The sequence below is a fragment of the Bos javanicus genome, chromosome 11 (genome assembly GCF_032452875.1).
Source record: "Bos javanicus breed banteng chromosome 11, ARS-OSU_banteng_1.0, whole genome shotgun sequence".
NCBI lineage: Eukaryota > Metazoa > Chordata > Mammalia > Artiodactyla > Bovidae > Bos > Bos javanicus.
In genome coordinates this window covers 2,080,810-2,136,809 of record NC_083878.1, presented here as the reverse complement: position 1 = coordinate 2,136,809, position 56,000 = coordinate 2,080,810, and the positions used below count along the sequence as shown (strand labels likewise).

The following is a 56,000-nucleotide window of genomic DNA, read 5'->3' as shown; positions in this document are numbered from 1 at the left end:
GACAGAGGAGCCATCAATGGAGTTGCAAAGAGTCAGACATGACTGAGCGTGTGAGCACGATATAAGCATGAAAAATGGTATTTGAATGAGTATGCTCTGACCTAACAAAGAGGAAAGAAAAGAGAAAACAGGTCATTATGGATGGATAACAACTAGGGATCAATAGAGATGAGAAGAATAACTATGGGCAAGCAGATGAAAAATAAAATCGGGCTTTTTGGGGTTCTTTTTTTTTTTTTTTTGGAAGTAAAATTGATTTATTCATGGTAGACAAAACAGGGCTTTGAAACAGTTGTTGGTCTGACATCTTGGGCAGAAGCTATCCCTTATCTGAAGTCATTGATTTATTCCAAAGGTCTTCAGTCAGCTGGTCTGGAGACCAGCTGCTTTAGAGCATCTTGGAAAATCCTCAGTCTGAAGTCCTCTGCTGGAATAGGCTTCCAGTTGTGTCAATTCTGAGACTCTTCTTTAATTGTGAAATATGTATGGAAGAATTGACATCCTGGAGTTTCACTGCTGCATTAGTTAACAGTATCTGATAAGGTTCCATACAGTAATGCTCAAGAGCAGTTTTTCTCTGATGTCTTACAAAAAAACCTCATGGTTGAGGATCACAAAGAGTCTATTTAGGAAGAAGCTGTGGGAAGCTGTCCTTAACCTATTGATGACAGGACCGGTATATATGAATCCCCTGTAATATTTTGCCATGTCTGCATGCAGCAGGGTAGCTTAGTACTGGATGTGGAATTTCCAAATAACTGTTTATTTCTTAGACAACTGATGTATTCCCAAGGGAGTGAGCTATATGGCCATAAGGTGCTTGTGAGAGTACCCTTGGCCAGGCAGCAAAGGAGTTCTGAGATTTCTGGTAATGTTAATAATGTCACTGATTTCTGTAAAGTGTGTGCCTTGACCACTTGATATAAAAAAATGGGATGTCCTAGGTTGGAAACACAAAACCAAGCAGTTTTTACGAGGGACTAAAGCTTTTCATGGCAATTAGATGCTTCAGTCCAACATTAAAACAGACATATTAAAAAGTAAAACACTTGTGGGACCTACCCAGGAGAAGACTGGCAGAGGGGACTTCACCCAGATGCCAGTTTCTCAAGGGTATAAATACCTATTAGTCATGATAGATACATTCACATGATGGATTGAAGGCTTTCCCACTCGGAGAAGGCTGAGGAGGTGGTAAAAAAACTGCTCCATGAAATGAGTCCGAGATTTGGTCTTCCCAGGTCATTACAAAGGGACAATGGGACATCACTTACTTCTAAGGTCACCCAGTTCAGTTCAGTAGCTAGTCATGTCCGACTCTTCGTGACCCCATGAATCGCAGCACGCCAGGCCTCCCTGTCCATCACCAACTCCCGGAGTTCACTCAAACTCATGTCCATCAAGTCGGTGATGCTATCCAGCCATCTCATCCTCTGTTGTCCCCTTCTCCTCCTGCCCCCAATCCCTCCCAGCATCAGAGTTTTTTCCAATGAGTCAACTCTTTGCATGAGGTGGCCAAAGTATTGGAGTTTCAGCTTTAGCATCATTCCTTCCAATGAACACCCAGGACTGATCTCCTTTAGGATGGACTGGTTGGACCTCCTTGCAGTCCAAGGGACTCTCAAGAGTCTTCTCCAACACCACAGTTCAAAAGCATCAATTCTTCGGCGCTCAGCTTTCTTCACAGCCCAACTCTTACATCCATACATGAACACTGGAAAAACCAGAGCCTTGATTAGACGGACCTTTGTTGGCAAAGTAATGTCTCTGCTTTTTAATATGCTATCTAGGTTGGTCATAACTTTCCTTCCAAGGAGTAAGTGTCTTTTAATTTCATGGCTGCAGTCACCATCTGCAGTGATTTTGGAGCCCCAAAAATAAAGTCTGACACTGTTTCCCCATCTATTTCCCATGAAGTGATGGGACCGGATGCCATGATCTTAGTTTTCTGAATGTTGACCTTTAAGCCAACTTTTTCACTCTCCTCTTTCACTTTCATCAAGAGGCTCTTTAGTTCCTCTTCACTTTGTGCCATAAGGGTGGTATCATCTGCATATCTGAGGTTATTGATATTTCTCCCTGCAATCTTGATTCCAGCTTGTGCTTCTTCCAGCCCAGGTTTCTCATGATGTACTCTGCATAGAAGTTAAATAAGCAGGGTGACGATATACAGCCTTGACATACTCCTTTTCCTATTTGGAACCAGTCTGCTGTTCCATGTCCAGTTCTAACTGTTGCTTCCTGACTTGCATATAGGTTTCTCAAGAAGCAGGTCAGGTGGTCTGGTATTCCCATCTCTTTCAGAATTTTCCACAGTTTATTGTGATCCACACAGTCAAAGGCTTTGGCATAGTCAATAAAGCAGAAATAGATGTTTTTCCGGAACTCTCTTTTTCCATGATCCAGTGGATGTTGGCAATTTGATCTCTGGTTCCTCTGCCTTTTCTAAAACCAGCTTAAACATCTGGAAGTTCACGTTTCACGTATTGCTGAAGCCTGGCTTGGAGAATTTTGAGCATTACTTCACTAGCGTGTGAGATGAGTGCAATTGTGCGGTAGTTTGAGCATTCTTTGGCATTGCCTTTCTCTGGGATTGGAATGAAAACTGACCTTTTCCAGTCCTGTGGCCACTGCTGAGTTTTCCAAATTTGCTGGCATATTGAGTGCAGCACTTTCACAGCATCATCTTTCAGTATTTGAAATAGCTCAACTGGAATTCCATCACCTCCACTAGCTTTGCTCGTAGTGATGCTTTCTAAGGCCCACTTGACTTCACATTCCAGGATGTCTGGCTCTAGGTGAGTGATCACACCATCATGATTATCTTGGTTGTGAAGATCTTTTTGTACAGTTCTTCTTATCTCCATTATGCCTGGAGGCCTCAGTCTTCAGGAAAAGTAGAAAGAGTCAACCAATTCTTAAAATCAGCAATAAAAAAGATAACCCAGGAGACCTCCCTGAGATGGAAGGAGGCTTTACCAATAGCTCTCCTCTGTACCCATATTGCCCCTAAGGAACAGGTTGGTCTTAGTCCTTATGAGATGCTAAATGGCAGACCTTTTGTTTATGTTAATGACCTCTTCCTAGATCAGAGGCTCAGACACTCCGGTCTTATGCCATGGCCATTGGGCAATTCCAAAAGGATATATGCTTGTAGGATGTCAACCAGGACCCAAAAGATTCTAAAGAGCCACCACTATATGCTCCAGGGACTCAAGTCCTAATTAAAGTCTGGAAAGATGGGTCCCCAAAGGCCCAACTCCAGCCCTCATGGAAGGGCCTCTACCCTGTAATACTTTCTACCCCCACAGCAGTCAAGGTACCAGGACATGCTCCTGGATTCACTACTCATGAGTCAAGCCATGGAAGAAAACTGAAGAGGACACTCAATACACCTGTGAGCCTCTGGGAGCTCTCAGATACCTATTCAGGACTACAAATGAGTGCCATCCCCAAAATCAAGTTTCTGGGGATAGGATTTTTCAGGATAGCTCTAAAGACCCAACATAGCTTGGCAGGGGTTGTACCCCAAAATAGACAGGAGATGGCAGGTGTTGTACCCCCAAATAGACAGGAGACGCCTGAACAAGGAGGGACTTGATCCATCTTGAATGAGATGTGTTGTTTCTGGGTAAATACCTCCAGCTAAGTTAAATTAAGTCTCACAATCTCAAGAAAAACATGCAGCTCTACAGGATCTCAAAGAACAAGCTGGAGAGTCCTTAGGGTGGCTACAGTCTCTCTTTGGGGGATCCTTCTCCTGGCGATGGGGAATTTCACATTGGAGGTGGCCAAGAGGAGCAACCCCACATCCAAGGAGTGGTGGCTGCTCGGGTGCAGGAGGGCCGAGAGGAGCTACTCCACGTTCAAGGTCAGGAGGGGCGGCCGTGAGGAGATAGCCCTCGTCCAAGGTAAGCAGCAGTGGCTGCGCTTTGCTGAAGCAGCTGTGAAGAGATACCCTACGTCCAAGGCGAGAGACACCCCAGTAAGATGGTAGGTGTTGCGAGAGGGCATCAGAAGGCAGACATACCGAAACCATAGTCACAGAAAACTAGCCAATCTGATCACATGGACCACAGCCTTGTCTAACTCAGTGAAACTAAGCCATGCTGTGTGGGGCCACCCAGGATGGGCGGGTCATGGTGGAGAGGTCTGACAGAATGTGGTCCACTGGAGAAGGGAATGGCAAACCACTTCAGTATTCTTGCCTTGAGAACCCCATGAACAGTATGAAAAGGCAAAATGATAGGATACTGAAAGAGGAACTCCCCAGGTCAGTAGGTGCCCAATATGCTCCCGGAGATCAGTGGAGAAATAACTCCAGTAAGAATGAAGGGATGGAGCCAAAGCAAAAACAATACCCAGCTGTGGATGTGACTGGTGATAGAAGCAAGGTCTGATGCTGTAAAGAGCAATATTGCATTGGAACCTGGAATGTCAGGTTCATGAATCAAGGCAAATTGGAAGTGTTCAAAAAGGAGATGGCAAGAATGAATGTCGACATTCTAGGAATCAGCGAACTAAAATGGACTGGAATGGGTGAATTTAACTCAGATGATCATTATATTTATCTACCACTGTGGGCAGGAATCCCTTAGAAGAAATGGAGTAGCCATCAGAGTCAACAAAAGAGTCCGAAACGCAGTACTTGGATGCAGTCTCAAAAATGACAGAATGATCTCTGTTCGTTTCCAAGGCAAACCATTCAATATCACAGTAATCTAAGTCTATGCCCTGACCAATAATGCTGAAGAAGCTGAAGTTTAAATGGCTCTATGAAGACCTACAAGACCTTCTAGAGCTAACACCCAAAAAAGATGTGCTTTTCGTCATAGGGGACTAGAATGCAAAAGCAGGGAGTCAGAAATACCTGGAGTAAAAGGCAAATTTGGCCTTGGAGTACAGAATGAAGCAGGGCAAAGGCTAATAGAGTTTTGCCAAGAGAATGCACTGGTCAGCAAACACCCTCTTCCAACAACACAAGAGAAGACTCGACTCTACACATGGACATTACCAGATGGTCAATACAGAAATCAGATTGATTACATTCTTTGCAGCCGAAGATGGAGAAGCTCTATACAGTCAGCAAAAACAAGACCAGGAGCTGAACTCCTTATTGCCAAATTCAGACTTAAATTGAAGAAAGTAGGGAAAACCACTAGACCATTCAGTTATGACCTAAATCAAATCCCTTATACAGCAGAAGTGAGAAATAGATTTAAGGGACTAGATCTGATAGACAGAGTGCCTGATGAACTATGGACGGAGGTTCATGACACTGTACAGGAGACAGGGATCAAGACCATCCCCATGGAAAAGAAATGCAAAAAAGCAAAATGGCTGTCTGGGGAGGCCTTACAAATGGCTGTGAAAGGAAGAGAAGCAAAAAGCAAAGGAGAAAAGGAAAGATATAAGCATCTGAATGCAGAGTTCCAAAGAATAGCAAGGAGAGATAATAAAGCCTTCCTCAGCGATCAATGTAAAGAAATAGAGGAAAACAACAGAATGGGAAAGACTAGAGATCTCTTCAAGAAAATTATAGATACCAAGGGAACATTTCATGCAAAGATGGGCTCGATAAAGGACAGAAATGGTATGGACCTAACAGAAGCAGAAGATATTAAGGAGAGGTGGCAAGAATACACAGGAGAACTGTACAAAAAAGAGCTTCACGACCCAGATAATCATGATGGTGTGATCACTCACCTAGAGCCAGACATCCTGGAATGTGAAGTCAAGTGGGCCTTAGAAAGCATTACTTCAAACAAAGCTAGTGAAGGTGATGGAATTTCAGTTGAGCTATTTCAAATCTTGAAAGATGATGCCATGAAAGTGGTGTACTCAGTATGCCAGGAAATTTGGAAAACTCAGCAGTGGCCACAGGACTGGAAAAGGTCAGTTTTCATTCCAATCTCAAAGAAAGGCAATGCCAAAGAATGCTCAAACTACTGCACAATTATACTCAACTCACACGCTAGTAAAGTAATGCTCAAAATTCTCCAAGCCAGGCTTCAGCAATACGTGAAACGTGAACTTCCAGATGTTTAAGCTGGTTTTAGAAAAGGCAGAGGAACCAGAGATCAAATTGCCAACATCCGCTGGATCATGGAAAAAGAAAGAGAGTTCCGGAAAAACATCTATTTCTGCTTTATTGACTATGCCAAAGCCTTTGACTGTGTGGATCACAATAAACTGTGGAAAATTCTGAAAGAGATGGGAATACCAGACCACCTGACCTGCCTCTTGAGAAATCTGTATGCAGGTCAGGAAGCAACAGTTAGAACTGGACATGGAACAACAAACTGGTTCCAAATAGGAAAAGGAGTACGTCAAGGCTGTATATCGTCACCCTGCTTATTTAACTTATATGCAAAGTACATCATGAGAAACCCTGGGCTGGAAGAAGCACAAGCTGGAATTAAGATTGCAGGGAGAAATATCAATAATCTCAGATATGCAGATGATACCACCCTTATGGCAGAAAGTGAAGAGGAACTAAAAAGCCTCTTGATGAAAGTGAAAGAGGAAAGTGAAAAAGTTGGCTTAAAGGTCAACATTCAGAAAACTAAGATCATGGCATCCGGTCCCATCACTTCATGGGAAATAGATGGGGAAACAGTGGAAACAGTGTCAGACTTTATTTTTTGGGGCTCCAAAATCACTGCAGATGGTGACTGCAGCCATGAAATTAAAAGACGCTTACTCCTTGGAAGGAAAGTTATGACCAACCTAGATAGCACATTAAAAAGCAGAGACATTACTTTGCCAACAAAGGTCCGTCTAATCAAAGCTAAGGTTTTTCCAGTGGTCATGTATGGATGTGAGAGTTGTGCTGTGAAGAAAGCTGAGCACTGAAGAATTGATGCTTTTGAACTGTGGTGTTGGAAAAGACTCTTGAGAGTCCCTTGGACTGCAAGGAGGTCCAACCAGTCCATCCTAAAGGAGATCAGTCCTGGCTGTTCACTGGAAGGATTAATGCTAAAGCTGAGACTCCAGTACTTTGGCCACCTCATGCGAAGAGTTGACTCATTGGAAAAGACTCTGATGCTGGGCGGGATTGGGGGCAGGAGGAGAAGGGGACGACAGAGGATGAGATGGCTGGATGGCATCACCGACTCGATGAACATGAGTTTGAGTGAACTCCGGGAGTTGGTGATGGACAGGGAGGCCTGGCGTGCTGCGATTCATGGGGTCGCGAAGAGTCAGACACGACTGAGTGACTGAACTGAACTGAATGCCCCTACTATTCCCTGTTATCACCATACTGATGCAGCTTATGATTGCTCCATGTATTATCAACTGTCTAACCTGTTTTTTCTCTGCCCAGGTCAACAAGCTACAACATGCAGTACCAGTTCAACAAGAATATATAAAACAGTTGACCATGGAAAATGTTAGTCACCTTTAGATGAACACCGCTATAAGGACTCTTAGGCTTGAGATTAGCAAGAGGTGGAGGCCCAAAGGCCCTCTCTGTCCCAGTTCAGCAGGAAGTAGCCAGAGAGACCTCAACAACCCTACTCCCAAAGAATTGGTCCTCCCCTCTGTTAAGCGGGGAATGTTAGGTAGGTAAAATAGGAAAAAGGAGTCCAAAATAGCAGTGGCTAGAAGACAAAGAGGAAAAAGCCCACGAAAGTAGAACAAGGAAGGTCCAAGGAGGGGAGTGAGGACTTCAGGTGAAGCAAAGAGCCCTCCAGGCTAGCCCAATTTACATAGGGCAGGCTCAAGGGAAGGAGAAAAACATAAAAAAAGAGGAGCCAAAATTGAGCCGTACTTCTTTTGGGTTGGCCTGCCCTCATGCCTTGAGGATGTATTTTCCTTTGCTTGCCAAATAAAACTGAGCTGTAACCAAAAAAAAAAAAAAAAAGTAAAACTCATTCTAATTTCATGAAAGGTAGAAGCTGGATAAAATCCATCTGAAAGTGTTCAGGGATTTTTGAGGCCTTGGTTGCTGGCCATGTTCCACCTTTAGTTCTTCAAAGATTATATTTACAGGTGACACATGACCTAAAAATAACTTGCTAAAAGTTTGTTTTTTAAAGTTTATTTATCAACGTTAATTTAAGATAGTAACCAATTTGTCTTTATCATGATGTATAGTTTTATGGGGGAAAAATTTTTTTAGCTTGCATCCATCTGAAATCGTCTGGTGCCTCCAAGTGGCCATCTTGGGAGCACCAGTAATGACCTGAGTGAAAGTTGCCTGCATGCTCAGTAATGTTTGACTCTTTCTCCGTTCCATGGAGTGTAGCCCACCAGGCTCCTCTGTCCATGAAATTCTCCAGGCAAGAATACTGGATGTGTTGGGTTTCCATTTCCTCTTCCAGGGCATCTTCCCGATCCAGGGATCGAACCCGCATCTCCTGTGTCCCTGCATTGGCAGGTGGATTCTTTCCCATTGTGCCTTCTGGGAAGCCCATGAGTGAAGGTTACATTTTTTAAAAACATTCTTCTTTTTTAGAATCAGAGGATAAATGCTGATATTTCATAATGGTCTCTCTGAATTCCTCCAGAGATTTACCCTTTGAGGGTTCAGTTAGGAATCTCACCTAAGTTAAGGCAGTTTGTTTGGCATCATGATCTGCTAGAGCACTTCCTTTGACTTCCATATTATCTTTTTCACATGAACCGAGGCCCTTCTAAGAGCTACTTCTCTAGGCGACAGGAGTGACTCAAGTTCTTTAGCTTGTAGTTCATTTTAAAATTATTTATTTATTTGGCTGTGCTGGGTCTTAGTTGTGGCATGTGGGATCCCTCGCCCGGGTCAAACCCATGTCTCCTGCACTGGCAGGCATTCTTTACCACTGAGGCACCAGGGAAGCCCACATGATGGGTGGATGAATTCGCTCAGTCGTGTCCAACTCTTTGCAACCTCATGGACTGTAGCTTACTAGGCTCCTCCGTCCGTGGGATTTTCCAGGCAAGAATACCAGAGTGGGTTGCCATTTCCTTCTCCAGGGGAACTTCCCGACCCAGGGATCGAACCCGGGTCTCCCTCATTGTAGGCAGACGCTTTACCGTCTGAGCCACAAGGGAAGCCCATGATGGGTATATACCTCTAAGTATTGAAAGCAGGAACTAGAAAAGCTATTTTCGAGTATTTACATGACTCAACACACACTCCATGTTCACAGTAATATTATTCACAAGAACAAAAAGGTAGAAGCAACCCAACTGTCCATCGGCAGATGAATAAACAATACAGTATACAGTGGAATATTATGCTGTGCGGTGCTCAAACACTTCAGTCATGTCTGATTCTTTGTGACCTCATGGACTGTAGCCCACCAGGCTCCTCTGTCCATGGAGTTCACCAGGCAAGAATACTGGAGTGGGTTGCTGTGCCCTCTTCCAGGGGATCTTCCCAACCCAGGAATCAAACCCGTATCTCCAGCATCTCCTGCATTGTACACAGGTTCTTTACCCACTGAGCCACCTGAGAAGCCCCACAGTGGAACATTATATGGCCTTAAAAAAGGAAGATTCTAACACATGCTACACATGGATGAACCTTGAGGACATAATGCTAAATGAAATAAACCAGTCACAAGAGGACAAACACTGTATGATTCCACTTATATGAGACAATTGATCCAATTCATAGAGACAAAGAATAGAATGGTGCTTGCCAGAGACTGGAGAGAGAAAGGAATGGTGAATTACTGCTTAATAGGTACAGAGTTTCTGTTTTTCAAGATGAAAAGAGTTCTGGAGATGAATCATAGGGATGGCCACACAACAATATGAATGGACTCAATGCCTCTGAAGTGTTCACTTAAAAATGGTTATGATAGTAAATTTTGTTATGCATATTTTATAACAAATTTTTTTAAATGTCAAAAATGTACATGAATGTTCATAGCAGCTTTGTTTGAAATAGCCAAAAACTGAAGATAAACTATACACATATTCTACAATGATGAATGGTTAAACAAAAAGGAAGAAACTATTGAGGCATTCAACAACTTGGAAAGACATCAAGGGTATTATGCTGTGATCTCCAAAGGGCATGTAACTAACTCCATTTACATAACATTCCCAAAATGACAAAATTTTAAACATGGAGAACATATTAGTGGTTGCCAAGGGTTAGGGATGGTGGAGGAAGACAGAAAAGGGAGAAAGTGACTCTTAAGAGAAAGCACGAGGGATCTTTGTGATGACAGTTCTACCATGATTGTGGTGGTTACAGAAATCCACACATGATAAAAACTGTATAGAGCTACACACACACCCACATGCATGTAAACCCCATGAATACATATAAACTGATAGAATCCAAATGAATTCTGTGAATTTTATCAATATGTACAAGGGTTTTGATACTGTATTATAGGTGACCCTTGAACAACATGGGTTTGGACTGCATCGGTCCACTTATACGCACAATTTTTCAATAAATATTGTTGTACTACACGATATGCTTCCTTGGTGGCTCAGTGGTAAAGAATCTGCCTGCCAATACAGGAGATGTGGGTTTTATCCCTGGGTCGGGAAGATCCCATGAAGAAGGAAATGACAACCTGCTTCAGTATTCTTGCCTGGGAAATCACACGGACAGAGGAGCCTGGCAGGCTACAGTCCATGGGATCACAAAAGAATGGGGCATGACTTAGCGACTAAACAACAACAACAACATGATAGGCAATTAGCTAAATCCATGGATATGGAACCATGAATTCAGAATACCGACTATGGGACCTGAGCACCTATGGATCTTGGTATCCATGGAAGGTCCTAAAACCCATCCTCTGTGGCTACTGAGGGATGACTGTAGAAGATGCTACCATTGGAAATAACTGGGTGAAAGATGCAGGAGCCCTTTCTGTACTATTTCTGCAGCTCCCCATAAATCTATCACTATTTTAAAATAAAAGAAAAAACAAACAAAGCAGAACCTGAATGCTTGGCTATGGGCCAAATTCCCTTGTAATCTGAGCTGTCCATCATGAACTGGGTGCCCTCTACTCTTGAGTGCCATGACCATGGCCTCTACTCTTGCTGTATTATCTTCTCCCTTCAACCTCCACCTACAGCTTCACGGTAACTTCCATGCGACCAGGTGCCTGAAGAACAAAACTCTTAGGTTCTGCAAGGTATGTAGGCACAGCCTACAAGGATGTGCACAGCTGCACAACATCCCACTTTGGGAAAGCTCTGAGGAACAGAGGTGGAGGAAAATCCTCTCAGTGGACAGAACTTTGAGCAGTGCACTTGGTTGTTCATTTTGCCCGATCAGGTGTACAGATCTATACTTTTTCATGGACCATGGCTAATGGCTTGGCTGGCTGATCAGGTACTTGAAAGGAATGGGATTAGAAAATTCAATGAGGTGTGGGGAAGAGGGTGTGGACAGACTTCTCTAATTTGGCACAGAATGTGAACTTAATTATGCTCCATATGAATGCTTACCAAATAGGAGGGTTTTAATGAGGTGGACAGAATAACCAACCTGAGAATGTCAGTCTGCTTCCTCCCCCAGCCAAATGGACTCAAGGGCAATGCACTAGGGATGGAAGTTATGTTTGAGCTCAACAACACAGACTTTCACTTACTAGGGCCAATATAGCCACTGCCGAGCGTTCACTATTCTAACAGCAGAGACCAACACTGGCCCTCAATATGACAGAACACCCCGAAGGATCAGTCAGCTAACCTGTTGCAGATTGACCACATCGGGCCAGTTCTACTAAGAAAGAAGCAGCCCCTCGTTCTGACACTCTGGATTTGGATTCTTTTTCATCGCCCGCAGAACTTCTCCCAAATCCAGAGCGTTACTGGAGTTGGCTATGAACGGCTTTTTTATTCTTCCGTGTGCACCATTCCCCGCTTCGATCTTCACTTAGACCCCGCTCCGTGCTCGTCCGTACCTCTCATTTCGGTTTGGGGAGAGTCCACAGCATCAGCTTCATTCAGTAAGAGGATTCTGTCAGCGGTACACGCGCTCGCGGCTCTTTAGATCCCGAGCGTCCCGCCGGGAGTAGACAGCGCGCCAGCCCCGCCCACCCCCGCCTCAAGCCTCGCCCACCCCGGCGGCCGGCCCAAGCCCCGCCCCTGGGTCCTAACGCGAGGACCCCGCGGGGACTGTCCGCGGCGAGGCCGGATTCATCCCACCCCGCTGCCTGTCCGGACACCCCCTCACTCGGGCCTGCGCTGCGGCGCGGCCCCCGGACCCTGGGGATTCAGTCTCCGGCCGAGGTCTGCGGCCGGTGGATGGAGAGCAGTCACGACAGGCGGTAGGAAGGCTGCTCGGCCGGAGGCGCTCGTGGGCCTCCACCATGGCGGCGGCAGTACGCGCTGCGGGCTTCCTCCCTGCTCTGTGTGGCGCTTCGGCGGGTGAGAGCTGGGACGCTGGGAGCCGGAGCTTTGAGCCGAGCGGGAGCGGGGGTGGGGGCGGCTCTCCCGGGGCCTGCATTCGCCTGGGCGGGAAAAAGCAAGAAGCCGCAGCTCCGGGCCCCTCGCGTCGGTTTACCGGCTCATTGGGGTCTGCTGTGTGACCTTGCGTGCCTTCGCACAGGGCATGGGTGTGTAAAGTGAGGATGGACTGGACGCGGTCCAGGGTCCCTTCCAGTTCACCAGGCGGCTCGTGCATGCTTGGCTAAGTGAGGAGGATAGTTGCAAGCCAGCATCGCCTTCCCCGCGGGCGCGAGTTGTGGGTAGATCGAGGCCAGAGAAGCTCGAAAGGGAAATAGGCTGTCCTCCAGCTTGAGTCGGATAGGATTAGTGTCAGTTATTTTAGATTTCGGGCTGATCAATACTCTATTAAAAAGAAGGATGTTGGTATTGTCCCGCACCCCATGTTCGTTTTTGCAGCCCGAGGAGAAGCAGCCTACTATCCTCCCGCGCAACGTTTATCTCTAGGAACCAGTATACGATTGACCTGACCTCTGATCGCTCTGTTTTATTTTATTATAAACCTGCAATCCAGGATTCGTAATTCTGAAATCTAAAGATCTGTGAAAATAGGAAAGTTCTTTTTTGTAACTTGTTTTGTTAGGAAACTTGACCTGAAATCCTCTGTCGGAAAATCTGACCTGAGAAATATTTTTACTTTTGTTTATATTTGTGACCACCTCCTCTTTTTTCAAAGCCCTGTTCAAATAGCACCTAGCATCTGCAGCTTTCTTCCGTGAGTTCTTATGTGTAGCAGGGTCTGTCTTAAGTTCTTTATGCTTTTTCCCTTCATCTTAACAATGTCTTTATGAGATAGATACCTTTACATTCCCATTTTACACATTAGGGAATTAGGACACACAGGTTGAGAAACTTGTTCAAGGTTAGACTGGAAGGACGTCAGGTTTTTGCAGCCATACCACCTGGTTCCAGAGCCTTTTTCTTTCTTTTTCTAGTGTATAATTTTTTTTTTGATAGTGATTTTATTGGGATGTAACTTACACACCACATGATTCACCTTCTTAAACTATACAGTTCAGTGGTTTTTAGTATATTTACAGAGCTGTGCAAAAAAGATCTTCACGACTCCGATAATCACGATGGTGTGATTACTCATTTAGAGCCGGACATCCTGGAATGTGAAGTCAAGTGGGCCTTAGAAAGCATCACTACGAACAAAGTTAATGGATGTGATGGAATTCCACTTGAGCTATTTCAAATCCTAAAAGGTGATGCTATGAAAGTGCTGCACTCAATATGCCAGCAAATTTGGAAAACTCAGCAGTGGCCACAGGATTGGAAAAGGTCGGTTTTCATGCCAATCCCAAAGAAAGGCAATGCCAAAGAATGCTCAAATTACTGCACAATTGCACTCATCTCACATGCTAGTAAAGTAATGCTCAAAATTCTCCAAGCCAGGCTTCAGCAATACGTGAACTGTGAACTTCCAGATGTTCAATCTGGTTTTAGAAAAGGTAGAGGAACCAGAGATCAAATTGCCAACATTCGCTAGATCATCAAAAAAGCAAGAGAGTTCCAGAAAAACATCTATTTCTGCTTTATTGACTATGCCAAAGCCTTTGACTGTGTGGATCACAATAAACTGTGGAAAATTCTGAAAGAGATGGTAATACCAGACCACCTGACCTGCCTCTTGAGAAATCTGTATGCAGGTCAGGAAGCAACAGTTAGAACTGGACATGGAACAACAAACTGGTTCCAAATTGGAAAAGGAGTATGTCAAGGCTGTGTATTGTCACCCTGCGTATTTAACTTCTGTGCAGAGTACATCATGAGAAACCTGGGCTGGAAGAAGCATAAGCTGAAATCAAGATTGCCAGGAGAAATATCAATAACCTCAGATATGCAGATGACACTACCCTTATGGCAGAAAGTGAAGAGGAACTAAAGAGCCTCTTGATGAAAGTGAAAGAAGAGAGTGAAAAAGTTGGCCTAAAGCTCAATAGTCAGCAAACTAAGATCATGGCATCCAGTCCCATCACTTCATGGGAAACAGATGGGGAAACAGTGGAAACAGTGTCAGACTTTATTTTTCTGGGCTCCAAAATCACTGGAGATGGTGATTGCAGCCGTGAAATTAAAAGACGCTTACTCCTTGGAAGGAAGGTTATGACCAACCTAGATAGCATGTTAAAAAGCAGAGACATTACTTTGTCAACAAAGGCCCGTCTAGTCAAGGCTATGGTTTTTCCAGTGGTCATGTATGGATATGAGAGTTAGACTATAAAGAAAGCTGAGTGCCTAAGAATCGATGCTTTTGAACTGTGGTGCTGGAGAAGACTCTTGAGAGTCCCTTGGACTGCAAGGAGGTCCAACCAGTCCATCCTGAGGGAAATCAGTCCTGGGTGTTCATTGGAAGGACTAATGTTGAAGCTGAAACTCCAATACTTTGGCCCCCTGATGCGAAGGGCTGACTCATTTGAAAAGACCCTGATGCTGGGAAAGATTGAAGATGAGAGGAGAAGGGGACGACGGAGGATAAGATGATTGGATGGCATCACGGACTCAGTGCACATGAGTTTGGGTGGACTCCATGAGTTGGTGATGGACAGGGCGGCCTGGTGTGCTGCCGTCTCTGGGATCACAAAGAGTCTGACAGGACTGAGTGACTGAACTGACTGACTGACAGAGCTGTGTAACCATCCCCATAATCAATTTTAAAACATTTTAATGTTTAAAGAACATTAAAGGTAATGTTTAAAAAGAACCTTACCTATCATGTCCCCCAGTTCCGTATTCCCCCAGCCCCCAGAAACCACTAATTTACTTTTTTTCTCTATTGTTTGCATGTTCTGGATGTTTCGTATAAATGAAAGCATGTAATACATGATCTTTTTTGACTGTCTTGTTTCATTTAACATAGTGTTTTTCAGATTTGTCCATATTGTAGCATAAATCAGTACTTCCTTCTTATGGCAGAATAATACTCTATTTTGTGTATGTATCACGTTTTTGTTTATCCATCATCACTTGAGCATGTGGGTTGTTTCTACCTTTTGGCTATTATGTGTAGTGTTGCTGTAAGTATTTGTGTGCAGTGTCCTTGTGTCTATTTTCATTTCTCATGTGTATGTACCTGGGAGTGGAATTGCTTGATTGAATGGAGACTCCATGTTTCCCTTTTTGAGGAACTGCTAGACTGTGTTGTAAAGTAGCCGCGCCTTTTACGTTCCCACCAGCATGAGGATCTTTATTTCTCTACATCCTTGTCAAGACTTATTTTCTGTATTTTTAACCATAGTGATCCTAGTGGATGTGACGTGGTATAAATTTGTAGTTTTGATTTGCACTTGCCTGATGGTTAACGAATGCCTTTTTTTGAGGAGAATGTGTGAGGCTTGGTAACAGGTCAGGTGTGAGTGTGAAGCAGCCAGTGTGATGTGATGTCGTCTACTTGGGCAAGTGGTCATGGTGCCCAGAAACTCTTCATTTACTTGTTTTGGTTCTTTTATACTATAGATGTTGCTATTCCTTAGGTGTTAAAAATGTTCCTTTTCATGTAGAAATACATCTTAACCTTTGTTTTTGTTTTAATTTACAGGTCGTTTATGGTCCAGGCAGCTTTACCTAAACACCTTTCCAACAGCTTCCATTTGGGCGTTGAAAGCTGTTCCCAGCAATGGTGAGATTATTTATCTAACTACCTTTTCTTCTAAGATCTGATACTTAAGAGTACTTTGTGTAGTTTCTAAAATGTAAATGAATGAAGTACATTCTTTATAATAGAAATGGGTAAGGTCTAAAGAGTATTTTTCAAATTTTTAATGATAATGGCAGTTATAATTCAAGGTCTAAGACGTAATAGCCACAATTTATTGAACAATGCTTTGTGTGTCAGGTTAATAGTATGTTATCTTGGTTAATCCTCACACCAGTTTTTAGTGACGGAGTTGTTATTCCCATTTTACAGATGCTAAAATGAGTCTCTTAGAGGCTAAGTGACTTGCGTAAGGTCACACAGCCAGTAATGGCAGGACTGGGTTCTGAGGTATTTTGAATATTGTGACACCTCCTTGAAACACAGTGTTTGCAGAAGGTTTTTGTTCTTTCCTGACGGTGCCAGGCCCTCTCTTCACTCACTTTCCAAAAAGGAAGAAGCCGGCGCTTGCCGAGCCCACGTTATGCTTTGTTGTTGTTCAGTCACTAAGTTCTGTCTGACTCTGAGCACTGACCATAAGCATACCATGATATTCCCGGGTGGCTTGCTCAGTTGTAAGGGACCCGCCTGCCAGTGCAGGGGATGGGAGGTCAATCCCTGAGTCGGAAGATCCCCTGGAGAAGGAATGGCAACCCACTCCAGTATTCTTGCCTGGGAAATCCCATGGACAGAGGAGCCTGGCAGGCTACAGTCCATGGGGTGGCAAAGAGTTGGACAGGACTGAGGCGACTTAGCGTGCACACACTAGGTATTACATCATACCTACATCACTTACTGGTGTTGACTTTGTACTAGTTTGAGTGACGTATACGAACCTTAACTCTTTGTGACCCTATGAAGCGTAGCCTGCCAGGCTCCTCTGTCCATGGGATTTCCCAGGCAAGAATACTGCAGTGGGTTGCCATTCCTTCTCCAGGGGATCGTCCCGACTCAGGGATTGACCTCCCATCTCTTGCATTGGCAGGCGGGTTCTTTACAGCTGAGCAAGCCGCCTGGGAATATCATGTCATGCTTATGGCCAGTTGAACCCTGCCTCCTCCGCATGGTCTCTGGTTAGGGCAGAGTTGGAAGCTCCCCGTGTCCTCTCCGCGCTGGACTTGCTGTTAGTCTTCTTCCTTTCGTCTTCTTAGCCCTGCAGTTGAGATGCCTCTGTGCTTGTTCAGGTGGTCCGGCAAGCAGTCTGGAGCGCCTGGCTCTTCCTGCGTTTGTGTCTTTGTTGTTCAGGTGACGCGTTCAGTCATAAACGACGTACTCGGCCCTTGACTCTGAGTCAGGCAGTGTCCCAGCCTGAGCTGATACAGGGCCTGGAGAAGGGATCTGTGAGGAAGGCCAGAAAGCAGCACTCTTGCTGAGGGGACAGTCCCACAGGAGGTCTGGGGCAAGGAAAGTAATGACTGGTGGAATGAAGAGACAGTTCTCCTCCACTTTTTCTGCCTGTGCGACCATGACCAAACGACACCCTCAGTTTCCTTGTATATAAAATGAGCAGAGTAGTTCCTGCTTTGAAGATTGTTATCTTAAAATACTACACTTCCAAGGAATACCAAAAGGTTTTTACCTTAAAACCATTTCCCTTTGCTAGGCCTTCTCATTTTCCAGTGACACTTTGTTTTAACTTCTACCTGGTTATATTTTCAAATAGATAGTGTATATTATTCTTTTCCCGGTTAACATCGTTATGCTAATTGAAGATTTAACTAAGCCCCATGTCTGCTTTTTCTGAGCATAGACGCAAGCACAGTTTCTATGCAATCTAAATCCCATGGACAGAGGAGCCTGGCGGGCTACAGTCCATGGGGTTGCAAGAGTCGGTTATGAGTGAGTGACTGAGCTGAGCTGAGCTGAGTATTTCAAGGATTGCAACATTAAACAGCAAGAATAAATTAATGTGTACTTGGTATTTTGTTGAAGATTGAGGGGGTTAAAAGAAAAACTAAAATGTGTCCAGTGTAATGGGATTTAGAGTGATTGTTGAAGACCTGAATTTATTTAAAATGAAAAGCCACAAGTTTCTATTTACTTTTAACTGAACCATTTACTCAATAAAGCTGCAGGTCCAGAGAGATCTCCCTGTGTCATCTGAGCCAGCGTCCAAAAGTTTGCTTTTATTTTTTAAAGAAAGACTGTCCTCCAAATACGATTCTTAAAAGTTCAGCATTTTAGTGGCTTGTTTTTATAAGTAAGAGTTAATTTGTGGCGTTGGCAGTGTCTCTGCGCAGGCGTGGAGCGTCTAACGCAGTTTTGCTCTTGTCTGCCTACAGGCCCTTCGTCATCTGCAGGAGCCAGAGGCCGCTGCCGTTCTACCCACTTGGGCCCCGTGCTGCAGACACAGTGCTGCACTCCTGCTCCCGGGAACGTGACAGCCCAGCAGTACAGATCCTATAGTTTCTTCACTAAACGTACGTAGTCTGGCCACCAACTTCCCATTTCATGAAACAGGAAAAGAAGAGGTGCTTTGGTATCTTAATTTTTCTTTTTCTTCTCCTTAAACGAATTTACACTTCAGAGGTTAATATATGACGTTTTATTGCACTTTGCTTTATTGTGTTTTGAGGATATTGCTTTTTTTGCATGTTTAAGATTTGTGGCAACCCTGTGTTGAACAAATCTGTCTGCACCGTTTTTTCCAACACGCTTTGCTCACTTCGTGTCTCTGTGTCATATTCTGGTAATTCTTGCAATGTTTCAAACTTTTTAGTTATTATTATATTTGATATGGTGATAAGAGATCAGTAATCTTTGATGTTGCTACTTTGACTTGCTAAAGATGAACATTTTAGCAATAGAATTTTTTTTAAATTAAAGTGTATACTGTTGTTTTAGGCATAATGTTTTAGACACAGTGCTTTTAGAAATAATGCTATTGCATGCTAAAGACTGTGATATAGTGTAAACATAACTTTTGTATGCACTTGGAGACCAAAAATTTGTGTGACTCACTTGGTTGTGCTAGTCACTTTGTTGCAGTGGTCTGGGGCCAAATCCAGATTGTTCTTGTATTGTTCAGTCGCTCAGTCGTGTCGGGCGATCCCATGGACTGCAGCGTGTCAGGCTTCCCTGTCCATCACCAACTCCCAGAGCTTGCTCAAAACCATTGAGCATTGAGTCGGTGATGCCATCCAACCATCTCATCCTCTGTCGTCCCCTTCTCCTCCTGCCTTCAGTCTTTCCCAGCGTCTAAGTGGCCAAAGTGTTGGAACTTCAGCATCAGTCCTTCCAATGAATATTCAGGACTGATTTCCTTTAGGATTGACTGGTTTGATCTCCTTGCAGTCCAAGGGACTCTCAAGAGTCTTCTCCAGCACCACAGTTCAAAAGCATCAGTTCTTTGGTGCTCAGCCTTCTTTATGGTCCAACTCTCACATCCATACATGACTACTGGAAAAACCGTAGCTTTGACTAGATGGACCTTTGTTGGCAAAGTAATGTCTCTGCTTTTTAATATGCTATCTAGGTTGGTCATAGCTTTTCTTCCAAGGAACAAGCGTCTTTTAATTTCATGGCTGCAGTCACCATCTGCAGTGATTTTGGAACCCAAGAAAAGAAAGTCTGTCACTGTTTGCAGTGTTTCCCCATCTATTTCCCATGAAGTGATGGGACTGGATGCCATGATCTTCGTTTTTTGAATGTTGAGTTTTAAGCCAACTTTTTCTCTCTCCTCTTTCGCCTTCATCAAGAGGCTCTTTAGTTCCTCTTTGCTTCCTGCCATAAGGGTGGTGTCATCTGCTTGTCCAAGTTTATTGATACTTCTCCCAGCAATCTTGATTCCAGCTTGTGCTTCATTCAGCCCGGCATTTTGCATGATGTACGTTAAATAAGCAGGGTTGACAATATACAGCCTTGATGTACTGCTTTTCCAATTTGCAACCAGTCCGTTATTCCATGTCCTGTTCTTACTGTTGCTTCTTAACCTGCATACAGGTTTCTCAGGAGGCAGGTCGGGTGGTCTGGTATTCCCATTTCTTGAAGAATTTTCCACATTGTTGTGATCCTCTCAGTCAAAGGCTTTAGCATAGTCAGTGAAGCAGAAGTAGATGTTTTTCTGGAATCCAGATTTATCTCCATTAAAAGTGCTTGCACTGTGAACTTTCAAGTTTTTGATGGCATTTATAGATAGCATCCTTTTTAAGGAATAAAGAAAGAAAGTCAGTGTTTAGTGAGAGTATAGCTTGAGGTTGGTAATTTTATTTCAAACCTGTGGTTCTCTTAAATGAATTAGTGTCAATCTAAAGTTTGCTTTGATCAAGAATACACAAAGCAGCATGTGATGTGGAAACTGACCTATTTTTCTGAGCTTCAGTTACAAAGATTAGTTCTAATAATATGTGTATTTTGAAAAACAGGGTACTCTATAGATGCAAAACATTAAAAAATACTGTAAATCCAAAACATTTTCCCCTTTTCATGTTATCAAGCCAAAGGATCAAAGTGTAAGGCCTTTCAGGAAGCAAGCAGATAGAACCTTTAAAGCCTAAGGGCTCATAAAAAAAGGAAAATGAAGATACTCATTTGACTTCTGGAATGTGTTTAGTATTTCAGGCATGTAGATATATGTGTCTTAGATTTTTGACTAGTACAATGTTTGTATGGCTCTGATTCTTTATTAAATTGGTAATGGAATAATTGGTTGTCATAAAATCAGTTGGTGATAACGTGAAAGGCAGAGTCCTTGTGGAGACCATTTAAATCTAATAAACAACGTGGCTATACCAGTAAAATTCAGAAGTAGTCAGAAGTAAAGAATCTGAATGTTCCACAAGTACAGAGGGGAAAATGCTCTGCAATGTATGGCAGGAAAGATTGGGGGAGCCTAGAAATTCACAGATGGAAACAAATCAGTGGTTTCAGGGTCTGTACATTAAAGTAAAAGATAATCATCTAAGAAGTACATACAGGCATGTGCAGGGATTAACTGTCAGACCCCATACATGCTCATTCTTTCCCAAGAATGGTTAGGTTTTCATTAGAGTTGAAGATGAATTTGGGCATCTTGTTTTGAAGGATATACAGACGTATAGGGCATTTTCAGAATAGAGCAGACAAATAAATGATTAAGATTTGTGGGTTCAAATTGCAGAGTTGGTTCTTTGGGCTAAGAGACCTGTGTTGGGAAGGCTAGTTATTGATTATCTCAACAGTTACCGTGGATGTCACATAGGTGATAAAATGTTCAGGAGACACATCTATAGGAAAGTAACTGGGATATAAATGTTGGTTGTCTTTTGTGCTGGGGAGGCCATATTCTGTAAAAGGAGTAGCAACAAATCTTGGGCTTTTCAAATGGAAATCATGTGGAATGTGCAAAGGATGTTTTAATTTTGCTTTCATTGCTGCAATGATGCAGATGACCCCGCTTCTTCCAGCCCTTTTTACTCAACAGGAATAAATCAGTAGGCCCTGAACCACTGCTTGAAGAAATTCTGTAACACCTGTCTCTTTACAGTGACAGCAGATGAGCTATGGAAAGGTGCTTTAGCAGAAACCGGTGCTGGAGCAAGAAAAGGAAGAGGCAAAAGAACCAAGAGAAAAAGAAGGAAGGATTTGAACAGGGGTCAGATCATCGGTGAAGGTAAACTTACTTGTAAAAACAGCTATTGTGCTAAGATTTTTTTTTTTCTCTCCAAAACTTTATAGATGTTTTATGAACTAGAAACATCAAAACATTTCTAATGAAGGACATTAGGAAATGTGGTTTTAGAGTCCAGCCAAATGGCTCATTGCCCCATGATTCAGGGGAAGAAAATCTCATAAAAAGAGATTCATTCATTGAGTTATTCATTCCACAGGCCTTAAGTGCCCTTGTGTGGCATCTGCTGTGAAAGGCCCTGTGCTCAAAGAATTTACAGTTCAGTGGTAGAAAATCAGAATTTTCTCTGCTAAGGGTCAAGAAGTAAGTATTTTCAGCCTTGTGAGCCACATGGTCCCTGTTACAACCATTCAACTCTGCTGTTGTAGCAGAGGAGCAGCTATAGGTAATACATAACCAAATGGGCACAGCTATGTTCCAATAAAACTTTATTTACAAAAACAAGTGTGTGGGAGTCTTAGTTCACGGACTGGGGGTCCCCTGAATTGAAAGTGAGGAGTCTTAATTGCTCGACCGCCAGGGAAGTCCCATGATGCCTTTTTTATTTTCTTCAATCCCAGTTGCCTCTGCCAAGGAAACCACTGATTTCATTTTGATGTTTCCTTCTGACATTTTCTTTTTTTTTTAATTTAAACTATTTATTTTGTATCGGGTTATAGCCAATTAACAATCCTTCTGACATTTCTAATGCTTTTGTATACATAAAAACCCTAAGAGGAATATACATTTTCTTTTAAAAATCATTAGATTATATCACACGGTACATATTCTCTTATACTTCACTTTTTTTTCACTCAATAATAGGTCTTAGAAATTATTCCATATCAGAACCTACAGGGCTGCCTTATTCTTTGAGTTGAATGCAGCATATTTCGTAGGTTGGATATGCCATAGTTCATTTTGCTGTTTCAATATTGCTAGACAGTTTGGTTGCCTCTCTTTTTGGGCTTGACAAATAACACTTGAGTGGACATCCTTGTCCCAGCACACGTATGCTGCATAACCGAGGGGCAGTGTGTCTCTAGGCAGTACCGTTAAGTGGAATTATTGGCTGTTTCCATGGGTATGTTTAAAATTTTAGTAGACGGTGCCAAGTGGCCTGTAAGTGAGTATGTTAGTATAAGCTCCCACCAGCAGTATCTATCTGTATGCCCACTGCCTGGCATTTTAATACTCGAGAAGTGAATGCTTTTAAAAGAATTATTTCTGTGTGTTTTTAAACCTTCAGGGCGTCGTGGCTTCCTATGGCCTGGTCTGAATGCCCCACTTATGAAAAGTGGAGCTATACAGACCATCACTCAAAGAAGCAAGGAAGAGCAAGAAAAGGTGGAGGCCGATATGGTCCAACAGAGAGAAGAGTGGGACCGGAAGAGGAAGATGAAGGTTAAACGGGAGCGAGGATGGAGCGGAAACTCGTGGGGCGGCATCAGTCTTGGCCCCCCTGACCCCGGTCCCAATGGAGGTAGCTGAGTCCTGGTTTCACTTACGTCGTGATGGAGAGGGCGCTCCTAGTTTCTGGAATTCTTTAATATGCTTCTAGTTACTCCTCTGTTTAGACTGCCCTTTTCTAATACAGAATCTGAATATCACTGGAATAACTTCACATTGTTAACCAACTATATTTTATGAAACACTAGAGGCCTGTAAACCAAGAAGTATTCCACAGATAGGATGCAAAGCACTGGGTTCTGGTGTCTTCCTTGTGTGGCTTCTCAGAGCCTTCGAGCGTGGTGGTGTGCACTATGCCTATTACGCGTCTCCCATAGTACGTGGTTTCCCAAGTGCTGTTGGTCTTGGGGTATGGAGCAGCATGCCTTGGGAGTGCTATTTTGATAACAGAAGAAACCAAATAGTTGTCATGAAGCATCCTAAAAGAACACATGAAATAAAAGTTGATAATATTTATCAGATGAAATTAGAAAACAAAGTCATCTCCCCCACTGTTTCCTGAGTATGTAAAGAAGTAAAAATCATCTGAAAAATTTGTTCGTGTCTACGAATAGGAGATGAGAAAGTAGGCAAGAGTTTGGCTGCTTTCTTAAGTTTGGCTTAGAGAGGGGAGGAGAGGTTGAGGTGGAGAGACTCAGCCAGCACACTGAGGACTTAGAAGAACACTTCCCATGGGAGAATGACGATATGGGGGGGGAAACCCATGAGCTCAAGTCCCTCCTGGGGGCCCAGGTTTAGCCTGTAGATAAATGGGTGAACTCGTGACAGAAGAAAGGGCAGCGGACAGGGTCAGGTGAGCTGTATTTTGACTGTGTGAGTGTCGTCTCTCCAGAGGCTTCCTTGAGTCTTTGAGAAGGAGATGGGAACATGGACGAGTGTGGCCACCAGAGTGTGTTGATGAAAACGTAACGTATCTGGGACTGGCCTCAGAATTACCCAGTGGAGTGGGAATTGGACCGAATGTAGAGGAAAGGAGATTGACGTGAGTTGATAATCACTGAAGCCAGCTAATGGTACATAAACGTACATTTTGCTGGTTGTTTTGTTGTCTATGAATGTAAATTTCCTATAGTCAAAATAAAAGAACAGGGAGTGTTTGAAATGGCTGCTGTGGTGAGAAGAGAGAGACCTGAGTAAAAGGATGTAGAAGGCCCGCGGGCAGCAGAGAGGGCTCGGCTGAGTTGGAGACCGTGAGTTCTCAGTGGCCCCAGTGTGTGCCGTGCTTTGACTTCTCTGTCGTAGCGCCAGCAGGTCAGGTGTGGCCAGACAGCTGTACTGATTGCATCCTGGATGGTGTGGTGGACGGGGGAAGAGGTGAGCGAGTTGAGGACATTCACGAGACCTAGCGGAATGGTAGGCGGTAGTGTCTTGACTGAGTGGGAGAGGCTGGAAGGCCAGAGGGGTGATGGAGAAAGGGGAGCAGTGGTCACGAGTCTGGAGATGCTGGCCGAGCCCCAAGAACCGTACCTTTGAGTCACTGAGTGAGAGCTGGAGGGGTAGGAGAAAGCAGTCAGGAAGATGGTGGCCAGGTTTATGAATTTAGGGGTGGAAGAGTTTCTGGTAGTGATGAGGACCAGGGTGCAGCCTGGAGAGTGGCACCAAAACATCTGAGATTCTTAGTGAAAAGTCAGTGATGGTGCCAGTGATAAAAAATGCTGTCATACACTAATTACATGGACGCGTTTATCTATATTCCTGTTTTTTTTCCTCCCTGCAGAAACATATGATGATTTCGATACCAGGATACTTGAGGTAGGCATGCTGAACTAAATACCGAGTTAAGCCTTTGGAGAAGTTGGGTTAGTAGATATTGAGGGGATACAGCAAGAGGAACAGTGAAGAAAAGCCTTTGATGTGTGACTTTCTGAGCTACAGGGCTGCTTTGTGTAAGGGAATGATGAAACTTCAATTTCGGTTCTCTTCTGACTGCTGCCCTTTTGAGGGGCTGCTCATCAGGGTCTCATCGCAAGGTGACTTCAGTGGTATTGTTGATACCAGAATTTGGAGATTGCATTCAATTTCCTCTTTCTTAAAGCAGAGGTTGCAGTAGCAATTTCTCTTGGGATCAGCTGTATCTGACACTTAGTTCAGGAAGCAGAGGTTGGAGGGAGACATGGGGAGGGGTAGAAAGCTTGGAGTTACTGTGAATGTCCAGCTCTTGCTAGGGAAAGGTTCTGCTGGGCTTCTTATAAGCTCTTGAAACTGAAGTCTGTATCAGGTCAATTTCAATCACTTTTTCCAGGGCATTTCCTAAAATCGTCAACTTCCCTTTGAGCTCACACTTGGTGTTAAATGCCATATGGAATGTGTTGAGTTTGTGATTGATTGTGTACGTTATTTCTTCAGTGTCAATTACATTCAAGTTTATATTTACAAGTACTTTACGTCTTTGGGTCCTGGTATACCCCTTGTGAAAGTTAGTTCCTTTGAAGAAATTTTGTCTGTGGGGGTGATTTCCAGTAAGAGGATCTGCAAGAGTGGGCTTGAGCTCCCTTTTTCTTTAAGTTCACTTTATGGGAAAGGGGCCACCACGTAAGCAGTTAACAGTTTCGTAGTTCTTGGTGAATGTATAAATATGCCCCCAAATGTAGATTTTTCTACAGTGCATAACAATGAGTATTTCAGAAGTCTCTGTCTTCTTTTGAGTCTAGTCCACAGAGACCCACTTCTGTGCTGATTGTCTCTGCACCTGCATTTTATCATTTGTGAGATTCACACTTTTCATACTTAAGCATCTCTGCTACTGGGATGTGTCAGTCAGTCAGTTACCAACTGTGTTCAAGCTGAATCAGCAGCTTTTTTTCTTTCTTGTGGTACCTTCATTAAAATAAGATAGACTGTGTTTTACAGTTTCAAATCTCTTTAAAACTTATCTCAGTCAGATCGTCTAACCAGCTTGTAAAATAAGAAGAGAAAGTCCTATTTCCATTTTACTCCTGAAGAAAGAGCCCAGATGGTGGTTTCCTTTGGAGGAAGTGTGCTGTTTGTGCTCGTGGGAGTGAGGGACGATGTGTGTGTTCACCGTGTGTGTGTGTGTGTGTGTGTGTGTGTGTGTGTGTGTGTGTAGGTTCCTTTGGTTCCCTACTTCAGAATTTCCTTAAGGGGTAACATTTATGGCCATTTTGTCCTCTAGGTGAGAAATGTTTTCAACATGACGGCCAAAGAGGGAAGGAAGAGATCCGTCCGTGTCCTGGTCGCTGTGGGGAACGGCAGAGGAGCCGCAGGTGAGTGGGGGGTAGGACGTGAGGAGCTGGCGGTGGGGGGGGACAGGCGTGGCCTGCCCTCAGCTGTGCACTCAGTGGCTTCAGGCTTTTCCCACTGATTGTCTTTTAGTGGCTTAGGCTCACAGACCTTGTGGTGAACCCAAGTAATTCCTTAGAGGGAAAAGAGAGATCTTCCTACACCTGCTTTTTTCCATGAGGACAGTGAATATTTTAAAAGGCTTAAGACACGATTGTATTATGTGTAATAGTAAAAAAAAAAAAAACTGGGGGGTGGGGAGAGAGACAGTAAATATTGCACAATAGGGACACAGTTACCAGAAGAGTATGTGTAACCAAGCATTGTGATACTCTATAGCCATTAAACAATTATGGGAAATCACTTCAGTTCAGTTCAGTTTCTCAGTCGTGTCCGACTCTTTGCGACCCCATGAATCGCAGCACGCCAGGCCTCCCTGTGCATCATCTCCCGGAGTTCACCCAGACTCACGTCCATCGAGTCAGTGATGCCATCCAGCCATCTCATCCTCTGTCGTCCCCTTCTCCTCCTGCCCCCAATCCCTCCCAGCATCAGAGTCTTTTCCAATGAGTCAGCTTTTCGCATGAGGTGGCCAAAGTACTGGAGTTTCAGCTTTAGCATCATTCCTTCCGAAGAAATCCCAGGGCTGATCTCCTTCAGAATGGACTGGTTGGATCTCCTTGCAGTCCAAGGGACTCTCAAGAGTCTTTTCCAACACCACAGTTCAAAAGCATCAATTCTTCTGCGCTCAGCTTTCTTCACAGCCCAACTCTCACATCCATACATGACCACTGGAAAAACCATAGCCTTAACTAGACGGGCCTTTGTTGGCAGAGTAATGTCTCTGCTTTTGAATATGCTATCTAGGTTGGTCATAACTTTTCTTCCAAGGAGTAAGCGTCTTTTAATTTTATGGCTGCAGTCACCATCTGCAGTGATTTTGGAGCCCCAAAAAATAAAGTCTGACACTGTTTCCACTGTTTCCCCATCTATTTCCCATGAAGTGATGGGACCAGATGCCATGATCTTAGTTTTCTGAATGTTGAGCTTTAAGCCAACTTTTTCACTCTCCTCTTTCACTTTCATCAAGAGGCTTTTTAGTTCCTCTTCACTTTCTGCCATAAGGGTGGTGTCATCTCCATATCTGAGGTTATTGATATTTCTCACAAAATAATCATTAGGTCAAAGAGACAAACTAAAAACCACTTATATAAGACTAATATAATCCCAGTTTTTAAAAAGTATGTTTATATGTAAAGAAAAGCCCATAAGGATTGGAAGAGTACACACTGAAAAGATTAAAAATGTTTAATTAGTATGTTCGCCAGTTCTTCAAATTTCTTCTTGATACTCTTCAGTAAAGTTTCCACAATGAACATCTGTTTTTGAAATGTATACATGAATGTGTAAAGGGAAGAAAACTGGAAAACTGCCTATTTACATCCATACTGACACTTATAAAACAGGTATTTATAATACCTGTAGATAGAATGTTGCCAAAGGAAACGACTCTTTAACAGTTCCTTGGGCTTCCCTGGTGGCTCAGAGGTTAAAGCATCTGCCTCCAATGCGGGAGACCCGGGTTCGATCCCTGGGTCGGGAAGATCCCCTGGCAAAGGAAATGGTAACCCACTCCAGTACTCTTGCCTGGAGAATCCCATGGACGGAGAAGCCTGGTAGGCTACAGTCCATGGGGTCGGGTCCCAAAGAGTTGGACACAACTGAGCAACTTCACTTTCACTTTTCTTCCCAGAAATTCTTTGTTCCTATACCACCATATATTTTCTGTAGAAATGAGTTTGTTTGTTTATTTTGGCCGTCCTGGGTCTCTGTTGCTGCGCGGCCTTTGCGCTACATGTGTTGAACAGGGTACTCTAGTTGTAGTGCATGAGCGCCTCACTGCAGTGGCTTCTCGCTGTAGAACGTGGGCTCTGGGTGCCGTGGCTTTAGTGGGTGTGGCTCCCGGGCTGTAGAGAACAGACTCGGTAGTTGTGGTGCACGGGCTCAGCTGCTCCACCGCATGCGGGATCTGCCCAGATCAGGGATCAAGCCTGTGTGTTCTGCAGGCAGATTATTTACCACTGAGCCACCGGAGAAGCCCAACAGTGAGCTTCTTGTACATGTCATTTATTGTACTTTTGCAAGTATATTGATAGGGGAAATTTCTTGCAGTGAAATTGCTGCCTCAAATATTTTTACTTTTTCTTTAAAAGGTTTTGCCATTGGGAAAGCCACTGAACGGGCAGATGCTTTCAGAAAAGTATGTACATTTTTTTCTTTGTTAACAGTAAAAGATCAATAATGTCTGTGCTAGACTTCGTGGGAACCACAGAAAAATACTTACTGTCAAAAGTTACTGATCTCATAAAGGCAGTTTCAGAAGGGCCTGTGTTCTTGCGTCATTTCTATTAGCCTTGTGATTGCTTACCGGAGCTATGAGACAGCGGCGAGTGCTTGAACACTGACGGAATGTTAAACGATATTAAGGAATTATTGATTTGGTTTCAGTTTGGGTTTTTTTTGGCTGTGGTAGTGATGTTATTTTATTTATTTATTTTTTTCAAAATTAAATCCTTGACTTTTGGAAGCATCTACTGAAATTTTGGTGTAAATTTGCAATTTTCCATAATAAAATATTTTATAAAAGGTATTTTTTGAATCTCTGAGAAAATGTAAATTCCCAACAAGAGATTTAAGAAAATTATTTTCCTTCTTTCTTTCAGGCAAAGAATAGAGCCGTTCACTATTTGCATTATATAGAACGATATGAAGACCATACCAGTGAGTGTTAATCTTTTCTTTTAAAATTTTCAGGCTTATACTTGTTTTTTTATGTGTGGCACTATATCTCTGTGGATATTTTTGTGTTTCTCTGTCTGTTACTACCTTCTTTCATATAAATATATAAAATGTAGAACCAAACTTACTCTCATGAGAAGGTTAGTAATGAGTGAAATCAGAGTTGGTTACTCATCCGTGGCTGATGCATGATGGCTGCTTAGGGTCGCGGTGGTTGCTTTGTGGTATTTGCAAGGGCATTAAAGCTGTACCCCTAACCCTGTGTTTCTGTTTTTACTCTCCAGTATACCACGATATTTCCTTAACATTTAAAAGGACACATATCAAGATGAAGAAACAACCCAGAGGTAACTAAAAACTTATGATGTGTTGGAGGGAAAGCAGAGAAACTGTACCAGTTTCATCCTGCCCCCTGTTTTTGCTCACCTTTGCCTGAACTCATTTTGAAAACACCAAAATGGACGGGCCTAAGTTAGATTTAAGTCGATTGAGGTTTTTGGGGAAGTAAAAAGCAGTCAGCCTTAGGACTTCCCTGGTGGGCCAGTGGTTAAGACCTCAGGCTTCCAATGCAGGGGGCTCAGGTTTGATGCCCATTTGGGGAACTGAGATCCCACATACTGCAAATCACAACAGAAAATAAATGAATTAAATGTATAATTCAGTGATTTTTTTTTTAAAAAGTAGTCAACCTACTTAGACTCATATGATTACAAACACATTCCAGGGGTAACTGTAGGCGGGAAGAGCACTTAATGAATAGGAAACAGCAACTGGATAAGTAGTTGAGTTTGTAGTGGGAACAGTGGTTCAATCAGTCAGTCAGTTCAGTCGCTCAGTCGTATCCGACTCTTTGCGACCCCATGAATCACAGCACGCCAGGCTTCCCTGTCCATCACCAACTCCTGGAGTTCACTGAAACTCATGTCCATTGAGTCGGTGATGCCATCCAGCCATCTCAGCCTCTGTCACCCCTTCTCCCCCCACCTTCAGTCTTTCCCAGCAGCAGGGTCTTTTCCTGATGAGTCAGTTCTTTGCATCAGGTGGCCGAAGTATTGGAGTTTCAGCTTCAACATCAGTCCTTCCCATGAATATTCAGGACTGATTTCCTTTAGGATGGACTGGTGGATCTCCTTGCTGTCCAAGGGACTCTCCAAAGTCTTTTCCAACACCACAGTTCAAAAGCATCAGTTCTTCAAAAGCATTGGTTACTCGTAGAGAATTCACTGATGGATGCTACAGATGGTTCTTTTCCAATAGTGTATTCAGTTCCTTTAATTTACTCTCACCATTAAGTGTGAATTGAACAACTTTGGTGAGCCAGGTGCTATACCAGGCTCTGAGGATCCGGAGATGGACCTTCGTCCTGTCTTGGGAAGAGCAGGCAGTCAGAGTTTAGGGTCATAGGGCTATGCCAGTTATGCCCAGTATACTCAGGTAGTAGAATTCTTAAACATTCTGATGTGTGTTTCACCTGTGGTTCTACAGTAAAAATGGTTTTGTATAACTCTAGGTAATATCTTTAAAAGTCTGGTTCAGAAGATAGAACATACACAGTATTTAAATTTTTCATGTCAAAGTTTCTAGTACAACTTTGCTAGAGCCATGGCATGGAAATAAGAAAGAAAAAAAAAAATCAAATGTAGTACCAATTATATTAGTGCACCTGAACTTGCCTTCTGCTTCAAAATCATAAGTAATCTTCATATGCCAGATAATAAAAACATTTATCATTAGAAAAAGTATTGAGTTGAACACTTGGACATTAAGGTTTAAACCTGTGCTGTCCCATTTGGCTTTTGAGTCCTTGAAAGGTGGCTTCTGGGAGTCCCTGTGTCAGATACCACCAGATTTCAAAGGCTCCATATGAAAGAAAAAAGGATAAGGAATAGCTCAAAACTATTATGGTATTGATGACATGTTGAAATGGTAATGTTTTGGACATACTGGCTTCATAAAATACATTATTAAAATCAGTTTTACCTCCTTTAAAAAAATCTTTTAAAAATGTATCTGCAAGATAATTTGAAAATATATATTGCTAAGTCACGTCAGTCGTGTCCGACTCTGTGCGACCCCATAGGCGGCAGCCCACCAGGCTCCCGTCCTTGGGATTTTCCTGGCAAGAACACTGGAGTGGGTTGCCGTTTCCTTCTCCAGTACATGAAAGTGAAAAGTGAAAGTGAAGTCGCTCAGTCGTGTCCAACTCTTCGCGACCCCATGGACTGTAGCCCACCAGGCTCCTCTGTCCATGGCTTGCATTTGTGGCTTGCCTAATGTTTTTGTTAGACATGTTACTTTGGATACATCTTTATCTGAATGATTTTTGAAAGACTGCTGGTTTTAATTGCAGAAGTTACTCTTTTTTTTTTTTTTTTTAATCTTTGCTGTCTTCTGATTAAAGCTGTATTTTTCAGCTCAGCTTTAAGGTATGTGCCGAGTTTTATGCCTGGCTAATCAGAGTGCTAGAGAACTTCCCAAGTGGTGCAGTGGTAAAGAATCTGCCTGCCAATGCAGGAGCTGCAGGAAATGCAGGTTCGATCCCTGGGTCAGGAAGCTACCCAGGAAAAGGAAATGGCAACCCACTCCAGTGTTCTTGCCTGGAGAGTCGCATGGACAGAGGGACCTGGTGGGCTGCAGTCCATGGGGTCATGAAGAGCTGGACATGACTGAGCAACTGACCAGCAACAACATGGGTAAGGGATTACAGGTGGCCAAGAGTGGGGTGAGTGGCTGGAGAGGAAACCACGGAAGATTTAGAGGCCAGCATGGAGGTGAGAAGGGCGGGCCAGTAACTAGGAGGCAGTCTGGGGGAGGGTGAGTTACTGAAGCCAAGAGTTTTTCCAGAAGGAGGAAGTGGATGATGTCTCTATTCAGTGCAGCTGACCATTCAAGGAGGGTGAGAACAGATGTGTCTGGGGAGCCCTAGTTAACATGGACATGGGGTGCCAAGAAACTTCAGGCTCTCTGTTAATCTTAACAGCCCTATTTTTTATCCGTGTGTTTAATAAACTTATAGGTATATGTATTTTAAAATTAATCATTTAATTAGTTTTTGGTTGTGCTGGGTCTTTGTTGCTCCTCACGGGCTTTCTTTAGCTGTGGTGTGCGCACAGTCAGGAGTTGTGGGGAACAGGCTTAATTGCTCCGAGGCATGTGGGATCTTCCTGGACCAGAGATCAAACCCATGGCCCCTGCATTAGCAGGCAGATTCTTCACCACTGAGCCAGCAGGGAAGTCCAGAAACATATATATTATTTACTTAGTCCTTATAGCATCTCATTTAAATCAGGGTCCTCCTTAAAGTTCGGGAAGTTGTGAAAGGTCACCCAGCTGGGAAGTGATGAAGCCAGAATGTGAACCAACATGTAAACCCAGAGCTGGAAGCCAGGTGAGGCCAGCAGGTGGCGCCACCTGCATTGTGGGCGAGTGGGCAGGCGTTTGACTTGATTCTCCTCTTTCTAGGATATGGCCTCCGCTGCCACCGAGCCATCACTACCATCTGCCGGCTCATCGGCATCAAAGACATGTATGCCAAGGTCTCTGGCTCCGTCAACATGCTCAGCCTCACCCGGGGCCTCTTCCAGGGGCTCTCTCGCCAGGTAAGTCAACCCTGTGCTCGGAAACTGAAGAGCCAGTTTGTATTTAAGCGGTGTGCTCTGAGACCAGCATCTCCTGGGCCGCCCTGGAGTTGCTCTTGGGCCACCTGAGGACCGTGCATTCTTTGTCTCTGGCTGCATCAGGTTAGTTAATCCAAGTGAAGAGGTAATTCATGAGGATTATCCTTTAAATGGAGAAGCAATGGCACCCCACTCCAGTACTCTTGCCTGGAAAATCTCATGGACGGAGGAGCCTGGTAGGCTGCAGTCCATGGGGTCACTAAGAGTCAGACACGACTGAGCGACTTCACTTTGACTTTTCACTTTCATGCATTGGAGAAGGAAATGGCAACCCACTCCAGTGTTCTTGCCTGGAGAATCCCAGGGATGGGGGAGCCTGGTGGGCTGCCATCTGTGGGGTCGCACAGAGTCGGACACGACTGAAGCGACTTAGCAGCAGCAGCAGCAGCATCCTTTAAAAAAAAAACTGCATGGGCTTTTGAAGTTTTAAAATTAAGTATTTTTAAAAGCCAGTGATTATAATCTGCTTTTATTATGGAAAGAATATGTGCTTGTTCGAAAACTCCAACAACATAAAAATGTTAAATAAAAAGAGAAAGTCCCTTTCCTAATTCTGTCCTTTCAACTGGAACTAGGGTGAAGGCCCCTGGGCACTTGCACTCGAGAGTAGTCTCGAGTAAGTTTCATGTCACCTGAAGAGGTTGTTCAGGGGGACATCTGAGTCAGTAGGAACCGTGCATTCAATAGTTCAGGTTATTTCTCCACATAGATGGGGCCGCTGGGCCCCTGCCCAGCTCACCCCCTCAGCCTGGGCTGGGCTCACAGTCGCACCAGTGGCAGGGAGGAAGGGCTGTCATTGCAGGGGCCCCTCCAGCTCTGCAGGGCTGGCTTGTCCCTTGAAAGAAAGGCTGGGTGGACCTCAGCAGAGCTGAGTGAGCAGAAAGACAGCCGGGTTCAAGAGGCATTCACGGGCCTCCATTTGCTGAGGACTTTGGCAGGGTTACAGAGTGCTCTGGCTGTTTCTGAATAAAGTGATCCATGGAGTAATTGTAGCGGTCACTGTTTAAAATAGGAAAACTAACTGAAAGAAAAATTTTGCCTAAAAGAACTTTTTTGATCAGCTGTGTGTTAGTACTATCTAAAAACATCTCTCAAAAGCACTTCTAAATTTAAACTTACTTTAGAGACTTAATTGTGTGATGTAACTTAAAATGTTTGTTTTTAGGTTATATTTATGGTCAAGCAGACCTGTTCTTTTATGTGATATTTTGTTTTGTGTTAGTACTTTGAATCTTTGGCTACAGTGACTACGTATCATCTCTTCTAAAATGGCATCAGCTATAAAAAGTTGCATTGTGCTACTCAAAAAAAATGACACCAGTGTAAGCGACACACCACTGATTATAAGACACTCCAACTTATTTATTTATGAATTAGCACTTCTCTCTTCTAATTTCAAATGCATGCAGAATTAGAATAGTACAAGGTGTACGTTCTCGCAGTATTTTAGATGTTTTAATATACTGTCTGTAAACCACCTACCGAGCTCACTCACCTGGTACAGACTCACGGCTGCCATCTGTTACGAGTCCTCACGGCTCTGTTACACCAACAGTTAGCCGCTCACGCACCCCCCAGCCAACCCAGTCATTCTGGACCAAATCTCAGACATCAGTGTATCTCACTCATAAATATCTCATCATGTATCTCTAAAGATAAGGACTAAAAAGTACCAGACAGTACTACCATCATGCCTAAAAAGTTACCAGTAACTCAATGTCAAACATCTAGTCAGTGTTCATAGAAATGTATCCATTTGTCAGATTAAAAAACATTTTTTTATATAGTTTATTTGAATCAGATGGCAAAAAGATCAATACGTTTAAAATCTTTGCTGTGTCTTTTAAATCACTTTTAATCTGTAAGTTCTGTTTTTCTTTTTTCTCTTACATTTTTTGTTGTTGACGAAATCGGGTTGTTCGTCCCAGTCTGGTGCTGGATATCTGAGGATACTTGACATCCTCTGTCCCTGCGTGTCCTGTAAATTGGCAGCTAGAGCAGGGGCATGGTGAGAGTCAAGTTCATTCTGGGGCACAGCATGGCACATGACGGGAAGGGTGAGGAAGACAGGAGGCCAGAGGCCAAGGCCCTTTCTTCATGCCCCTTGGGGGTGGGGCGGTGGGTGGGATGCTTCTGCCCCCAGCCCGTCACCTTTAGGATAGCCACAGGAAGTTCCTGCTCTTTAGGTTAAAGACCAGATTTTTTTGTGTTTTGTGTCTTTTTTTTTTTTTAAGTAAAATCTTACTTTCAATCACTCTTACATATATTCAGTTAGCTAGTCAACTTGATATTGTGTTATCTGGGCCACGTTTCTTGCTGTAATAATCACCCTCAGTTAATGAACTCTTAGAGTTGCTACATTTTAATCAGCCAGACAGTTCTGCCACGCCAGATGAACATCAGGGGCAGACCGCGTTAGACCAGCCTCACCGACCTAACCTGGTGTTCTCTCCGCTTGGTTGTGCCCAGGAAACCCACCAACAGCTGGCTGATAAGAAGAGTCTCCATGTTGTGGAATTCCGGGAGGAATGTGGCCCTCTGCCCATCGTGGTTGCCTCACCACAGGGGGCCTTGAGGAAGGATCCGGAGCCGGAAGATGAAGTTCCGGACATCAAATTGGACTGGGATGATGTCAAGGCCGTGCAGGGAATGAAGCGCTCTGTGTGGTCAGGTTTAAAGAGAGCTGCCACGTAGGCTTCCCTCCTGCCTCGGCCAGCCTGGCACCGGGTGCTTCCAGCACCTGCGAGAGACTCATCCTCTCACGCTTGAGATTGTCAGGGTTTTTTAAAAGGAAAGGCCAACCTTACATTTCTTTATTTACAAATAATAAATGATGCGGATGTAACTGATTGAGCACGTCATACATACCAGTCACTGTGGTAGGAACTTTACATATGTGTCTTAGTTAAAAACTACTTCAAATATTTATTTAAACTAGTTAAAACTCAAATGAATTGGGGAGGCAGGGCTTCTAGTCTGACCTGATAAAAAATAATGTGCAGTCAAGTTATAGTTACTTGACTGTAACACACAGTTAGAAAGCTGAGGAAAACATGCAGACTTAGTTCTTTTTGACTCCAGAAATTCTGTTTTTAGTAAACCTCTTTGTATCCATGTTTGGGTGGTTGCTGTAGGCATTATTAATAGCGCAGCAGTGAAGAATCTGCCACCCGTGCGGGAGCTGCAGAAGATACCACTTCAATCCCTGGGTCGGGAAGATCCCCTGGAGGAGGGCAGGACAGCCCACTCCAGTATTCTTGCCTGGAGAATCCCATGGCCAGAGGCGCCTGGCGGGCTACAGTCCATGGGGTGGCAAAGAGTTGGACAGGACTGAGGCGACTTAGCGCGCACACACTAGGTATGACCTTACATCACTTTACTGGTGGTGACTTTGTACTAGTTTGAGTGAAGTATACGAACCTTACGTGTCTTCAAATCCCTTTACCTCCCGTTTGTATAATTGTTTTAGAATTTCCTCTGCCTACACTGAGAACCACATAGACTCATTATACTTTTGCTTCAACCATCAAGCATAATATCAAAACTCAAGAAGAGGAAAAGCCCATTTTATTTACCCATGTTTTTGCTCTTTCATTCATTCTTTCCTGATATTCCGAGAGTCCTTTTGTCATTTTGAGTGGGGCAAAGCCAAGTTCCCCTCCTGTGTATCCCCTTTACTCACACGATGGCCACACTCCCCACACTTCTGACACCAGATGTGGGGGTGGAGTGGGGGAGTGTTTCCTTCCTGAGCAGTCCTCTGCAACACCAGCTGGATGTCCTACAATGTAACTCAGTTCTGACACTACCTACCTGGAGGTGACGTCAAGACTCCACTGGCTAAGGGCTCAGGCCCCCAGGACTGCCCCACCCCACTTCAGAGGCAGTTGCAAGTCTGGTTGTTACTAGGCTTCGGGCTGATAACTGTAAATCAAAAGTTGCTATGACTTTCTGCCTACCAGTTTGGTATAAAAGGATATGATTAAAGGGTACACATGAATTTCCAGATGGGAGAGGTGCAAAATTTTTTAATTTTCTTAAAGTCTAGTTTTATTTTTTATTGTCTGTATCTATGGCATTCTATTGGAGAAGGAAATGGCAACCCACTCCAGTATTCTTGCCTGGAGAATCCCAGGAACAGAGGAGCCTGGTGGGCTGCTGTCTGTGGGGTCACACAGAGTTGGACATGACTGAAGCAACTTAGCAGCAGTAGCAGCAGCAGGGCATTCTATATAAGAAATGAGTGTTAAATCCAGTGTCAGGAAGCTTTTGTCCTGTGTTTTCTTCAAAGTTTTACAAGGTTGGGTCTTATATTTAGGCCTTTGATATCTTTTGAGCAAATCCTCATGTTGTACACCTTAAGCTTCTCCAGTGTTACATGACAACTGGATCTTAGTAAAACTGGAGGGGACAAACGGAGGGCAGTAGGGCAGGAAGACAAGGGAGCAGCGGGCAGAGGGTGCCCAGCAGGCCCACAGCAAGTGCCAGCCCCAGCACCAACCCACTGGACACACTTGGCCAGTCTCATGCCCCCTGCAGCCTCCTGTTCTTCATCTGTAGTGTCCCCAACCCGTCCTAGGACTGCTGTCCCCTAGGGCAGGTGTGGGGCAGACTGAGGGTGCTTAGGCCTGGCTACTCAGGCTGGGTGGGACTTAGCTCTTTGTTCCATGAATTTAAAGACACTAAGTTACCTTCTTCACAAAGCACCAGCTGGACCAGGGGGGCTTTGTTTTTGGGGGGCTGCAATATAGACCTTTGACTCTTGGTCACATACAGACATCAGGTTCTGACTCCTTTCTCAGGCCCAGGGAGGGTCTTAGGTCTTGGTTCCATGAACTTAAAAACACCCAAGTATACACCTTCTTCACAAAGCATCGGTTGAACAGGGGCCTTTGGCTTCGTGTGGTCTGCAACGTGGAGCTCGGTGGTTGTCTGAACGGGCCTGGCCTTGACTGCAGCTCGGAGCAGGCAACCCTTTCAGGAAGTGCGCTGTGCCCAGGACCTGGACCCAGCCGCGTGGCTGCCTGCAGACTCCGCTCGTGGTCCAGGGCTGCCCCTGTGCCCGCTGTCACCACACCCCACCCCCCCATGTCCTCTGCCCACTGGCCTCAGGTCCACTACAAGGCCTTGTCTCACTGTCACTTCCTGAGAAGCCAGAGCACAGACCTTTGTGGGGACAGGTCTGGGCACCTGAGGGCAGGGAGTGACTACAGAGCTTCAGGGGCAGAGGAAGCCAGCACCACCAGCTCCAGTTCTCACCAGCGAGTGCACCCGTCCCCCTGCCTGTGAAAGGACAGTCGTGGCTGTGTCCTGTGCCCAACTGGGAGGAGGACAGGAGGCTCTCTATATGGGAGCTGCCTGGCCCAAGGCCAGACCTCCAAAGGCGGCAGGCACGTCGTCACAGTGCAGATGTGGGGCCTCTGGGCAGTTGTGTTTCTGTCACAGTGCAGATGTGGGGCCTCTGGGCAGTTGTGTTTGGGTTTTGGTGTGACCGACACTTTGGTCCAGGACAGGGCTACCAAGCAGACAACCTCTAAGGCATGTCCCACTGTCCTTGGGGAGGGCAACAAGTTCTGCCCCAGAGGAAGTTCCCTCCTGCTCAAGACCCAGAGGCAGAACTGAAGAACAGAGGCATGCTAGCCATGAGGGGCTTGGGGAGCAGACAGCACGCCGCACCTGGAGGTCCCAGCACAGAGCAGGTGCTCCATCAACATCCAGTCTCTGTGGTCTGAGGACCTTTCTGCTATGGCCCAGCTTCTTACATGCCCTCTTCGCCAGGCCACATGGGTTTCCTGGGAGCACTGCACTTAGCAGGGAGGACTGCCCACTGGCCAGAACTTACACCTGCAGACACTTCCTAAACAGTTGGACAGAACTGAGCAATGAGATGCACCAGCAGGAAGACTGGACCAAGGTTTGTTGGGGGTAGGGAGGCGAGTGGTCTGGGTGAGGGAAAACAGGGAGGGCATCTTTTGAGGCTTCCTATCCTCATTACATCAAGTGCAAAGAGGATGCAAAGCAAATGCCAATGAAACTGCATGTTATAGAAATGACTCAGGATACGAGGAATGAGGAAGTCATGTCAGAGAATCTTCTGCAAAGCTTGGGACTAACGAGGCTTAGTGTTAGACAACTGGCAACTGAAAAGGGGGAAAGAGCATGTCACAGCTTCTTTATAAAGAGAATGAAACTTCAAAACCTTGAGAAAACTTGGAAATTCAACTAAGCCTGCAGTTTCTTTTTTTTTTTGTTAGGGTTGAACATGAGCCTGTGTTAGCATCACTGGTACTTTATGAAAAAATGAGACTTCCTCGGTCAACATTTGGTTGCAAATTTTGTTAAACATGTGACAAACTTCCTATCCTTTCTTTGTATTTAAAATATTCAGTATAAGCCCCGATCAAATCTTTTGCTCCTAATTTACTGCAACATTTTAAAAAATTATTTATTTGGCTGTGCTGGGTCTTAGTTGTGGCATGGGGGATCTGGTTACCTGACCAGGGATTGAAGCTGGGCCCCTGCATTGAGGGCATGAAGTGTTAGTCACTGGACTACTGGGGAAGTCCCTCCTATAACATTTTAACTGAAGTTTTAAGTAGACTCAGTGAAAGTGGCCTTTCCTGGTACAGTTACTCTGGAATAACAAACAGCTGTCATCTGAACTGCCCTTTGATGCTGCTTCTGAGATTTGGTCTAAGCAAGGATTCCTTAGAAAGAAAGCTGACATGATGGTGTTGCCCACATGGGAGAATAAAAAAAAGCAAAAAATTACCCCATGAGAGTATTGACCATAAAGGCACTTTATAAATTATTTGAAGAGTTTATCATGTTTCTTCCTGCACATCGGTAAATATTTGCTGGGAGAGTTTTATTCTCTATGACAACTAGAATATCCTTGAAGATGTAAGATTTCCTTGAAGACCTAGAAACATGCTGCAAGATGGATACTCAAAAGAGCCCATGGAAAATTGCAATCGATAGTAACAAAGACTCAGTCCAGAGACCAGTGGGGGATCCTTGTTTTGTGGTCTCTCAGATCACAGTCCCCACTTCCCACCCCACCACCCCCTTCAATAGGAAATGACCCTAGAAAGACTTCTCAACTCTTGGAGGCTAAAGGTAGCAAGCCCTTTACCCTGACACGAAGGTACCTGAACAGTCAACATAGCACCCACAAAGAAAGAGAATGTGGCTTTTTGTTTTCTTTTTCCACAAATCGAGAGCAATTCTGCAGCCTCAAATGTTATGCTGGAAGGCAGCCTGATGAGTGACCATTGTCTGTGTTTTCAGGAATGTTCTCTGTTCCTGTAGGAAACCTTGCATCTGATTAAAGAAAACACGGCGTGGACCATGTACAGCAGTGTGACTATGATTGAAAACACCTGCAACCAAGAAAAATAACCGTTAATGGGGGTGCCTGGTGAGAGGGCAAGTCATGGGCCTTCCAAGCTGGGCTGGCCGCTTGCATGACGCTTGGCCCTGAAGTTTGTGGACTGCCATTGTTTCCCATCACTCACACAGTCGTCCTTCCTTTCAGAGCCCAGGCATAGCCCAGAATGCTCTAGGCACTGACTCCAGGTGACCTATTGCATCTCCTGACCTTGGCATGCAAAGTCAACCACTGCCATCACACATCTCCATTTGGTGCCACCCAGTTGGAAATGAGGGCCCTCAGAGACCCCTCCAAAGATACTTGCAGCAAATGTCCCCTGCTCTTCATGGAAAGCTTCCTTCCTGCACACCAGGATGACCGGAGTCCACCAGCTTTGATTCCAGCAGCCTTGGCTCAGAGAATACGACTGCATGGGTTTGCTGGCTCTGGTTAAGGTCTCATTGCTGCCTAGACATCCTCAGACCCCCACCAGAATTTTACGCTAAGATCCTGAATTTCACAAGCATAGGCCAGGAAGCCAGGACACAGGAAGTGAGGGACTGGCATTGGGAGGAGGAATTTTGAGCCTTTGCTGAAAGGAGGGGGCCTACTGAGAAAGCTGCTGGGAGCAGAGGCTGAGAAATGTGGCAAACGGTCACACTGTGCCTGGTCAAGGCCCTGGCTTGCCACGTTCTCACCTGGGCACCGTCTATCCTCTCACCCAGCTCGGAGTGGCTGGCCCCAAGGGCTGCCTGCCCACAAGCAAACATCCGCATCTGGCTTGGCTTTGGGTGTGGGGTCAAGAGTTTCCAGCTGCTGGGGTTGAGATGAGGGAGGTACCTGTGGTTTCTCTACTGTGGGGGGTGTAGAAACAGTCGTCTGAAGGTGACGGAGGAGGCGGATGACCCTCCCAAGGGGAGGGAGAGCAGCCCAGGCGCTCCTTGCTGTAGTTGGGCGCCATCTTGGGAGATGAACTAACATGGGCGAGGCTCCCACTCTGTGGGACAGTTGAGGGGGTCCCAGGGACCATGAGAGGGCCCTGCTTATGGAACTGGGAGCAGCTGGGAGCTGAGGGGAGTGTGTGGCTTCCCCAGGGAAGGGAACAGGCCCCTGGAGGCTAGCAGACAGGCTTCGAGGCCCTCTCCCCGAGACCCCTGCCTCTGGGAGCAGGAAGGGCACCCGCACTAACCCCCTTCCCAGAGCCCAGCGGCGCCCACCCCGTGGGTTTTATTTCAACCTCTGTTCTGTTGTTCACTCGGTGGTGTCCAACTCTGTGATCCCATCGACTGCAGTACGCCAGGCTTCCTTGTCCTTCTGCATCTCCTGTTTGCTCAAGTTCATGTCCACTGAGTCAGTGATGCTATCTAACTATCCCATCCTCTGCTGCCCTCTGATCTACCCTTCCCAAAAGGTGTGAGGAGACACGGCTTTGGCACCTGGGATGGTCATGTTGTGGTCTGTCATCACATTCGACCTCAGGATTTCCTAGAAATCTAAGTAAGGAGTAATGTTTCTTCAACTTTTTCTTGCTTTTTAAACAATGTTCATGGTTAGAAATACATCTGATATGAATTAGCACCCTGATGCAAGCCTATACAAGCACAACTCTGGAAAAGAGTTCTAGGAAACAATACGTTCTCATTCCTTGCCATTCTTTTTTTTTTTTTTAATGTATGTATTTTTAATTGGAGGGTAATTGCTTTACAATATTGTGTTGGTTTCTGCCATACATCAACATGAATCAGCTGTAGGTTATACTTATGTCCCCTCTCTCTTGAACTCCTGGTCATTCTGATCCATTTCAGCAACGAGGAAATTAGGCCATGAATTCACAGCCCACTAAGGGGTCTTGTCCCCGCAGTGGGAGGATGTTCCTTTTAGAGCTTAGGGATCTGCAGTCTCACCCCATCTATTCTAATGGGGTGAGGGAGGTTCCAGCCCCTGTTCTACCCATTGCTACCTGGGAAGCCTTGGGAGGAAGTGGTTTAATAGCTCTCTCATCCTCCAGGGAAACAAAAAGGATTGCTGTCTCATTTTATAGGTGAGCAAACTGAGGCTCAGAAGGTGCAAGAGACTTGCAGAAAGAATGAGTGTGAAGTTCACACCCTCTTACTGCACAGGTTCTCAGAGCTGCCAGGAAGGAGACGCCGTGGACAAGAGACAAAGGTCTAATCCCAGAAGCAAACACCCACAGCTGGAGGTCTGGACACGCTGTGTCTGGAGGGGCCTCCCCGCAGCCCCAGAGCCAGGGCCTGGGAGACACTGGCCATTCAGTTTCCCATCCCTGGTCTCAACACTGTCCCCGCCCTGACCGTGAGCTTCCCTGGAAGACCCTCAGGGACAGCCTGGAACCCAGGTGGGCAGACTCTCTGCTCACAGTTGTGCTAAGACTGTGGGTAACAGAGTAGTTGGCCTGGACCCCACCTGCATCCTCGGGCTGCTGTGAGGGGAAAATGATTGTTCACAGGAGCTCCGACAGTGCCAGACCCTCATGGTCGCGCCGCCTCCCACATCTGCCCCCTCAAAGCCCACCCAGGCTCAGACCCCTGGCCAGCCCGGGCCTGGGTACTGCAGAACTGACTGTGCCCGAGAGGGTCTGGGCGCATCAGTTCCCTCGTCTGGGGCTTTGTTTTTGCAGAAATGAGGAGGAAAGTTTACTTGGTTGAGAATTAAGCGAACTAAGAACCACCAGGGAGGACTCAGGAGCCCTTCTGCTCAGAAGCCCCGTCAGTGGGCAGCGGGGGCTGTGAACACTGAGGCTGAACTGAGGACTCACCACAGCGGAGATGTTTTCACTGTAGTGTTTGTGTATGTCGTCTTGCAGGCCGATAGTGACCAGAGTTTCCAGGGCAGAGGCGCTGAAGTAGAACAGGGCGGCGAGGCAATGGTAGGCTGTGTCCTGCAGGTCAGAAAGGGCCATCAGAGAGATGGGGTGCCAGTGGTGACGTGGGTGGCTATGGTCCCGGGGGGCCCTGAGCCCACCTGTCCCTGCCTGGCCAGGCCCCTGTGTTACCCTCCGTGGTTTCCTTTTACCCCTTCCCCGCCCAACCTCCGCTCCACCCCCAGCCCCTCCTCACAAGGACTGATTCACTAACCAGGGCTGCTCCTCGGTTTGGGAGCAGAGAAAGGACTTTAAAGGAGGAGGGACTTTCACTTGAGATGAGCTCTAGTAAGGGCTGGGAGAGGGCCTCTTGGATTGTTGGAAATCGGTTTTGGACATGAGAGGTGTCATGCACGGTCACAGCCCGGAGTTCAGATGTGGTCTTGGTGCCAGTGCAGAGTGAAAAGGTTAGGCCGTGTCCGTGGTTTTGTTGTTCATTTTGGGGGGTAGTCTAGTGGGGCTCCAGGTATAGTTAAAAGGAAAAAAGTACTAGAACGGGCTTTGAGTAGTTGTGAATGGAGGGGGTTTCTGAAGTCTAGGCTGGAGGCCTTTGGAGAGTAAGAGGCTGGCTGACGGCCCCACCCCGTCCAGGGGAGGGCAGGGCAGGTGGCCCAGGCGTCATTTCCCCCCTTCACGGGCCTCAAGGCAGAATTCACGCGGAAGGGAGATCACAGGCCATCTCTTCCCCTGCCAGGCTCCTCTCTGGTGACCCCGCGTTAGAGGCGGGGACGGGAGCCGGGCAGTGAGCACGCCTCACACCGGGCAGCAGGGCCCACCCCCGGCGCCCCAGCCCCTCCCCGGAGGCGAAAGCCAGTCCTGCGGGTGGTGGGAGAGGCTGACCGACCCCTGGCAGGTGCAGGAGGGACAGGGAGGGATGCTGGGCTGCTGGTTTCCAGGAAAGGGGTGATCACAGAGGAGAAGGCAGAGCAGCCCCCGGAAAACCAGGCAGGGACAGCGTCAGTCAGCCTCCTGCCGTGGGACCCCTGGGCTGCTGTCGCCGCTCGGCCTTGGAGGGCGCGCGGGAGACACCCACAGGGCTCCTCACCCCGCACTGGGAAAGCCCACCTCCCAGGGGACAGCGCCCATCACTACCCCCTGCCCCAGACACGCAGGGCTGGACTCACCAGGGTGATCCAGAAATTCCAGTTCTTATGGGCACCAACAATGTAGAGGAAGAGCAGGAGAGTGGTGACTATGAAGCAGGACACAGACACGAACAGGACCCAGCCCTGGATCAGGGGGACGGGCACCTGTGTCAAGAGGATGAGAATCCACACCAGCCCCCCAAAGGCCTGCAGAGGGAGGGAGACAAGGGTGACGATCAGACCAGGATGGCCCAGGCCCAGCGGTCACACTGGGGAGCCGGGGCTCTTCACAAATGTTAACTCGGTTAATCCTCATACTGAACCATTTGTGAGATGGGCAAACTGAGTCATATACTAGGTAAAAATTTGTTAGCACTAGAAAGGATTTATGCCATCCAGTTTTATCATTAGAAGAGCTATTTCTGAGGTTATATCCTTCCTAATTTTTGGATGGCAGAAAGCAAAGAGGAACTAAAGAGCCTCTTGATGAAGGGAAAAGAGGAGAGTGAAAAAGCTGGCTTAAAACTCAGCATTCAAAAAACTAAGATCATGGCATCCGGTCCCATCACTTCATGGCAAATAGATGGGGAAACAGTGGAAACCGTTGTAGATTTTGTTTTCTTGGGCTCCAAAATCCCATGACTGTGGCCGTGAAATTGAAAGCTGCTTGCTCCTTGGAAGAAAAATTATGACAAACCTGGACAGCGCATTGAAAAGCAGAGACATCACTTTGCTGACAAAGGCCCATATAGTCAAAGCTATGGTTTTCCCAGTCGTCATGTACAGACGTGAGAGCTGGACCATAAAGAAGGCTGAGTGCCAAACAGTTGATGCTTTTGAATTGTGGTGCTGGAGAATACTCTTGAGAATCTCTTGGACTGCAATGAGATCAAACCAGTCAATCCTAAAGGAAATCAGCCCTGAATACTCACTGGAACTGGACTGATGCTGAAGCACTAATATTTTAGCTGCTGCTGCTGCTGCTACTAAGTCGCTTCAGTCGTGTCTGACTCTGTGTGACCCCATAGACGGCAGCCCACCAGGCTCCCCTGTCCCTGGGATTCTCCAGGCAAGAACACTGGAGTGGGTTGCCATTTCCTTCTCCAATGCATGAAACTGAAGTCGTTCAGTCGTGTCGGACTCTTCACGACCCCATGGACTGCAGCCTACCTGATGCAAAGAGCTAACTCATTGGAAAAGACCCTGATTCTGGAAAGATTGAAGGCAGGAGGAGAAGAGGATGACAGAGGATGAGATGGTTGGATGGCATCATTGACTCAACGGACGTGAGTTTGAGCAAACTCTCGGAGATGGTGAAGGACAGGGAAACCTGGCGTGTCGCACTCCATAGGGTCACAGAATCGGACATGACCGAGCAACTGAATTACAGCAAGTATTTTTGATATAAAAATATCCTTTCTTTTATAAAATGGTAGGGACTAGTTGATCCTTTTGGTCTTTACTTTGCAAAATGAATTAGCTACACTATGTTATTAGCATTAAAAAAAATTGGCCCCTAAATGACCAAGTCCAGGAAGCACTCTATCTACTGGAGGTGTGGCAGGAGTGGGAAGGACCCAAGAGGGCCTGGTCTTGGATGACCTAGGGCAGGCATGAGAGAAGTGCTCTTTTCCTTGTTGTTATCCAGAAGACACTCTGCTTGGTGTCCTCAGGGTCAGGGAGTTCCAGGAGCGTAAGGACAGATGTAGAGGTCATGACCTCAGATCCTCAAAGCCAAGGGCTTGTAGACAGGCTTGCCCTCGTTTGGATGGACCTTCTTCCCTCCCTGTGCCCACTGGCTTTACCCAGCAGGATACAGAGGAATAAGGAGGTTTCATGAAAAATATGAATGTCAGCCATAAGAGACAAAAAAAAAAAAAAAATCCTTGGACGCTTCGATCAGACAGGAGTGGGTTCTGTGCAAGAAAAACAGATCTGATGGGAGGCACCCAGGGGGCCGGCAGCGCGGCAAGCTCGCAGCAGTGCGCGTGCAGCAGTGAGCAGAGCCCCTCAGCCAACAGCGCTGCTCTGCAGGGCCTAGGCTCTCTCTTTGAGAAGGGTGTGGGTGTCAGTTTTACCCTTCTTCCCTTGTGGTCGAGGATTCTCTTCTGATTCATGCACATTGGCCAGGTAGGAGATAAATGCCAGTCCCTTTCCTGTGGACGCATCCTGAGAACTAGTGTCTCAGAGAGCCCCGTGTGTGCCAGGGACATGGGCAGAGTCATGCATCAGGCAGGGGCAGACCGCAAGACTGGCCTGCAGTACAGGAAAGGTGCTCTCAGAGTGGGCTTCCAGGTCAGCTGGGTATGAAGGACTTAGCCGCACGGGCACCCACACCGGGGCACCGTGAATGGAGACCACCACTGAGGAGCTGGTCTGTCTTGGGAAGAGTCCTAAGACGTAAGAGTGGTTGGGTGGTCCCCTTCTGGCCAGGTCCCTCGACCCACAGTGTCTGGCTTATCAGCAGGCAGCTGGAGGGCATGATGGAGGCTCTGGGAGACTGCCTGCGGGCAAGGTTTAGTGCCAGCAGGTGCCCTTGCCCTGAAACAGGGCCCTGCCAGACGCTGATAAACTGACACGATGACAAATCATGTTTGAAAAGTTTAACCAGGCCCCGTGGCAACTGCTCCTCTGCCTTCTGGCAGATACGGCAATTTGCTACTAATACACGCTCAGAGTTCACAAAGCTTTCCCCAGGGTCCTGGCACCGTGCTGGTGCCACCCAAAGGCACAAGACAGGAGGGGCAGCCACAGCATCCTCTTCTCCTTGGTCACCCCCCTGGTCAGGCTGGCCAGAGCGGCTCCTGGCAGAGGACACGCCGACTTCTGCCCTCCGTTTCCCCTCTTTGGGGAGGAGAGTCTGTGGGACGCCCTATTGAGATAGGTTATCTGTGTGGTACTTGACCCAGAGACAAGTTGAATGTTCCCTCAACAGCCTCACCCGCCCCCAAATCTACTCAGCGTCCTGCCTGAGAAGGGCATCTAAAGACAAGGTGGTGTGGGTCACCCACACTGCCCCTGCCCCTGCCCGCTTGCCCCCTTTCAGCACACACTAGCCAGGTGATCTCAGACCATGCATTTGAGGCGTTACTAAATTAATCATTGCACCTGATTGCTACCGAGCAGTAGCTGTGTGCATCACTCGTCTTAAGAGCTTTGTGTATATGACATTCACTTATTCCTCACAGCATCCCACAGGTTTATACTGTCGTGTCCCCATTTTATTGATGCGAAAACTGAGGCACAGTTGCCTGCTCACAGCCCCACGGCTGCTGAGTGCCGGCTTCGACAGGCTGGCTGTGGAGCCCAGGTCAGGACCTCTGTGTGTGTGTGTGACAGTTACACAAGCTGACGCAAGAGCAGTTCACCATGACACTGCCCTCGTATGTAGGGTCGGCTTTAGAAGTGGCCAGGAGAAGAGTCACGCTGGTGGAGAGGAGCCTGCCCCACGAGAGGAGCCTTGCTCCTGCTGCCAGCTGTCCTTCGGCCCTGGGGCTGGTGAATTGCAGCGGAAGTGCCCCTCCCCCACCCTCCCCAGGTTCAGCGTGCTCTATTCTGTGACCCCACTTCTGGCAACAGCTGTGTGGTGTGTGTGGCTCAGAGAGATGGGCTTACACCACCAGGTCATGCCTGTCTCCCTCTTCCTGTGATGGCCCTGCAGCCTTCAGAGGTCAGGAGCTCCAGGGTAGGGGTGCAGGCCCGGGGAGAGCTGCCATGCCTCACCCAAGATACCACTCTTCCCTGCTCCTGGGTAGTTTCCTGGTCTTTCGGGGGGAGTGGTGTCCACCCCACTGACCTGGAGGCTGAAGGTCTGGCATCTGCAACTCCCAGGCTATTGGGAGGTCAGGCATGGGAATATGGACTGGGAGTAAGCAACAACTTACTGGACCACAGATTTAAAAAATGGATCAAGCCTTTCACACCCGTTGGACTAGCAGAAAATTACAAAGTCTGACTCTGCCAAGTGAGGCAAGGTCTGGGAACAATGGAGACTTTGATAAGCTGCTGGTGGGAGTCAGGACGGTTATACAATATGGGAACCTTCTTTCTAAAAGAATGCAAAGCAAGCCAGAGTCCTGGAAACAGTCTGCGCAAGCAGGGGTCCTGAGCTTAATTAATATTTATTAGCTTCCTGGTAACTCCACTCCTGGGCTGTGTAAGGGGGAATAACCCTTTTGGACAGTGATGTGCTAACATTTGGGAACAGGAGGACGTGCAACCCCTATGACCCAGTGTGTGTGTTCCTGAAAGAAATTCCCAACATACAAGTAAAGGGACTACATGAATGTTCTTTGGCAGTGCCGTCTGCAATATCAAAATGAAGCAGATTGGAAATCGCCCAAATGCCCATCAACAGAAGATGGATAAAGAGTGTCAACATGTATAAACCTCAGAACAAGGCTGCATGAAAAGCCTGTTGCAGAAGCATATGTACAGGGCAACAAAACTTTCATAAAGTGAGAAAACATAAAACCACACCACGTGTAGTCAGAGGTAGTTAGGGGTGCAGTCAAGTTTTAACCTTGAACACACATTCAGCCCAGGGGTGGTTCTGTAGCTGGAAGAAGAGACAGTAATAAGCAGAGTATCCAGGGGGCTTACATGTCATCTGAAAGTTCTATTTCCTTAATACTGAGAGGAACATGAAGATTTGACAAAACTGAGCGATAATTACAAGGGTTTTCATTAAAGTATTATACATAGTATAGTGTCCATCACTAGGTCGTGTCCGACTCTTTGCAGCCCCACGGACAGCAGCCCGCCAGGCTTCTCTTTCCATGGAATTCTCCAGGCAAGAATACTGGAGTGGGTTACCATTTCCTTTTCCAAAAAATATTATATATGCTTTTCTATAATATTTGAAATAGTTCTTAATTTTAAGAAGCTGAAGTGGAGGGACTTCCCTGGTGGCTCAGTGGTAAAGAACCACCTGCCAATACAGGAGAGGCAGGTTTGATCCCTGGTCTGGGAAGATCCCTTGTGGCTTGGAGCACTTAAGTCCGTGGGCCACTTCTGAGCCTGTGCTCTGGAGCCCATGTGGCTGAGGCCCGTGTGCCCTCGAGCCTGAGCGCTGCGAGAAGAGAAGTCACTGTGACGAGGCGCCCACACACCACAGTGGGAGTCAGCCCACTCCCATAACTAGAGAGAAGCCCGCACAGCAACGATGGCCCAGCACAGCCCAAATAAATAAATTATTCTTCTTATTATTTTTAGATTCACTTTATATTTATTTATTTTTTTTGGAGGCTAATTACAAAATTGTATCGGTTTTGCCATACACTGACATGAATCCGCCATGGGTGTACATGTGTTCCCCATCCTGAATCCCCCTCCCTCCTCCCTCCCCATCCCATCCCTCTGGGTTATCCCAGTGCACCAGCGCCGAGCACCCTGTCTCATGCATCGAACCTGGAAAAAACAAACTGACGTGGAATTGGCACAACAGGAAGTGAACCGTTTCACCTTGACCAGTTGGGTGGTATTTAATGCATTCAGGACGTTGTGCAGTCCACCATCTCTAACTCCAAAACACTGTATCACCCCAAAGGAAGCACCATGCCCAGTAAACCGCTCCCTGTTTCGCTCTCTTCTCAGGCCCTAGTAAACCACTGGTTCGTGTTCTGTGTCCATAACCTTATCTCTTCTGTGCCTTTCATATAAATGGGATCCTGCACCACGTGACCTTTTGTGTCTGGCTTCTCAGCACAGCAGTTTCACACTCATTAACTCTATAGTATGGATCGGTGCTCCATTCCTTTCTAAGGCTGAGTAATAGTCCATTGCACGGAAGGTCACAATTTCTTTATTAATTCACCCACTGATGGGACATTTGGGCTATTTCTCCCTGTTAATTACTGTGAATGGAGCTGCTATAAACATGCATGTTTATGTACCTATTCAGGTCTCTGTATTCAATTCTTTTGGTCATAAATCTAGGAATTGCTGGGTCATGTGGTAATTATTATTATGTTTTAAAATTTTTAATTAAAAATTTTAATTTTATCTTGGAGGATGGGTGATTAACAAAGTTGTGTTTGTTTCGAGTGCGCAGCAAAGTGATTCATCTGTACATACACACACACCTATTCTTTCTCAAACTCTTTTCCAATTTAGGTTATTAAGTAATATTGAGCAGAGTCTCCTGTGCTATACAGTAGGTCCTTGTTGGTTATCTGTTTACAACATAGCAGCGTGTACCTGTCAATCCCAAACTTCCAATCTATCCCTGCCCCCCACCCTTCCCCCAGGTAGCCGTTAATTTATTCTCTGTGAGTCTGTTTCTGTTATAAATAAGTTCACTTGTATAATTTTTAAAAGATTTGCATATAAGCAATTTCATATGATGTCTGACTCATTTCATAGTATGATCATCTCCAGGCCACTGATGTTGCTCCAACTGGCATTATTTCATTCTTTTAAACGGCTGAGTAATATTCCATTGCATGTATGTGCCACATATTCTTTATCTATTCATCTGTCAATAGACATTTAGATTGCTTTCATTTCTTGGCTATTTTAAACTGTGCTGCAAAGAACACTGGGGTGGATATTTCCTTTCAGACCATGTTTTTCTCCAGATATATGCCCAGGAGTGGGATTGCAGTATCATACGGTAGCTTTATTTTAGTTTTTTAAGGAATTTCCATACTACCGTTCTCTACAGTGGTTGTACCAATTTACATTTGCACCAACAGTGTAGGAGGTGTTTCCTTCTCTCCACACCCTCTCCATTATTGTCGTAGATTTTTGTGATGATGGCTGGTAATTATTTCTGAGGAATTACCAAACTGTATTTCATAGCAGGTGAACAAATTTACATTCCCACCAGCAATGTCTGCTAAGTCGCTTCAGTTGTGTCGGACTCTGTGTGACCCCATAGACAGCAGCCCACCAGGTTCCCCCGTGGGGGGTTGCCATTTCCTTCTCCAATACCAGCAATGTCTGAGGGTCCCAATTTCTCCACATCCTAGCCAGTACTTATTTTCCAGTTTTTTGATAACAGTAGTCCTAATTTCACGTGAAGTAGAGCTCATTGTGTTTTTAAGATAGTTTACTTATTTATTTTATTTTCATTGCTGTGCAGGCTTTTCTCTAGCTGCGGAGCGCGGCTCCTCTCTAGTTGCAGTGCGCGGGCTTCTCACTGCAGTGGTTTCTCTAGGTGAGGAGCGCAGGCTCCACGGCCTGCAGGCTCAGTAGCTGTCGCACACCGGGTCAGTAGTCACTGTGGCTTTGATTTCATTTTCCTAGTGATTAATGATGATGGATATCTTCCCACGTGCTTATTGACCATTTGCATGTCTTCTTTGGAGTACTGTGCATTCAAGTCCTTTGTCCATTTTCTTAATTGGGTTGTATATGTTTTGTTGTTGAAACAGTTCATAATTTAAAAAACATAAACATCCCTCCCAGATTGGCCAGCTCCTTCTTAGGCCCTTTAGTTCTCTACTCTTTCCACACATCAAAACACGTACAGCTTTGTATGTGTACAACTTGTACAGATGAAAATATAAAGAACGGGCATCTGCTTTCTTTTCTGCCCTCCCAGGCACCCTATGAGCCCATCCCCAATTCAAGGAGGAAGTAAAAAATTTAGGATGACACTGAGGCACCAGGGCCCTCTGGAAGTGGGAGGGGTGTGATCCGGTAAGCAGGGGTTAATGCGATAGAGAAACAAATGACTTCTAAGACAGGTGTGAGAGAGGTATTTGGGGCAAAGGAGACATTTTTCTTAGAAGCCGCTACTATCTGCAGGCATCAAAATGATGCATTTCAGGTAGTCCATAGATCTGAGATTTCCTACACCTGGTTTTCTACTTTTGTTGATTTAGGGGGATCCTCCTCATCACCCAGGACTCCCCCCAGCAGGCTGGGCTCATCCTTCACTCTGGCACTCCATCCACTAAGCTGTGATGACAGAGGAGGCAGAGGGCGCTGGGAGGCTGTCCCTTCTGTGGCGCCAGGATCCCCCTACCCCCAGCACACACGCCTGCTGCCACCTGAGCCAGACCTTGTCTGCGCAAGAGGAGGAGGGTGCACCAGAGCCTCCTGCATGAAGCCCAACTAACACACTCTCTCGTGACTCTTGTTATAATGCTCCCCAAACAGTTACAAAGGCAGAGCAAGCCACTCATCAGGGCAACCTACGAGACACTAGCAAGTCCTTTTGTTGCTTAAAAAATCTCTCTGCCCCACCACACCTCACTTTTAGCCAGCATCTCTTTTGGTCACAAAACTTGCCTTTGTAAATACAGTAGGCTCTGAAGGAACTACTCATTCACTACTTATTCCCTGGTCTTAGGTTCTACAGGATCATTTCCAGAAACCCAGCCTTGAGCAAACACAGGCTCAGTGCTGACTGGAAGCAGAGATGAGTGGTCTGGGAAGGAACATTCTAGTGGATGCCAGTCCTTTCCACTCTGGGCCCGAGTGTCCCCACCTACAAATGGTGTGGCTAGGTCCAGAGGTGTCCAGGGCTTCTCCTAGATGTCAGCTCCTCCACAGGGGTGCGACCAGGCTACCTTGACCCCTTCTGCCATCTCCCCCAACCCTCCAGGGAAGACAGAACCTGCTCCCTTTGCTGTTCACATCTCCTTGACAATCAGGAGACAAGAAGCTGGGGTCCCGTTTCTAAACAGGTCTGGACGTTTTCTTTTCCAACGGACTCTCCAGGCGGCTATTTATGCGGTGGGGCTGCAGGGAAATGAGTCTCGCGGCTTCTGGCGTTAAAGCCACAGAAGGAATACAGCCTGCCTGCCACCCCTCCACCGCCTTTAGGCGAGGCCCTGGGAAGTTTAGCCTGAGTCCCACAGGGAGCACTTCACAGGAGCCCAGAGGAAGAAGCGCTTTCCCGCAGCCTCGGGTTGAAGCTGTGCGGCTCCAGTGTAAGGAAGGACCAACTGCCGGGGAAGGAGTCCTTGGATGCTCAAGGTCAGCCAAGTCAGGGCCCGGCTCTCACAGGCCCCTCTCCCTCCCTCCATCCTTCACACTGGGTACAATGACTGTGGCGAGCAAACGACGGCTGGTTTTATCATTTCCAGATTGCCAAAATTTCGTTCACTCTCCAGAAACGTCCAAGAGAAAATAATCCGGATTCGGTTCCTCCTGCAACACCAACTCTATCTCCACACCGCTTTCGGTAATACTTAATCTTTCTTTTGCCGATTTTTATATTTTTTAAACAAATTCCTGACCATGGAGAGAGCTGGGCGCCTCTACAAGGACGTCGATCGCCAAGAAGCCCATGGGAAGCAAGTTAGGAGCGCAGCTTTGGTACCGGCGCGCTGCCAGTGGAACCCGGCCAGCTTCCGACCACTGAGCCCTGTGAGTTTGGTTTCTCCACCTAAGCCCCGGTGACGGTCTCCCCGTCGTCGCGGGCTAGAAGGGGCCAGAAGACTGCATGTGGCGGTGGGGAAGAGACAGTCCTCACCCTCCTTCTCTACCCCACCCAGTGCTCCCGGACCAGGGCCGCTCTGGGACGGGCGGGCGGGGAGAGCGCGCGCGGCACTGCCCATCCCATCCCGTCCCAGCCCGCCCTCCCTGGTCCTCAGCGACTCACAAACTCGAAGATGAAGAGCAGGTCGGGGAAGGTGCTGAAGACCGCGGAACCCCTGGGCAGCCTGCGGCCGCCCGAAGCCGTTCCGGTGGCCATGGAGACGCGCGGGTGTCCGCCTCGGAATCAGAGGCGCGCGTCTCTGGCTCCGCGCTGACCGAGCACTTGCTCGGGGAGCCCGGTGAGCCGGGTGCACCCGCGAGGGTTGAGGCCGGGATTTCCGGGCCAAGAAAAGAGGAGCCCCAGGCCGCTGCCGGCGGGGCCCTGCCACCGCCCTAGACCGTCGGGCTTCGCCCTGAACCACCCGGGAGTAGGGGCGGGGACTTGGCTTCTGCGTCCCAGGTCTGCGCTCCACCTCCAAACCCGAGCCTAACAAAACCACTTGGCTAGGCGCTTCGCACACTTTGGGTCTTAGCAAGTGATGATCGCCATCCCTTAAGAATGATCTCTGTCAAAAACCAGCACTCAAAACTCCTTGTCTTCGCACTCCTCCGGTCACCATTGCTACAGCTGTTCTTAAGGTGGACTTCTTTCGTCTTTCTGCTGGGTGAGTTAGTATTTGTGACCTCTGGTGCCAGGCTCCAGGAGGGGCCAGTTCCCAGTCCTGCCCACAGCTGCAGGGACGGTGCTGAGACTCGCTCTGGCTTCCCATCCCCTTTCCCTGAGCCCTAGGAGCCAGCACTGGGAACCCTGACCCCCTGGTCCCCGCACTCCGTGCTGGAGCTGCTGAGCGATGGATTAAAGGCAGTCACAGTGGCCTTGAACCTTGGAGCTGGGAGGGAGCCAGCACTGCCCAGTGTTTGCTAAGTGCCTAGCACCCCATAGGTTCTTTGTTCACATGACCTCATTTGATGCTGGGAGGAGAGTGCAGGGAGACCCAAGAGCACCCACCAGCCCAGCCTGGCTTGGGCTCGGGGTCCAGGGAGCTTGTGGAAGGGACCCTTGAGTGAGCAGTGGTTAACTGGAGGGAGGAGGCAGCCTTCCCTACAGAGGAGCAGCAGTCACTGGCCCTGGAGGATGGTCAGGCCTTGTTCCTTACACTGGGAAGCTGCCGGATAGATATGGGAATCCCCTGAGGGGGTCAGAGCCACTCTGCTGGGGGAGCAGGGGAAAGAGCCGAGGCATCCAGGGCAGAAGGAAGCAGGCACAGAGGGGTTCTGCGAGAGGACAGGGAGGAGAGCCTGAGCAAGAAGAGGGGGGCAAGGTGTGCCTGGAGAGTCCTGGAGGCTGGAAAGGGTCTGATCTCTGTGGGGAGCAGAGTGGCTCCTGGGGCAGAGCTGGAAAGGCCAAGGGCAGGCTGGGCTCAGGAGGAAAGAGGCAAAATTTTGTATATGTTGTTGTTGTTCAGTCACTAAGTTGTGTCCAACTCTTTGCGACTCCAGAGACTGCAGCACGCCAGGCCTCCCTGTCCCTCACCATCTCCCAGAGATTGCCAAGTTCTTGTCCATTGAATAGGTGATGCTATCCAACCATCTCGTCTTCTGTCGCTCTCTTGTATGTTAATGAGCCTCATCATAGAATCAGAACTTTAAAAATTGGTGTTAGTTGCCTTGAAGACAAACCTGCTAAAGAAACACAGGCCATGGCGGTTTGAATTCTGGATGTAGAAAAAGAAAAACTCAAGAGTTTTTTCCTCTTCTCATTTAAGATTAAAAATACTTCCCCTTCTTTTGTCTTTTTAAAGTAACTACGTCAAACTAAATAGTATAAGGCGTATCTCAACTTAGTCTTGTCCCCCTAATTCAGCCCTGAGACTAATCTGACTCAATCTCCCTGTCCCAAAGAGGGGCGGGACCCTGTAGCTCTGCAGCAGAATTTGCCACCTGCCCATCAAGTTGCACCTGGAATCTGACCCAAATCAAAGGCTGATCTGAGCTCACCAGGTAGCGCTAGTGGTAAAGAACCCGCCTGCCAGGGCAGGAGACACAGGAGATGAGGATTCGATTCCTGGGTTGGAAAGTTCCTCTGGAGAAGTGGCAACCCACTCCAGTATTCTTGCCTGGGAAATTCCATGGCCAGAGGAGCCTGGTGGGCTATAGTCCATAGGGTTGTAAAGGGTGGGATTGAAGCAACTGAAGCAACTTATCACCCAGTGCATGGAGCACCATGCACCCAAAGGATGATCTGTGTACATCACCACTGCCTCACTTTGAACTCTTAAAAGGGGTGGGTCCTCATGGCCTTGCAATCCCAGGGAAGGAAACAGTTTCAAAAAGGAACTAGAATTTTCATCAGCAAATAAAATCTCTCAGCCCAGGAGAAACCCATCCTTGGTGGGATCGTTCCTC

The 56,000-nt window shown here is 46.4% G+C and overlaps 2 protein-coding genes across 3 annotated transcripts; one reads left to right on the top strand and one right to left on the bottom strand.

The window, feature by feature from the left end:
• Positions 1–12,055: 12,055 nt before the first annotated feature.
• MRPS5 (mitochondrial ribosomal protein S5) lies at positions 12,056–35,673 on the top strand. Of its 2 annotated transcripts, XM_061431467.1 has the most exons (12): positions 12,056–12,336; positions 15,956–16,036; positions 18,334–18,471; positions 21,516–21,641; positions 22,888–23,121; positions 24,826–24,860; positions 26,242–26,332; positions 28,562–28,608; positions 29,072–29,129; positions 29,432–29,494; positions 32,610–32,746; positions 35,294–35,673. In XM_061431467.1, exons 1-12 carry the CDS (start codon positions 12,279–12,281, stop codon positions 35,516–35,518), a joined length of 1,293 nt encoding a protein of 430 aa, XP_061287451.1. In that variant the 5' UTR covers positions 12,056–12,278; the 3' UTR covers positions 35,519–35,673. The 2 variants fall into 2 exon arrangements, with proteins under 2 accessions (XP_061287451.1, XP_061287452.1); XM_061431468.1 differs by lacking the exons at positions 12,056–12,336; positions 15,956–16,036; positions 18,334–18,471; positions 21,516–21,641 and having other exon boundaries at positions 22,904–23,042.
• A 3,933-nt stretch (positions 35,674–39,606) lies between these two features.
• LOC133256664 (myelin and lymphocyte protein-like) lies at positions 39,607–53,969 on the bottom strand. Its single transcript, XM_061431469.1, has 4 exons — positions 53,719–53,969; positions 44,202–44,369; positions 42,973–43,095; positions 39,607–40,206 (listed from the first exon to the last, which is right to left on the bottom strand). Exons 1-4 carry the CDS (start codon positions 53,809–53,811, stop codon positions 40,111–40,113), a joined length of 480 nt encoding a protein of 159 aa, XP_061287453.1. The 5' UTR covers positions 53,812–53,969; the 3' UTR covers positions 39,607–40,110.
• Positions 53,970–56,000: the final 2,031 nt, after the last annotated feature.

Excerpts from the sequence above, each read along its gene's own strand:
- LOC133256664 (XM_061431469.1), bottom strand. The coding sequence starts at position 53,811 with ATGGCCACCGGAACGGCTTCGGGCGGCCGCAGGCTGCCCAGGGGTTCC. Across the intron at positions 43,096-44,201 it reads GGAATTTCTGGATCACCCTG|GACACAGCCTACCATTGCCT; the intron begins GTGAGTCCAGCC and ends TCTGACCTGCAG. Across the intron at positions 40,207-42,972 it reads GTGAAAACATCTCCGCTGTG|GTGTTTTCAATCATAGTCAC; the intron begins GTGAGTCCTCAG and ends TCTTGGTTGCAG.
- MRPS5 (XM_061431467.1), top strand. The coding sequence starts at position 12,279 with ATGGCGGCGGCAGTACGCGCTGCGGGCTTCCTCCCTGCTCTGTGTGGC. Across the intron at positions 16,037-18,333 it reads GAAAGCTGTTCCCAGCAATG|GCCCTTCGTCATCTGCAGGA; the intron begins GTGAGATTATTT and ends GTCTGCCTACAG. Across the intron at positions 21,642-22,887 it reads GGGTCAGATCATCGGTGAAG|GGCGTCGTGGCTTCCTATGG; the intron begins GTAAACTTACTT and ends TTAAACCTTCAG.